Source organism: Barbus barbus (genome assembly GCF_936440315.1).
Source record: "Barbus barbus genome assembly, chromosome: 45".
In the NCBI taxonomy this organism is placed as follows: Eukaryota; Metazoa; Chordata; class Actinopteri; order Cypriniformes; family Cyprinidae; genus Barbus; species Barbus barbus.
The window spans coordinates 4,013,282-4,085,370 of record NC_136723.1 but is presented as its reverse complement, the minus strand read 5'-3'; the positions used below and the strand labels follow the sequence as shown (position 1 = coordinate 4,085,370).

At 37.8% G+C, this 72,089-nt stretch overlaps 1 protein-coding gene across 1 annotated transcript; it reads left to right on the top strand.

The window, feature by feature from the left end:
- Positions 1–38,096: 38,096 nt before the first annotated feature.
- On the top strand, positions 38,097–54,027 carry LOC306864406 (glutamate receptor ionotropic, NMDA 3A-like; the record flags this gene model as incomplete). Its single annotated transcript, XM_079408416.1, has 9 exons — positions 38,097–38,810; positions 44,184–44,788; positions 46,794–47,844; positions 47,956–48,101; positions 49,850–49,965; positions 50,074–50,225; positions 52,620–52,784; positions 52,949–53,019; positions 53,691–54,027. The coding sequence occupies 9 exons, from the start codon at positions 38,097–38,099 to the stop codon at positions 54,025–54,027; spliced, it is 3,357 nt and encodes a 1,118-aa protein (XP_079264542.1).
- Positions 54,028–72,089: the final 18,062 nt, after the last annotated feature.

Below are 72,089 nucleotides of genomic sequence, written 5' to 3'. Positions count from 1 at the left end.
GGCTGTTTGTGGGGCACTGACCGCTGATGGTGTGTAGTGAGAATTGACTCTGTTGATGGTGTGTTGTCTTGTTTGTGGAAAGCAAAAAAAAAAGCAAAGAGAGAGGTGGAGGAGGACAGAGCGGAATGTATTGAGGAATGCACTGAAAACACCAAACATTTTCACCTCAGAAATATGACAAAATGCAGTTTTCTAAGCTTTTATATCATCAAAAAAAAAAAGTTAATTAAAGTGGAAAAAAAAAATGTATGTAATATTACTATATTACTTTTATAGTCTGTGAAATATGTTTAAGTGTACTTCTGAATGCACTGACAAGCATTTATAGTTATCAAAAATAAATATGTATTTTATAATTACACATGCGATCATGAAGTTGCAATTTAGTACATTTAGAATATATTCAATATTGGTCACACTTTATTTTAAGGTCCAATTCTCGCTATTAACAAACCATTAACTATGACTTTTGCCTCAATAAACTCCTAATTAGCTACCTATTAATAGTTAGTAAGGTGGTTGTTAAGTTTAGGTATTGGGTAGGATGAGGGATGTAGAATAAGGTCATGTAGAACATGTGCTGTAATAAACAGCCAATATGTTAATAATAGGCATGCTAATAAGCAAATTGTTGATAATGAGAATTGGTCCCTTTAGTAAAGTGTTTCAACACATCAACATTAAGGTATGACAACAGATTATTAAAACATAATGGTTTAAAATACACTTTATAATAATAATTGACATTATAGTAAAATGCTCTTTTTTGAAAGTATTCTTACGCCAAAAAAGTGTTCTCTTTCTTTAAGTACCTAAATGCCTTTTATTTCATTATACTAACTGCAAGTACAATAATAATTGTGTGCAAATCATTGTTGAGGTTTTGATGTTCATGAAGAGCATCAGATAACTGTGCTGGCCTGGAGGAGAGAGGGCATATGTCGTCTAGACAGGATGTTAAAGTGTCTGTAGCATCATTTACATACAGAGAGAGAGGTGGGTGAGAGATACAATAGAGGGGAAATGAACACTCGCCAAGCGTCAAATCCAAGAAAAAGTGCTTTTGGTTTAGTATAAAAATAGAGTTACTACCTAGCTGACTATTATCATAACACATGTATCAAATCATTTTGTATAATAAAATGAAATATTTTGTGATATAGCATTTACGCATACATGCATAAATAAATAGCTAACAAACTGAACAGCTGTGAATGGAGAAAGATGCTTTTTTAACATGATTCTCAAAACCCTCACAAATCAGTTTATGTGGTTTGTCAGTTCTACAAGCAGCTGTATTGTTGAAATATTGTCCCTTAAGTCTTGAAGACATATTCTGTGTCATGCAGTCTGAGGGGAAAAAATATTAATAGCCAATTATCGTCTGCGAATGTCTATAGCATACAGCCAAACGGTACAAGCCTTTTCTAAGAGATTATTTTGTTACCTGCCAAAATATGGCAACGGGTGTTCTCACACACTATAATGCCAAGAAATTCTGGCACTGTAAACAAGGACCTAACAGAAAACCTCAGTCAATTTGTCTTCACTGCTATTATGTGTGTGTGTGTGTGTCTGACTCTCATACGTCTTCTTTTCTGAAGGCAAAGCAGTTTATAGCTCAGCAGAAAGTGTTTGCGAGAATTGGTTTATATACATGCATTTAAAAAAAAATCTCCTCAAATAGGAAAGACACTGATACTCAAAAGATTAAAGTGTCCCATCCGCTGAGCTAGAAAAACAGCTTCTGACAACCAGACATAAGGATACAGGCTTGTTCATTGTCATTTAAAACTCATTGTTTAAAGGCCAAGGATTTGATCTTTGAAGCAAAATTATGTAATATCCAGATATACTGTATGTAAACCCAGGACATTTCAGGTCAGGTATGTTACACAAGCAGTGTTTTGATTAAACAGACTTTCTCTATGAAATATTCCTATGTTTACTACATTACTATGAAACATTTTTCACCATAGATTGCTACAAGAATGTACATTTTGTTTGCCAAAACACAGAAACGTAAATCACCCTGAAGTCAATGGGTTTTTTGAATGATTAAAAACCTGAACACAAGCTTAAGATATTTTGACATTTCTGACCCTGGACCACAAAACCAGTCTTAAGTCGCTGGGGTATATTTGCAGCAATAGCCAAAAATACATTGTATGGGTCAAACTTCCTTTGGACAATTTTAAAAGCGATTTTGATTTTGAAGTCCAGGGTAACATTTTATTCTATAACATAAGATACATCAGTAATATATCAGATATATATTTAAACAGATAAACTCATCTACTCACTAGTATGCTTTAATAGCCTTGTGTTAATAACAATAGGCTAATAATAATGTAATAATAAATGAAGGCTGAAAGAGCTGTCAGATGTTTAGTGGTTGTGAGGTGAAGTCATGTGACTGTGGTGTTAATATAATATAATCATTATAGTTACTCAATGTTTTTACAAAAGCAGTATTATCTTCCTTTTTCTTTTCAGTTTGTGCGTTTTGTTCATATAAAATTGTGTTTTAGAAGAACGATAGGAGTTAATCTGGATAGTGTGAAGCCTTTACTTTATAAATGATGAATACCACTGATGTACCTCAAGCGCAGGGGCCATATGGATCCACTATAGAAGACCTGACAGCTTTACTAGAGGGATTGTGATATGATAAAAGTTAAAAGGGGTCAACGGTGATGTGCAGTGCTTTAGTAAATGCTCGTGTCGTTTTATATCTGCTCTCTCACACTCAACCTGTTAGAAGACAGATAATGTAAGAGGGAAGGAATTATTCATGAACAGTTTTAAGATTATAAGAAGAAACAATTTCTCTGATACGCACCGTCTTCTGTTGACGCATGGAAAATGTACTCCACTAACAACAGTGAATTTTAAATACCTCATAAGGTGGTGGACAGCCAATCCATACTACACTTTTTCACTTTTTAAGTAGTCGCTATAGATTCTTCTCATATTTTTCCAAACTCATAAGAATAAATATCTTGATAATCGAGCTCCATACAATGAATGAGAATCGTGACAACAATTATCCCTGGTCCGCACCAACTTGAACATTCTGCTAAATGCTTTAGACTAGCTTCACAATGCTCCCAACAAGACTTTGGAATACATAATTACTAGGAACCCACAGACTATTAACCCAAAATTAAAGCTAGCTAATTAATCCACAGGTACAAGCCCATCTGTTCGCTTTCACAAACCTGTCTAACGTTTCATAGACTCCCAGCAGCACAGAGAAAAATATGCAAACCACACTCCTGCAGTTTATGCTCTGCACATAAGGACTTCATCATTAAGATGTTTCATTCACATCTCTGCATTATCAAAAAAAGGAACTGGGTGTTGATAGGAAAGCTTTTCCAGGTGGGTGAGCTAAACTCTTTATACTTCAGTCATACATATGTAGAAAAGCCAACGTTTGTTTCTCTGAAAAACTCCTGTATTTTATTTCCCCTGCAACTCACAGATGAAAAGTTTATGGTTGCCAGTGTGTTTTAGCTTCAACCTGTACTGTTGCTAGTGTGCGTGTAACTGGCACCTCAAAATCCATATTCAACTACATTTAATGCCTACCACAGTAGCCATTATTAACCATTGTTTATAGTCTGCCACTGCTTATATGAAAATATTCTTCAGTAAAATATTTTTTTATTGACAAGTTTATGTAGAAAAACAATAAAAAACAGGTTAGAGGAATGCAAAAACATGCAAACAAGCCATTACTATAAAAAGTGTAGAGTCATCAGCAGCCAACTCAATCTCACTGAAATCATTCAGTGTCTATAACTGCCCTCCTGTCTGTACTTAGTGGTGTTCATTTATTAATATTGAAATAGTCCAGGTAATCCATTGACAAGATTAGCCTGGAGGCCAACATCAGTTACTCTGAAGTTAAACCTGCCTCTGGGCAGGTTTAAGTTATTCCTTCACTTAGACCGAGATTAGCTATGATCCTCCTTCTGGAAATGAGATCTATCTATCTATCTATCTATCTATCTATCTATCTATCTATCTATCTATCTATCTATCTATCTATCTATCTATCTATCTATCTATCTATCTATCTATCTATCTATCTATCTTTCTTGCTATGAAAAGCATGTACCGTTGGCATTAAGATAACATGTAAGTTAACATGAGACCAAAATTAGCCCTGTTTGCTTGCTACATATTACTAGTAGTACTGTGCAAAATTAATAGTCAAAAATTCTGAAGAATGAAATTGTTAATAGATAAATACCAAAACTACAAATACCACCCCACACCCTTACACACACCAAATTAAAATAAAATACTCAAACTTTTTAAACAAACAAATACATGTATACATACACAAGTTGATGAAATCTAATCAGAAATAGAAATAGTATAATATAATATTCACCATACAAAAAATTGGCTTGCTGATGTTATTTCATTTTGTTATTCATTATCTGTGATATGAAATCTCCCATAACTGGATGTGAAATAAAAGAAATCAGAAAAGGTCATCAAATAAATTCATATAAATATGTCAGGTGAGTGTTAATATAGTCACACTGCTTACATAAATAACATGTAAAGCATAACTAAATCATTCCGTTACAAGACATATCATAAACTGACACTGCACCATGGGTATTTGTCATCTTATCCCTGTTGTCAAACACACATTTGTATTCACAAACCCACTTCCATAATCTTGCAATAACACAAGAGACAAACAAGAATGGCCTAGAATGGCAATTAAACTATTACTCCTTGTACCTGAACACATCCTGAATATATTTGATGCTCATTAACAGATGGCAGCAGTATGGTGCTATAATCAGCTTTAGAGTGAATGCTTTTATACTGGTTAATAGGACACGTGAGAAAACTTCTGGTGGTTTATTTACTTTAGAGAAAAATCTAAAATAAAACAAATCTTTATGTTCACCAATTGTGACATTGCAATAATAGAAAATTTATTTGATTTACATCAAGAAATGATTCAAATATATTGACCAATATTAAGACAAATGTACTCCAAAATAAAAAAGTAAGAATATATAGTCTTTGTTTGACAGTCCAGATCCTTTCTACAGTAATTAACATAAAGTGCCTGATAGGAGTAAATCTTATCATCTCTTATTGAAGCTTGTTAATTCTTATCTGTGTTTATGGCAGAAATAAATCTGAGTGTGGAAGTGTCTCTGGGATGTTCAGAAATATAATCCTACTCTTGTTTGATGTCTGTCTCTCTGTGTGTGTGTGTGTGTGTGTGTGCATGTTTATGTGGTTTATGAGGACAAAAATTTGTATAATGACATGGGTATGACAGAGGTATTACAATATGAAGGTGGTTTATGAGGACACTGTCTATGTCCCCGTAATTCAAAAGGCTTAAAAAACATACTAAATGGTGTTTTTTTGAAAATCTAAAAATGCACAAAGTCTCCTGTGAGGGCTAAGTTTAGGTGTAGGGTTGGTGTAGGGCAATAGCACACACAGTTTGTTCAGTATAAAAACCATTACGCCTATGGAGAGTCCCCATAAACCACAAAAACCAACATGTGTGTGTGTGTGTGTGTGTGTGTGTATGATATTTATTGTGTGTCAGCCGGTGACACCTGCAGACCACAAATTTGTTTTTCCTATTAACTTTGTGTATAATATCTTCCATGCCTCTGCCTGTCTTCAGATGTCAGCTCTTGACCGGAATACCAAGGAGCTCAGGACAGTTGTTCCACAGGGAAGATCACAGCTGATTAGCAATTCTATGCTATTATTTTCAAGGTCACCTGTATCAGGTTGTGAAAATACTGAAGAAAGAAATTGTGTTATTTTCATAAAACAATTTTAAAATATCTAAAATAGTGAATCAAATGTATTTTTAAAAAAATTAATAAACTGTGAAAAAAAGAAGTGTGTGCTTAGTTGTATTGAATGTGCACGCTGTGTACTTAAAATCTTGAGAGTAAATCCTCCAGGGCGGATCAGGCAGTTCAGGGAGCCATGGCGGAGCAGGGAGCTCAGGGGGCCATGGCAGAGCAGGCAGTCCAGGGAGCCATGGAGGAGCCGACTCCGTGGCTTTGGCCTCGGCCCGGCCTCTACGGCCGGAGCCCTATAGCCCCCCCCCAAACTATTCCTTGGGCGGAACTTCAGGTTTAGAGGCCCTCCGTAGGCCAGGCGTAGGAGCAGGAGCCCTCTCTGGGCTGGACTTGGGTACTGGAGCCCTCTCTGGGCTTGACGTGGAAACGGAAGCCCTCTCTGTGCTGGATGTGGGAACGGGGGGCCTCTCTTGGCTTTACTTGGGAACAGAGTCTCTCTCTCGTCTGGACTCAGGGGCTGGAGCCGACACTGGAGTGAACTCGAGGGCAGGAGCCAATACTGGAGCGTACTCGAGGGCAGGAATCGACACTGGAGCATACTCAGGGGCTGCATGGAGCCCACAGTCTCTTCCTTCGCATTCTCCTTTTTTGGGTTGATGTGAAGGAGAGAGTTGCTGTCATCCTAGGGCTAGTCACTGGAGCTGCCGGCGGGCTTGACACTGGCGCGGCCGGCAGGCTTGATTTCGGAGCGGCTTGCACGCTTGAGAATGGAGTGGTTGGCGGGCACAAAAGAGGAGTGGCCAACAGGCTAGACCTAAGAGCGGCCGGCGGGCTTGGATTTGGATCGGCTGGCGGTTCTGGATGGAGGACCGGGACGGATCATGGGACTGGAGATGGGACGTGGATTTTAGTGCTGACCTGACAGCTTGATGAACAAAAAAAAAACTTTTTTTTTTTTTTTTTTTGCTTTGACACAATTTGCATTGTAAAAAGCGCTATATAAGTAAAGGTGACTTGACTTGACTATAGCAATGTCACATGTCAGCCAAGAGCAAAGAAATAAATCACAGTGGACCTTATCTGAGCCACAAAATCTTCATATATTATTTATAGGGTCCTCTCAGCTTGTCTAAGCTTGTTAACAAGCAAAATCACTGAAGGAAAGAAGAGAACAGAAAAAAAGAGACAAACAGAAACTCCAACTGACTTAAGCCACAGCCTTAGATGAATTCAGCTGAAGATAAAACCATGGGGACGGGGGGGCTTTTTCTTATAACAGGCCTAAGCTATGGAATGCATTACCTGCGTGCATTAGGAATGCTGCTTCCTTGGATTGTTTTAAGAAACTTCTTAAGAAGCATCTTTTTAGTAAAGCTTTTAATTTGTGATTATTTACTGTGATTTTATTTTGATATTATGTAGTTTTGGTTCATTTGTTATTTTGTTTGTACATGTTGTAGCGCTTTGAGTTTAAGAAAGGCACTTTATTATTATTTATTATTTAAAGGCACTTTACTTTATTATTATTACTATTATTATTAAGGAATACGCTTAACGTGGCTTAATGCGTTAAGACAGCGTTTTTAAAATGCCAAACTCAGTAAACACATTGTTAATAAATCAAACTAGAATTTGGTCTTTTAACAACACTGTTTTAATGCATTAAACTCACTTTAGTAAATCATAAGAGTAATACAAGCTGTACAGTTTGACAATGTGTTTATTTTAAAAGTAATTTTAATTCAAATAGGCTACATCAGACGTATAACCCTGTTGGTGGAACTGTAGGCGGTTTTGGAAGAAAAAAATAAATTTAATGTCGATATAAATATTGACATGAAAAAACTATTAAAAAATTTGTATTGTTATTGTAGCAGTAAATTTAAACCAGAGAAAGTTTTGAAGCACTATATTATGCTTGATGAATTAGAGACTGTCTGACAATTCTACCGACTTGATTAAAACGTACAAAGTATTTTAATTAAAATGAATTTTAACATTTAAAATGACTACTTGACAAACTGTAAAGCTTGTTTTTGCTCATGTAGTGATTTGATACAGTGAGTTTTTCAATATATCCCTTCATATATGTACAATACACAATTATTTAAATTAAAAAATAACTGTAAATCTCATTTTTCATATAAAATTGTGTACTGTACAGTAAGGGAAATATTGGAAGTTTTGTCTAAGTTGTCTAAGTTATTGTCTAAAATATAATCAGTCAGTTAGGCCCACTAGGCATTAACTATAGCCCTGTAAACATTACAGTTTTTCTCAATTGTTTTGACTCAATTCTTGAATTATTATTATTTTTTTTTTTAAATAATAAGTTCAGATCTTTGAACAATTAGCTTCTTGTTCACATCAGATTGGAATTTCTTATTGATTTGAACAAATTGCAAATGCTTTGGTACATGTATGCAAACAGTAAGTACAATTGTCTGCAGTTTGCACAACAACTAATTGCATACGGCTTGTTGATCAAAACTGATGAGTCCATTCTCGCTTAAACTGTCAAACTCTTCACAACTTCTCAATCATTTTTTCATTGTGTAAGCCATCACATTCAAAATGATCCATTCAATTATGAAAAATTGGTATACACTCATGTATATATCACAGATCAGGCAGGCTCTCTCACCACCCAATCACAGCGCACACCCTCACCTGGCCTGCGTTCAACCCCAACAAAACGGTGCAAAACGTTTATTAAACGGAAACGGTGGTGCGTTGAACACCCTGTTCTGATGGCGCAAGTGTTGCAACTATGGCAGCTGAGATGGCCATTTTTTGTGTTCTTTTTTGAAGAATTTTCAGAGCCTGATGAAATCGTTATAAATATGTGTTTATTACTACAAAATACGCTCGATGTTTACAGTCAGTGCCCTTGCCGTCCAGAATAAAAGAGAACATCCCAATCGAGTGAAAGGATTTGTGGAAACTGTGGTTCATATTGTGATCCAGCATTTGCCTCGCATTTCAGGATGAAAAGACAAACATGTGAAGGACGATCCACTTCTTACCTCCGAGACTGTGTTATGATCCATTTGACCTAATTATTTTTATTGTGAGTATTAGGCTTATCATTATTGCTGATGTAAGTAATCTTTAGAATCATTGTTCTAACTTTAGCTTTTAGGGAATCACTCTTAAGATTCAATATTTATATGATTAATTGAGATTAATCCGAATGTCCAACTTATACCTTGTTAACGATACCTTGCACTTGCACTTGTCCAGCAAGCATTAAAATCAGTACATTATCTCTTAACAATTTTGTTTATCTTATTCGCGGCCAACGATAAAACAAACCAAATAGTTAGTTATCAATCTCATGAGCGCAGGTAATGCGATCTTGGCAAGTAGTTCAGACTTGGAAAATCACATAGCAACAGACATGAGAATTCTTAAAAGAATCAAAGTTTATTTCACTACTCTAACACAATACTAAGCTAAATAACACAAAACAAAAGACATAAACAAACACACATTCGTTGCAATGAATTGTTTTGATCTGAAGAGAGTTTTAGGTTCTAATGCTCGTTTCAACCTGAGGGAAATCACACACGCATGGAACTCTTCTATCTTTACTCTTAAAAGATAAATACAACCCGTTCAGCAGATTCAGGAGATTTTGTCTTACTGTCTTTGCTTTCGGTCGAGTTCAGTCTTTTCCCAGTTCAAGGATGCTCTACTTCAACTTTCTCGCTTTCAGTTGAGTTTCTTCCGTCCCGGCTCAGAAAAGATTGTGCGCTGATGGGCGGCTTGGTAGTTCGTTGTCACGAGAATACTCTTCAGTGGTTGTTTGGCCTCGTTCTGACTTGATGACGCTCCCAGGAAGTTGGTTTCAGTTTCTGAGGCTTTTAGATGTTAAAGTTCTTTGGAAGCTTGAGTCTTGATCTCAGTTTACTGCTCAATCATGATGTTAAATGACTGAGAGCGTCGAGCAAGGAGCGAGGTGAGCTTAAGCTTTTCTTTTCAATTCCCAACAACAACTGAGACACAGTTGGGTATCTGTTTTTAACGGGCCGATTTGGGATCTGCCCACGGGCGACTGACCCAGTCGGATTCTTCCTGTAGAAGATTATAGATTCCTATAAGTGTTTTAATCATACATTATGATGAGAAAAGTCAACTTTCATCCACCCCAAATTATCGTTGACGCAACTAGCTTTCATTCAAAAATCAAACAACAGGTATTTGGTATACACAAAGTACATACCTTAATTTTATATTCTACATGGGTTAATGCATCGATTAACATCCTACCTTCTAAATAATCACACCAAGCATATGAAAGACATAAAATAACAAACAACCTTAATATATATGTCTATATATTGTGTGTGTGTGTGTGTGTGTGTGTATGTATATATATATATATATATATATATATATATATATATATATATATATATATATATATATATATATATATATAGATATATATGTTGCTTTTGGTAGCAGCAACAATTATTATTTGTCCTTTTGGAACGCTTATAAAAGGTCTGATTTTCTTTGTTCTGCCAATAAGAAGAAAAGGCGCGTTTCTCTGCTGGAGAGACACGGGAGGTCATGGGAATGCCACTTTTGGGTGTGTGTCTGTAAAACTTCAAGCATAGAGTCTCATCGTAAAAAGGTCTTCCCGGTTGATAGCATCGTTGAATTTATGTGTTAATGGTCAGGAGATCATGTCCAAATACAGAGGTCTTGGTCCTGTTTCTGGTTGAATTATGCTTAAGTGATAAGAACCAACCGTGAAGTCCTGTTTTAAATACATTCCATATTTTCTCCACAAATCTATCCTTGTTTTTAGGGGTCTCGTGAGACGTTAAGGAGAGCAGAACAGGATGTTGAGTTCGAGGCTGGTAATTTATTAATTTTACGGCCCCAGATAATGAAAAGAGGGGAGTTCTTCAGGAATGTGCTGTCCTGTTAATAGGTGTGTGTGTGTGTGTGTGTTCTTTTTTTGACAAGGTTCTACAACTTACTACCTCCGTGTACTTACCTTCTGTGTCCTCTCCAGCATCTGATCTCCTGTGTTCCCAAGTTTGTCTCCTCCAGCGATCCCGCGTCTGAAGCCATCGAATTCGCCTGTGTGAGGTGTGTGTACCGCTCATCGATCCACGAGTTCCTGTCAAGGCATAATATAACATTACCTACTCATCACTCATTCAGCCTGCTTTTACTCTGCTGTTCAATAAACACTCCTGTTGGTTGAAGTTATCCTCTGTGTGAGCCTGCTTCCGTTACAATATATTCCATAAATATCTGGCATTGACACTAAACATTTTGACCATTGTGGCTCACACAATTACAAAAGTACTTTATATTTTGGTGGCCTTGGCCAAATTACTGACACGGTAGCTAGGTTTTGAAGCGCAAATTAAATGTTTTGGGTGAGTAACTACATTTTGCAGACATGCAATAAAGTTCTGAAGTTCCAGCAAACAGCTGTGACATTTGCACTCACAGTTTAGAGAATGTTAAGACTGTTAAAAATGTGCCAAAGTAATTGAGGAAAAACTGTAATTTGAATGAATTATTGGCCTTCGTTTTGTACTGTGAAGTAAATTTGCCGATGCTCCCTAAAGCAGTCTAGGCAAAAATGCAGCGAATATCAAACATAAAGATAAACTTTATTATAAATGCTTTATATTTTGTTGAAATTTAGTTTTTAAAATAAAAAGTGTTACATCGTATTGTGTAATTGGCCAGCGAAGAAAGTCCGTGGCTGCTGGAGATGCCACCTCGGCACATGCCAGAGACAGACCGTGGCATCTGAAACGCTTAACATGGCTTAAATGCATTAAAACAGTGTTTTTAAAAGATTCTTAATAAACTCAATAAACATAATTATTAATAAATCATACTATAGGCTACTGTAGCCTACATAGCTTGATTTATTAACAATGTGTTTACCGAGTTTGGCATTTTAAAAACGCTGTCTTAACGCATTAAACCACGTTAAGCGTATTCCTTATGGGAGGAAATGCTGTAATTAAATGTGTTGCATACTTATTCTGGACTCATATGCTTGTCTGTACATCGTATGCTTTATTAATAATGTGTTTATTGAGTTTGGTTTTTTAAAAACAATTTTTTAATACATTAAGCCACGCTAATCGTTTTAAAATGTCCATGCATCTGGAGATGCCGCTGCATTTACACTGAAATGCCTTCCGTTTACACTGAAAAGTTCATGCTCATCCACATATGAAATCACTTGCTTATATGTATATACACAACTAAACCATGCGTCTTTTCTTATCAGAATTGTATACGTTTGTGAATTTTATTCTGTATGTTTGCGTGAGTGTTTTATGGGTGTGTGCGCGCATCGAGTTATGTATGTGCGATTGTTTATAGGTGTTTATGTACATGGATCGAGTTTATATGTATAAGTGAGTATCTATAGGTGTATGCGTGTATCAAGTTTATATGTATATGCAAGTTATTCACAAGTGTATGAGGGGCCGTACAAGCCATAATTCATTCTGGTGCTCTCACACACTTACATTCTTTCACATTCATACATTTTTGCTCTCATAGTCACATATTTTAACGCTCACATTCATATATTTACCTCTTATATTCATATATTTTACGCACACATTTATACATTTTTGCTCTTATGCAAATGTATTCAAAGTATACATTTAATATTATAAAAAATGAATGTAAGAAGAAAATGCATGTATGTCTAAAGAAAATATGTATATGTAAGAGAAGAATATATGTATGTATGAGAGAGTATAGTGGAAACGGAAGGAGTATGATGGAAACGGAAGGCAGGTTAGGCGCAGCCTCAGCCGTGTTGCCAGAGACACTTACTATAAGCGTCTATGGATTTTTTCCACTATATGACAATTTAGGAAGGGAATAAAGTGGGAGGTGGCAGAATCAGGTTAGGGTCAGCGATATTTTTATATTATTCCTATTACTTAAGATTTGGACTCATTGAGGTTTATTTCTTTTTAGATAGTTTTGTTTGTTTTTTGTAACAATATCTGGCAACACTGCATCTCCAGCATTTAAACTGACACGTGTCTACACCGGACGCAAGCAGCCCATCGTGATGCGAAAAAATACAATATACAATGTGGCTCTGGTGCAACATGACAAATCCCGACAGTAAAACTGATGCATCATTCTAATCATGACATACTGACACAAAGTTCAAATTATTTGCAATAGTCGCTTTGTGGCGTCCAGTGCAGACTACTGGGCTGTTGCAGCGCAGCGCATGCGGTGTAGACACCGTGTGACAGTAATAAAAAATGGCCCATATACAGAGCGGGAAGGTTATTCCTGACAAGACACCATTTGGTAACACAAACGTAGTGATAATCATGATATTACAAAGATGAACTGAAGACGGACACGAAGAGGAGAGAATAGTCGCGCAAGCAGATAAAATACTGTACCAGAGAACAAATTCATTGTTTGAGATGCTCGAAATACTGGAAGAAAACCATAAATATTGAATTGGGGTGGGGGTTATGAATGTATTTCTGAGGAGAACTGTCTTCAGAAAAGTTTTGATGGCATTTTCTTTTCCTCTGACCGCTGTAAAATACATACAGTATTAAATGAGTGTTTATGAGCGCGGAGCTGTGTACAGCAGTGGAAACACTATATTGTTATTGCTGTTTTATAAGCGCCACCTGCTGTCAAAAAGTGAATTTGCCTTTCATCAGAATCAGAAAGAAATTTATTGACAAGTTTTTACACACACACAAGGAATTCGTCTTGGTGTCAGGAGCTTCAGTATTGAAAGTACAAACACAGTGCAGACAGACATATAATTAAGGTAATAAAACACTAAAGAGTAATAAAAAAATATTTATTCAGCTCGTCTGATGTTTTAGTTTTGTGCAGTTGCTTCATGTTGCAGATATTTTTGTTTGTTTGCTTAAGGTTAGTTTGACCAGTAGCAGAGCAAAATAAACAATTAATAAATTAATTAATTAAATAAATAAATAAATAGGCAATGAGTATGGGAATCGGCCCATTTTAATAAAAAAAAAAATTGCAAATTGGAGTTGGTCACGAAAAATTCTTATCAGCGCATCATTTGTACATAGATCTGAACAAGTGGATTAGATAAAGATATTTTAAAATAATAATAATATACTTGAAAAGAAAACAGGATGACTTTGAATAGCATCATTGTAAAATGTTGAGGAAGAGCTGAGCAAGTCTTGCACATGTAATTCCTGGTCTGAGGGTGACTTCCAGCTTAAACAGAAATTAATGGATACCAAAAAAAAGTATGTGAATGGAGAATGCATGTGTGTGAAAGCAGAAATGTATGTATGAGAATGGAGAATTGTGTGTGTGTTTGTGTGTGTGTGTGAGAGTAGGAATATATGTATGTGAATGGAGAATGTATGTGTGTGAAATCAAAAATATATGTATGTGAAAGGAGAATGTATGTGTGTTAGAGTAGAAATGTATGTATGTGTGAGAGTGCCAGAATGAATTATGGCTTGTACGACCCCTCATACAAGTGTATATGCATTCATTACTAACTTAAGTTGTATTGGTATGGATTTCATGTAAATTGGTTGTTCAAAATATATATATATATGTATATATATAATGTACAGTATATGTGAGTAATTTATAGGTGTATATGCATGTATGTATGTATCGATAAGCAAAGTTTGATTTAAATCCTATGTGGCGCCTCATAAGAACCAGTTGTTGAATGATAATGATGGTGCACAGCTAGAGCTCGGCTCGTGTAGTTTGGCATATTTGCAGCAAAGAAAGAAATGCACATTTTACCATTGTAATGAAAACTGACCCACTAGGTGTTTTAGACTTAGTTTTGTGGTATATTTTGCACAAATAGAAACACACGAGGGAAAACTAAGTCAAGGGGAGCACATGGGGACAAAAACAAACACAATGACAGTCCATGGGTGTGACATAAAAATGCCATCTAAGCATATTTTAGTTTACCATAAATGCTTTTCAGTACATTCAGCAGTACAGCATATTCAACATATTTCAAATACACATGTAATTTACATAAAAAGATATACTTAGGTTCTACTTAAGTGACTCTAAATTTGTAAAATTGTTGCACTTAATATAAATTTTAACTATACTGCATTTTGGAGTAACACTTTATTTTAAGGTGTTACACATATTACACTACTTACTTTAGTACTAACTATTATAACAACAATTATTCATGCATAATTACATTCAAGTAACCCTAAGCCAAAACCTAATCCTAACCCTAAACATATAGTAAGTACATATAGTTAAAGCTGCAGTCCGTAAGGTTTACCTCTTTGTCGCCATCTATGATTGAAAACCTGGAATTGCAGCTCTGTGCGGAATTATCTTCCTTGCGCGGGGTTGTGTTCCGGTGTTCCGGCACGGCTCCAGTGTGGATGAATCTAATGTTTTGAGGTGAATGTGTAGCTCTAGAGAGAGATAGATAGATAAGGTCGTGGGTTCGAGTCTCGGGGCGGCAGGGATTGTAGGTGGGGGGAGTGAATGTCCAGCGCTCTCTCCACCCTCAATACCACGACTGAGGTGCTCTTGAGCAAGGCACCGAACCCCCAACTGCTCCCCGGGCGCTGCAGCATAAATGGCGGCCCACTGCTCTGGGTGTGTGTGTGTGTGTGTGTGTTCACTGCTGTGTGTGTGCACTATGGATGGGTTAAATGCAGAGCACGAATTCCAAGTATGGGTCACCATACTTGGCCGTATGTCACTTCACTTTCACTTAATGTTAACAACATCAGCATTGCTTGACAATGAGAATATTATGTATTAGCATGCACATTTCAAGTTCTATACAGTGTAATATAATTGTCATACCATTCGAATTTCATATTAATAAATTATTTTAACCCAAAAAGCAAACTATGCTCCCTTCGAACTGGTTGTCTTTAAAATACAAATCCTGTGTAATCCTATCTGTAATATATAATTACAATTTAATTTCGTTCACATGTGTTTCATAAACACATAATCCTTTCTGGATTACAATCCGCCATCAAAATGACATTTAATTATTCTAGCTGCTGTGACAAAAGGCTAAACGGTCTGCCACCTGCAAGATCCTCACATGTGATATCCTACTAGCCGGGACAACTTCTTTATGTTTACAGACGTGACGTTTTCACATGGGGGATTAAACCATGTTGATCTGTGTAGAGGGCCTACTGTACATGATTGCTACCTCTGCACTGATAAAAATCATTTTGTGGGGAAGTACATTTTACAGAAAAACTCATGTAATTTCTACATTAAATAATTTAGTTCAGGCAAGAATTTAACAAAAAAAAAAAGTAAATTCAATATTACTCAATTTAAACTTGTAGAATTTAAAGTTTGTATGGATATTTTACTTGGAATTGTTTGTTATTTTTACAAAGATTGTTTAAGTAAATATCAAAGTCATGATCCCGTTGTTTCCATCATGCACTTGGGTATGAATAATTAATTAGGTAAATTTGAGCTGTTTTGCTTTTGTTAGGTTAAGTAACTTGCTGTTAATTAATTATTACTTGCTGTTGGGACATCTGGTGCTCATTTTTTACTCAAAATGACCCATTCATACTCAGCCACTGATTGTCACCATCATTGTGTATCATGTGCCAAGTATTCAGATCTCTGTGTTCATTTTCAGTTAATAACTATATTTAGTAGACATATCTTTACTTAAATATATGCTTGCAAAAACTTTTAAGTAAATCTTACTTGTTTTTTTCAGTGTGGGTTTAAGTGGGAAATAAAAAGATATTTGTAAACTGTACTGATTAAAAATGAAGCTGACGATTAAAGGACACTTTCATCCCTCAAAAACACAACCTTTGTTATTCAGTGAGTCTGTTTTTGGGGAATCTTTCTTTTGTCCACTTGTCTGAATTAAACAACAGCTGGTGTCTGAAGGGCAAGGAGAAGAGAAATAAAACAAAGTGAATTTCAGAACTGCAGATGTTGATACTCCAACTACAGTATACCACAATGTTTTGCAATGCCTTGGGTGTGCATTCATTTGTTTATTTTTATTTATTTATTTATTTACTTATTTTCAATAATCCAATGGCCTGCTGTCAATTAAATCTCTTAGAACAGCGATATATATATATATATTGTATATTTATGTATTTATTGTGTTTGTTTGTTTGTTCTTACATGCTTTATTAAAATGTGTTCAATAGTTAGGTTGCCTAAAAATGCCTTTTTAATTTTAGTTGTTATTTCAAAAATGTATTAAATCAGTGTCAATAAAAATAAAACATTTTATCCAATTGTTCCTGGGCAATAAAGGTTGAAATGTGTAATAGCCGTTTTGTAGCCAATACTTAAACGAATAGTTCACACAAAAATTATTAATTGCTTCAAAAAATACTCACCCTCAGACCTTCCAAGGTGTCAATGAGTTTATTTCACTACATAGGATCCATTGGTGAGCAAGCAATACTACATTTCTCAAAATCTGTTCCTGTAACGCCAAGCCAGCAGAAGGAGCCCTCTCCCGAATACTGACTGCCTCCCTCCCTCTGCTGCTTCTTCACCCACTTCCTGTTTGGCTGTATTTAAGCTCAGACCATGTGCTCACTCACCGCGAAGTATTGCCAGTTTATCCTGTCTTACTGAGCGTTGTCTAATTATTCTGTTGGATTTCCTGTTGCCATTTTGCCTGTTTCTAGATTTACGAGTATACGGATTGCCCTTCTGATTTGGTTGCCTGCTGGACTGTTCTCTTGATTGGATCTATTGCTGCTTCTCGACTTCGACTCTGGTTTGCCCTTCTTGTTAGTTTGCCTCTCTGGACTGATTACCTGGTTTTGACCCCTTTGCTATTGTGTTTCTGTTTGCTCTAAAGCCTCTATTAAACGTCCGCATATGGATTCAAACTCTGCCTCTGCGTCTGCGTCATAGAATACTTCGCCTCCCATGAATCCAGCGGAAGTTGCCAATCTGCAAGCTGCCTTCGCTTACCAAAGCGAGATGTTAAAGAGCTACCAAGAGCAACTTACTAAACTTCAATCAGTCAACGAACATCTAACCCAATATATACGAGCACTCCCTTCTCCTACTCCGTCTACGGTAAGCTTCGCTCTTCCAGAGAAGTTTGATGGTTCTGCTGATGCTTGCAAAGGGTTCGTGAGACAAGTTAAATTATATTTTGATCATCAAAAAGATAAATTCAACACAGAGGAGAAGAAGTGTGCTTTCCTTATGACGCTATTAACTGGCAAAGCTCTTGATTGGGCCTCAGTGGTGTGGGATTCTGATCTACGTATTCGACATTCTATTGATTGTTTTGTTGAAATGATTCGTGAAGTATTCGAATATCCCGCAGGAGGCAGGGATATTTCGACACAAATTATTAACCTTCGACAAGGCCACCGCACCGCTGCCGAATTCGCCGTCGAATTCAGAACGCTCGCCGCTCAGAGTGGGTGGAATGACGTTTCACTCAAGGCCATGTTTTACAACAGTTTGCATCCCGAACTCCAGACCGAACTAACCTGCCGCAGAGAGGATTCTTCATTTTCTGAGTTTGTGTCTCTCGCCATTAAAATTGATAACCTAATGCGACAAGCACCCAAGCGCAAGGTTGACAAGAACGCTGCACGTCATTCATCCACCACTACAGCTATGCTCACAACACCACAGGAAGAACCCATGCAGTTAAGCCGATCACGATTGTCAGTGGAAGAACGTGAACGACGTCGTAATCAACATCTGTGCTTTTACTGCGGGGAACCAGGGCATCGCAGTACCGGATGCCCACAAAAGACTCAACCCCAGCCACGGGTAAATATCAATCATTTCTTCAAACTCAATAACCGCATTCTCACCCTTCCTGTCACTTTGAAGAATGATACTCTGTCTCTTGCATTGACAGCGATGGTTGACTCCGGAGCGTCATTGAATGTCATACACCAGGACATTGTAAAGAAGTTCGACATTCCTATTCAACCATGCATTCCTCCAATAAAAATCAAAGCCATCGACAACGCTCTCATCGGTGAAGGAATCACCCATTGCACCCAAACTCTCACTCTCCAAGTCGGACTAATGCATCAAGAATCCATCACCTTCTACGTTGTTCACTCACCACATCACGAGATCATCCTGGGATTCCCATGGCTATCGACTCATGACCCCAACATCTCTTGGAAAACGGGTGAGCTAACACGCTGGTCTGAATTCTGCCTCCATACCTGCTTCCCCAATCAACCCAAACTATGCTTCACTACCAGTATCGAGAGTCCAGAGAGCACTAAAACTGTAAACATTCCCCCTTGTTACCACGACCTCTCAGAAGTCTTTAGTAAGACTAAGGCAACACAACTACCCCCCTCATCGCCCCTGGGACTGCGTCATTGATCTTTTACCAAATGCAATGCCCCCTAAGAGTAAGGTTTATCCTCTTTCCCAGAACGAAGATCAGGCTATGGACGAGTATATCAAGGAAGCACTTGACTCCGGGTTCATCCGCCCTTCCACATCCCCAGCTGCAGCAGGTTTCTTCTTCGTCCAAAAGAAAGATGGAGGGTTACGTCCTTGTATTGATTACCGGGGCCTTAACAATGTAACTGTGAAATTCCGTTACCCACTCCCTCTGGTGCCATCCGCCCTTGAACAACTACGAGAAGCAAAAATCTACACCAAGCTGGATTTGAGAAGTGCTTATAACCTCATCAGAATAAAGGAGGGCGATGAGTGGAAGACAGCTTTCATCACCACCAGGGGGCACTATGAATAGCAGGTAATGCCCTATGGGTTAGCTAATGCCCCAGCGGTGTTCCAATCTTTTATCAACGAGATTTTCAAGGACCTCCTCAACCAGTATGTCATTGCCTACATTGATGATATCCTCATATACTCCAAGAATGAAACAGACCATGTTCACCATGTCAGAACTGTCCTCTCCCGATTGTTGAAACATCAACTGTACGTGAAAGCAGAGAAATGTGAGTTTCACGTAAACCAGACTTCCTTCCTCGGTTACCAAGTAAGTCATCAGGGGGTGAAAATGGATACCACCAAGGTTCAAGCAGTGATAGAATGGCCCCAGCCCACTACCATAAAAGAGTTACAAAGATTCCTGGGATTCGCCAACTTTTACAGAAGGTTCATCCGTGGTTACAGTACCGTCGCAGCTCCTTTAACTGCCATCCTGAAAGGTAAACCCAAGAAGCTAACATGGACCGTTGAGGCTAACCAAGCATTCACGTCATTAAAGGAAAGGTTTACTACAGCCCCTATCTTAAAGCATCCCGATCCCAGTCTACCGTTCATTCTTGAAGTAGATGCTTCCGACTGCGGCATAGGAGCTGTACTCTCTCAGCGACACGGCCAACCCAGCAAACTTTACCCATGTGCTTTCTTCTCTCGCAAACTCACCAGTGCAGAACGCAATTATGATGTGGGTAACAAGGAATTACTCTCCATGAAGGCCGCCATAGAGGAGTGGCGACACTGGCTGGAGGGTGCCTACCATCCGTTCCAAGTAATCACAGACCATAAAAATTTGGAATACATCAAGGGTGCCAAACGATTGAATCCACGGCAGGCCCGTTGGGCCCTCTTCTTTACCCGGTTCCAGTTCACAGTAACATACCGACCTGGCAGCAAGAACAGCAAGGCTGACGCTCTTTCCAGGCGACATGATCCTACAAAAAATTCAGAAACCACAGAACCTATTCTCCCTCCTACTGCCATATTAGCACCAATTTCGTGGGATCTTATGGAAGAGATCCAACAAGAACAGCAAAATGAACCATCACCTCCCAACTGTCCTCCTGGAAAGCATTATGTACCTCAAGCACTACGACAACGCGTCTTGCAATGGGCCCATGCCTCACTGAGCTCTGGACACCCCGGTATATCAAGAACCCTCAAACTCATCCAAAATTCATTCTGGTGGCCAACAATGGGTCAAGAAGTAACCAGGTACGTCAAATCCTGTCATGCTTGTGCGCAATCTAAGACTCCCAAGGAATTACCCTCTGGCTTACTCCAGCCATTACCCATTCCTCAGCGTCCTTGGTCCCACCTATCCATTGATTTCATAACAGATTTGCCTCCCTCCAATGATTTTACCACAATCCTCACCATCATTGATCGATTCTCCAAATCCTGCCGCTTAATTCCCCTGAAAGGATTACCTACCGCAATGGAGACCGCCCTTACTCTGTTTAATCACGTTTTCCGGGTATACGGCCTCCCAGAAGACATTGTGAGTGATCGAGGCACCCAATTCACGTCTCAGGTATGGAGAGCATTCTGTAAACATCTTGATATAAATGTTAGTCTCACCTCAGGATACCATCCCCAAGCCAACGGACAGGTGGAACGATTAAACCAAGAAATAGGTCGCTACCTGCGGACATACTGTAGTCGGGAGCAACACAGGTGGTCCGAGTTCCTTCCTTGGGCCGAATATGCCCAGAATTCCCTTACTCACTCCTCTACGGGTCTCACCCCCTTTCAGTGCGTCCTGGGGTTTCAGCCTCCTCTGTTCCCGTGGTCTGGTGAGCCGTCAGCGGTTCCTGCAGTGGATGATTGGATCCAACGTAGTGAGAGGGTGTGGGACAGCGCTCATGTGCGACTCCAACGGGCTGTAAGACATCAAGAGCTTCAAGCCAACCGACGACGCCGTCCACACCCTCACTACCAACCTGGACAACGGGTCTGGCTCTCCACGAGGGACATCAAGATGCGGCTGCCCAGCAGGAAGCTCTCACCAAGGTATGTAGGCCCTTTTAAAATTCTGAAACAGATTAATGAGGTGACCTATCGGTTGGAGCTTCCTGCTAATTATCGTATATCTCCTTCCTTTCATGTGTCCCTCCTGAAACCGGTCCACCCGGAGGCTGACCCCGGCCAGGAGGCCCCAGAACCGCCACCACCACTAGATATTGACGGGAACCCCGCTTATCTGGTGAATGAGTTGCTGGACTCGCGACGTCGAGGGGGTCAGCTCCAGTACCTGGTGGACTGGGAGGGGTATGGCCCTGAGGAGAGATCATGGGTAGCCGCCCGTGACATCCTAGACCCATCCCTCGTAGAGGAGTTCCATCGAGCCAGACCCGACCGACCTGCACCCAGGCCGCGGGGAAGACCACGTCGAGCTCCGGGAGTCGCTCCTAGGGGGAGGGATTCTGTAACGCCAAGCCAGCAGAGGGAGCCCTCTCCCGAATACTGACTGCCTCCCTCCCTCTGCTGCTTCTTCACCCACTTCCTGTTTGGCTGTATTTAAGCTCAGACCATGTGCTCACTCACCGCGAAGTATTGCCAGTTTATCCTGTCTTACTGAGCGTTGTCTAATTATTCTGTTGGATTTCCTGTTGCCATTTTGCCTGTTTCTAGATTTACGAGTATACGGATTGCCCTTCTGATTTGGTTGCCTGCTGGACTGTTCTCTTGATTGGATCTATTGCTGCTTCTCGACTTCGACTCTGGTTTGCCCTTCTTGTTAGTTTGCCTCTCTGGACTGATTACCTGGTTTTGACCCCTTTGCTATTATGTTTCTGTTTGCTCTAAAGCCTCTATTAAACGTCCGCATATGGATTCAAACTCTGCCTCTGCGTCTGCGTCACAGTTCCCATGAAGAAACCTTAGATGGCCTGAGGGCGAGTAAATATTCTGCAATTTTTCATTTTTTGGGTGACATTCATTTTCAAAAATAACCCTACTCTGGAAAAAATAATCATAAAAATTATGAAGTGTGACAACTAGCCTCAGTCTTCTCTATATCAGATGGTTCTGGATCATTTCCAGTATTGTGGCTCTACCAACAAACTCATCCAAAGTTGCATTCCTATTGCATGAGAAAATTACAGAAGAACATGATGTGTCTATGCTAGACATTCAAAAATCAGTATTTTGACCATTTATTTTTTTATTAAACACCTTTTTTTCCAACTTTGAAGTTTAGTTGCTTAGTTCATTTCATCTGTCTTTATCTGAATACATAATAAGCATACTGTTCATTATTTTGAAAAACTGGCATGTACAAATGGAGAGAAGGCAGCTGAGTTGTTGTTAAATGTGTGTGAGTGTATTGTGCGGGTCTGGCGTGATGGGAGGATGACACAGTGTTGTTTTGTGGATATGCTTCTTTGACTCAAGCACAGCTGTTTTGTTATGCAGAGAACTCACTTGGTCCCAAAAGACCTTCAGTTCTTGTTACTCTGTCTAAAATGACAGAAACGTTGTCAAAGGACTGCAGAGCCTCTTGTCTGCCTTGGGGATACATCTTAGAAAGGGGAAACACTCTGTCAAGTCAATGGAGAGAGAGAAATAATTTGATATGCTCTGACAATTACTGTCCTCATAATCCCAGTGTTCTCATGACCTGAAATTGCATTTGCAAAGTTAACACATCTCTGGAAAAACTAGAAGGACTAGTATGTTTACAAAGGGACTCAATGTGATTTGGGGTAATAACAACCAGTGGTTAACTTGAACAATACAGTGCAGGCCAGTGGCGAGGCTACATAAGGGTCAGGGTGGCACTGGCCCACTCAGATTAATGGCTGGTCCATCCAAATGAGATGCAGCAATCCTTTTTGTGGGGGAAAAAAAAGAAAAAGTCCCATCCCTTTCAATAAAACATTTGCATTGGTTTGTAAAAGCTGTATTTATGCATGATTTTGTTCCATCAAAACCGCTTTGAAAGCAAATGGTTCAGTTGATATAAAGCTTCTAAAAGGTGAGTTTCTCGCATCATGACAGCATCAAAGTACAGCGGTTTATGAGAATAACAACATAGTTTTACTCCAACTCTGCGCATTATAGCATCAATGGAACTTTTGAAATAACTTCTTTCTGTTACCAGGGGCCTGTACCATGAAGCCAGATTAGCTGACTAGCCAACTCTGGGTTTTAGGTACCATGAAAGTGGCTTGGCTTTTAGCTGTGTTCATCGCCATAGTAACTTACGTTCCACAGCTAACCTTCTCCAGGGCAGGTTATGTTCTGGTTTAGAGATCTCATACCAAAATTTTACCAATCAGATTCAAGCAAAGGGACACATCTCTGACACAATAAAGCCACTCCTCCAGTTTGTCCTCCAAATTAAAGGACACTACATAGTAAACCATTTTTAAAGATAAAATCATCTGAATTTTATATTATTTATATAAATATTTTATATAAATATTATTTATATAAATATTATACCCTTAATCAATTACACAAGCCAGCTTAGTTTAATAGTAATTAAGCTTTTATTTAAAATCAATGTAATGATATTGATAATATGCAATATAAGTTTTAGAATCAATAGCTTTAAACATGACTACATATGAGCTTAGACTTTTAAGTGTTTTTATACCTGTAAATACGATCGACTCTATAACTTTACAACTTTTACTTGCACTTATATGGTAAGATATTCTCTTTAAGTTTTCCTCTTTCATGGATAGATAGTTTCATGATCGTGCTGTGCAAATGGGTTTAAATTCTTCATATTCATCATGTTCAATCTTTTAGTCTTCGCACTGACTCTCACAAGAAGTGAATCATAGTTTTAAAGCATGTGATTGGCTGCTCATTACTGATGTCACATTTTAATTTGCAAGTGCTCCATTAACTCAGGATCAAGCCTGAGTTGACAGAGAAAGTTGATTATCAGCTTCATGGTACCAACAGAGCCGGATTGGAGTGGTTTGGTTTTGTCAACTCAAAACTAATCCTGTAACCCTGAGTTTGTTCAGCCACCATCATGGTACAGGCCCCTGATGTCAGGATTATGGCCCTGTTTTGTTGTTGTTTTGCTTCCCATGTGTTCCCAGTGACCTAGTTTCTCCTCTAATTAGTCATTCCGTTCACCTGTGTTTCCCCTATTACCTTGTTTAGTTCCTTGTTACTTAAGCCCAGTGTTTCCTATGTCCGATATCTGGTGTTAAATGTCTGTATTGTGTGCTATGTGTGTGTTCCTGCCAAGCCATGTGTTACCCCTTGTTTTGGATGTTGATTAAAAACTGCTATTTGAGATTATCCCTCGTCTCCTCGTTCCACGCTCCTGCACTGTAGCTCATCGTGACAGAACACCGGACCGGCTAACAAAATGAACTGGGCTGAGGACTTCCTCTTTGGCTGCATTTACACTGCAAGTCTTGATGACCAATTCCGATTTTGTGACAATATCCGATTTTTTTGGACAACGTGCTTGCATTTCTTTTAAAAGTGACCCATATCCGATGTGTGCATTTTACACTGCGCTTGGTGAAACAAACCAAAAATAGCATATGACATCACAAATCAATTTCAATAGTGCATTGACTTTAATTTATTGACCTGTAATTCATATGGAAACATTTTTAATACAACCTCCTGTAATCCTCCTGTCTGCTCGATTGCTCCTGTCTGCCATTCTGCTGAGAGGTTTGCGATTGTAGCTCCGTGTAGCTTTGCTTTCTGCTGAGTTTTACTATCACTCTCTGTTGTTTAAAGTGATCAAATATAACTTAATTCCCTCCATATTTCTTATATTGTCTATCAAACTAATCTGACTAATTTGATCGTTTGCTTTTAATCTAAAACCGTGAGTGCAACGCGTGTGCCATGCATTAGCCAGTTAGCTTGTCATTCGCGTTTCTAGACGCGCCTATTATTGTTTTCTTTTTTTCTCTTTCCTTTTCATCTCTCTCTCGCTCCGTTTGAACTCACGAGTTCATCAAACAACAGTGGTAAGTAAATCATTCCTCTATCACGGTGAGTAATGGCTTCTCCTTGTCTTGTTATTTGCTCTTCATGTCACATGTACAGTTTATCTCTCTCTGTCGGCGATGAGGGATTCACATGTGACAAATGCAGGGATATAGTTGGGCTGACAGAGAAGATGTTAGAACTAGATTTTAGAACTGTCCTCAACTAAACTTTAGTTGAGGACAGTAAGAATGTGAGGGTTGTAGATACGGCTTTGGATGCGACTAGCTCAGTCATGTAGCGAGTCATGTACATTGTTCGGTTCCGGTTGAGCCCGTGCAGCAGGGCAGCTGGGTGACTGTGAGGTGGCCTAGTCTCGGGTCAAAACACCGCTCTTCCGTTCCAATCAAATCATCAAACAGGTTCTCCCCACTCAGTGACGCACCCACTGAAAAACCTGATGAAAGTGCTCTAGTTATTGATGATTCTATTGTACGGAACGTTAAGACATGGTCTGGTCTGCTCCCTGCTTACCGGGGTGATGAAATTCATAGCAGACTGTCATCACTCAATGGCTGGATGTCTAAGTGGTGCCCGCAGAATAACATAGGTTTCATAGACTATTAGAAAATACAGAAAACATCCAAACCAAATTAAGAGTAACAAATAAAAAAAGTTTACAATACAGAGAAACAATTGATAAAACTTGGCTTACTGAATATGAGTTCCCTTTCTACGAAAGCACTTTTTGTAAATGATTTGATCAATGATAATAATCTAGATTTGCTCTGTTTGACAGAAACATGGCTAAAACCAGATGAATACATTACTTTAAATGAATCTACCCCCCAAGATTACTGTTATAAAAATGAGCCACGTCCAAAAGGTAAAGTGGGAGGTGTTGCTACAATTTATACCAATATTCTCAGTATTTATCAGAGGGCAGGCTTTAAGTATAACTCGTTTGAAGTTATGGTGCTGTGTTTAACATTATCTAGAGAAACACATGTTAGTGATAAATCCCCTGTGATGTTTGTACTGGCTACTGTATACAGGCCACCAGGGCACCATACAGACTTTATTAAAGAATTTGCTGATTTTCTATCTGTGTTAGTACTGGCTGCAGTTAAAGTCTTAATTGTTGGCGATTTTAATATCCATGTTGATAATGAAAAAGATGCATTAGGATCAGCATTCATAGACATTCTGAACTCTATTGGGGTTAGACAACACGCTTCAGGACCTACTCATTGTCGAAATCATACTCTAGGATTAATACTGTCACATGGAATTGATGTTAGTAGTGTTGAAATTCTGCAGCAAAGCGTTGATATCTCAGATCATTATCTGGTCTTGTGTAAACTCCATATAGCTAAAACTGTAAATTCTACTCCTTTTTACAAGTATGGTAGAACCATCACTTTTACCACAAAAGACTGCTTTGTAAGTAATCTTCCTGATTTATCTTAATTCCTCAGCATATCCAACAGCGCATAAAAACTTGATGATGTAACAGAAACTGTGGACTCTCTCTTTTCTAGCACTTTAGATACAGTTGTTCCTTTACGCTTAAGGAAGATCAAAGAAAACAGTCCGACTCCATGGTATAATGAGCACACTCGCACCTTAAAGAGAGCAGCCCGGAAAATGGAGTGCAGCTGGAGGAAAATAAAACTAGAGGTATTTCGTATAGATTGGCGGGAAAGTACCCTATCCTACAGAAAAGCATTAAAAACTGTTGATCTGATTACTTTTCGTCTCTTCTAATAGAAAACAAACATAAACCCCGGTATTTATTCAATACAGTGGCTAAATTAACTAAAAATAAAGCATCAACAGGTGTTGGCATTCCCCAAGAGCACAGCAGTAATGACTTTATAAACTACTTTACTTCCAAGATCAATACTATCAGAGATAAAATTTTAACCATGCAGCCGTCAGCTACAGTATCGCATCAGATATTGCACTATAGATCTGAGGAACAATTCCACTCATTCTCTACTATAGGAGAGGAACAATTGTATAAACTTGTTAAATCATCTAAACCAACAACCTGTATGTTAGACCCTATTCCATCTAAACTACTAAAAGAGCTGCTTCCAGAAGTCATAGATCCTCTTTTGGCTATTATTAATTCGTCATTGTCATTGGGATATGTCCCCAAAACCTTCACATTGGCTGTAATTAAGCCTCTCGTTAAAAAACCACAACTTGACAGCAAAGATCTAGTTAATTACAGACTGATCTCAAATCTCCCTTTTCTGTCAAAGATACTAGAAAAGGTAGTATCCTCACAATTATATTCCTTCTTAGAGAAAAATGGTATCTGTGAGGAATTCCAGTCAGGATTTAGACCGTATCATAGTCAGTGTTGGGAGTAACGCGTTACAAAAGTAATGCATTACAGTAACATATTACTTTTTGCTGTAACGCAGTAGTGTAAGGAATTACTAATCAATTTTCAGTAATATTTTACTCTGTACATGTTCAGTACACACTTTTAGCCCCCAATTTCTTTTTTTTTTTCAATATAATTTAAAGTCGGGCTCCGACTATTTTTATGTCCCTAGGGCCGGCTTTGGGCCAATATTCACATCATAGTTCAGACACGGGCCGGTCCTCGGGCCTGTCTTAGGCTTCTCCTTATCTTTATATTTTAAACACTATCTAACACTTGATGGCTGCTCTGTCATTTCTTCTTCATCAGTTAGGAACCTAGGTGTGCTGTTTGATAGCAATCTTTCATTTGAAAGCCATGTTTATAGCATCTGTAAAACTGCGTTTTTCCATCTCAAAAACATATCTAAACTGTGACCTATGCGCTCAACGTCAAATGCAGAAATGCTAATTCATGCGTTTATGACCTCAAGGTTTAGACTATTGTAATGCTTTATTGGGTGGTTGTTCTGCACGCTTGATCAACAAATTACAGCTGGTCCAAAATGCAGCAGCTAGAGATCTTACTAGAACCAGGAAGTATGACCATATTAGCCCGGTTCTGTCAACACTGCACTGGCTCTCTATCAAACATCGTATAGATTTTAAAATCTTGTTAACTACTTATAAAGCCCTGAATGGCAGTACCTGAGCGAGCTCTTATCACATTATAGTCCTCCACATCCGCTGCATTCTCAAAACTCTGGCCATTTGATAATACCTAGAATATCAAAATCGACTGTGGGCGGCAGATCCTTTTCCTATTTAGCACCCAAACTCTGGAACAATCTACCTAACGCTGTTCGGGAGACAGACACACTCTGTCAGTTTAAATCTAGATTAAAGACACATTTCTTTAACCTGGCGTACATGTAACACTCTAATACGCGTCTATTATTCAAATCCATTAAAGGATTGTTGCATTAATTAGATCAACCGGAACCGGGAACACTACCTATAACACACAATGTACTCATTACATCGTAAGAAGAATGGCATCTACGCTAATATTTGTCTGTTTCTTATTCTGTTTCTCAGTCCGTGTCTGGATCAGATGGTGGATCGGCGCCGGGAGATGATGTCTGCCTGACCGTCGGCAGAGGCCAGGACACCTGGATGAGCACCGGGGACATATCCCCAGTGAAGACCTCGAATTAAATACAATAAAGCTAAAAATATAACAAAATAACAAAATATAATAAAATACCTAATACTATTATTGTTAGAAATTGCAACAATATAAAATATAAATAAATACATTTATACATTTAAAATTTTAATTAAAACAATAAGTAAACAATAAATAAACAATTATCTCCTGGCCAAAGGAGAACTGGCCCCCCAACTGAGTCTGGTTTCTCCCAAGGTTTTTTTTTTCTCCATTCTGTCACAGAGGGAGTTTTGGTTCCTGTTTTGGTTTTGGTTTTTTAGTAATTAAAACCAAATGCGTTCATCAGTGATTGTATATCAAAGGCAGGGACATGTTTGTGTGCATTTTATTTTATGATTTCAATAGAACGAACGGGAATGAAGCGCGTCTGTACACAAGCCGTCGTCACTGACAACAGCAGCACAGTCTTTTATTTAACACAAACAAACTAAATGAATACTCTGCTACTCAACTAGAGATGTTTCGTTTGTTACAGGTATGTCTGTATCGGGAAGTGTTTAAAAAAACTCACTTTTCAATGATGTAGGAGTCAGGGGAATATACAATATGACCGCTTAAACAGCTGGCGCAAATCCACGTATCTGATTCATATCTGATTTATTTCCACATATGAATGAGGCCTGAAACCGATCTGAGAATATCGGAATCCATGCAATTTTTTTCCTGCTTGCACGGTCATGGGCCATATCCAATCTGTGCCACATAGGAGGAAAAAAATCGGAATTGGGTCACTTGAACCATGCAGTGTAAATGCGGCCTTTAAGTTCCAGCAGGAGGGACAGCATTTGGAGCAGGATGTGGAGGAGTTCCTGAGCGCGATACATCTGGTGAGATGAGCGATTCCATGATTAATGTGTGCTTCTGGATGGGACTAAAAGATGATCATTTGTTTCGATTCCTTACTCCTAATGATTGTCGCAGACCCGTAGTGGATTTTATACATTACATTCTCGATTTAAATGGTTCCAAGTTCCTTGTCGATGTGGAGGATCATCATCCTCCTCACATCCGGAAGCATATGGACTCTCCAGCTCACTACAAGCCAGCTCCCTCCACATGCGGTTCCACTGAGCCCGCTCCCTCAGTACCACCCGCACTTCCCCGAGTTCTCCGAAGCTCCTCCTTAGTCCTCAGCCCAAGTTATTACACAACTACCTTACTACATTCACAAAATTAAAATACTGTCATCATTTACCCTTGAGTTGTTCAAATTATTGTTTGTTTCTTCTGTTGAGCATAAAAGCAGATATTTTGAAGAATGTTAGTAACCACACAGTTGCTGGTACCCACTTCCTCAGTATGTAAAAAAATAAATATACAGTGGAAGGCAATGGATACCAGCAACTGTTTGGTTTACGAACTTTCTTCAAAATCTGCTTTTATGAAATTCCTACAGGTTTGGAACGACAATGAGGGTGAGTAAAACATTTTTTTGTGAACTATGCTTTTAAAAGGGCAATGCCTTTTAAAATATTTAACTATCATAGCTGGTAAATGTACACCAAATGAAACTTACATTTATTAAATTAGCAGATGCTTTTAACCTACAGTAAATGACTTGCATATAAATTAGCTTTTACTATTTTTAGAATATAGCATAATTTCAGGGCAGCGGAGGTTATAATACCAGTATGGCTTATCTGTGTAATCATTTGATCAAACGACCTACAACATGTTTTCTATCATAGCTTTTGACTTTTACTGACATCCTCCAGAGGGGAATCTGTCTGCAAATGAGACGTTCATGTCTGTATTTAAACACTTTATGAGTTCACATTCACATTATCCCCTCAATTTCCAGTTCAAATTCTGAACCGAACAGACCTTTTTCATGTCAATAATCAGATGTCATTCCCTGAAAAAGATAAGATAAATAAATAATATACCTTCAAACAGAGCAAGCCTCGCAAGATGAATTAACCGAATCTGATCTCTGTGAAAATGGATGAAAGTCTTACAAACCAACTAGCCTTGAAGTGGGCTTAATAAATAATTTTATATATATTCAAATCATTGCCGGGCTGAATAAGATTCTCTCAATCCACAGTGTCGGTTATTACAAGAAATATTAACATATTTTGTGTGCATTTATAAAAAGACCTGAAAATGTACCATCTCATCAGCTAAAAGTCATTCTGTAAATTTTCTCATGAAAAGTGGAATATAAAAAAAAATATGGAAAGGAAAAAAGATGAACAGTTATAGAAAAGACCTGGGAGAAAGTGAAAAGACACAGCAGGAAAAGGTTTTTTAATGCCGCAGAGAATGAAAAGTATCAACAGAAGAAACACTCCGATACACTAATAAAACGCAATCATATAGCTCCTGTGCTGGGTCTGGTTAATGTCATGAATTCAAATAATTATGACTTCTTTCAAATCACATCCTCTGTAATGAACCTGATGAAATGACATTTAAAAACAGATTGTTTTTACCTAAGGCACCGAATGGCTTGTAAAAATGAATGAGGCTACTAGTTCTATCTATATCAACATTATTATTTATGGGCATTTAAGGTGGTATTAGAGTAACTACTTTAAGTAAGTAATAGCATATATTACATTATCATTCAAACGATTTGGGTCTGTATTTAATATTTAATTTTATTTATTTTTTTTCAGCAAACAATGCATTACTCAAAAGTAACAGTAAAGACCTTTATTACATTCTGACAGGATTTTTAAAAAAGGGTAATTGCAACTTTGTCACAATTTTCTTTTTTTTTCTTTTCTTTTTTGAAACTTAGAATTGTGGAATTTAAACTTTCTTTTCATCAAAGAACTCCGGTGCTCAAAAAATCTTGAGCATCAAATCAGCATATTAGAATGATTTCTGAAGGATCATGTGACACTGAAGATTTGAGTAATGATGCTGAAAATTCAGCTTTGATCACAGAAATAAATTAAATTTTTACATATATTAAAATAGACAAGAGTCATTTTAAATTGTTAATAAAAATCACAATATTAATGTTTTACTGCATTTTTGATTACAAAAAAAAAAAACTTCCTTCAGAAACATTTAAAAAAACAATCCTACAGTCCCCAAAATTTTAATGGTATAAGTCATCTTCTTAATAAGAAACTGCACCTATGTTTGCTTAAAAACATTTGCTCTAATATCTCTAATTATGTAAATACAATTCCTTACTGTAGTGTTAACTGTTTTGAATGCATTACTTTGCAAAGTAAATATAATAGAACCAAAAAGATATCATATCTGAGTCAAATTAATTTCTAGTTTGTACATCCGAGAAGTACTTAAAATATAGATGTGCCAGGCCTGTTCGCCAAACATCCACTAATGCCCAGACAGATACATCAATACTTCAACATTTACTTGGGTAGGTTTTTATTACTTGTAGAGCTGGTGTGTGTTTTCCTTTTTTTACAGCTTAGATGAGATTTCCAGAACAGCACACTGCATTATATGTGTGATTTGTGGTATGACGTTTTTCCAATTTGACAGAAAATGAAATGAACAATCCTGATGGAATTTTCCTGTGTCCTGATTCTGGTCATCCACATTTTATTTTGTGATACTAAGCGTCAGTGTCCAATATAATCAATGCTATACTGCTGTTGTTCTCACCTGGTTTTGTTCCAGGACACAAGCAACAGAAAACCAAAACTGTTTACCATAAATTATTAAATATTTAACTCTGCCTACATTTCTCCACAACCTGAAATTCATTGCTGAAATACTTGTGAGCATCCACAAGAGGGGGGGGGGGGGGGGGGGGGGGGGGGGGGGTTTTACCTGACCAAGATAAAATAATAAACCCAAACATGTTTTCATGGCAAGTGCAATGTTGTACCAGGTGAGTTACCGAGCAAGTTTACTATTTCAGAAAAGCCACTGGAAAAACGTACCCCTACCTACATTTCTGCAAAACTCTTTTCAACTGGAAACTGCAGTGTAAAAGCATAGGCAGAGTCATTGTTAAATAGAGATGTTTTCCCATGTAATCGAGTTGTAAAAAATGTTATTTATTTTTATTTAGCATTGTTTTTTCAACGGTGTCTATGATCCACAAGTTTAGAACCCTATGCTGTAAAAACAGGTCACAATGGTATTTTCTCTTGACCTACATTAAGCATCAGCACAGCATTAGAAGTTGATGATGCAACCAGTCATGCCTGCTGCTTGGGTCCCCTCTTATCATAAAGTCTGATAGGAGGAGAATGAGAAGATGAGATTTATTACAGCGGCTTGTCAATGAAGGGTCAAAGAGTCACCGCTGAAAGCCCACCTCTCTCATGATGCAGGTCTGCGCTCTGAGTTTAATGCTTTCTGTATGGTAGATTTCATGATGGGGTAATTACCAGGATGGCATTCATTCATTCCACACTTGTTTTTGAATCAATAATAATTAGTGATTTATAGAAATCATCCTGCCTTTAGTTACATTTCATTGCCATTTATCTGAATGACAAGTCATTTGATTTAGACTACAAATTTGCAGTTTCATTAACGAAAATGTCAAATAAAGGAGATGATCTGTGTCCATGAGGTTGGAAAAGCTTTTGATCGGGGTTGGATTATAGACCAGATGAGTAGAAACTCGGGCTTCTGATTGCAAGGAGTTTCCAAAGCCTCAGTCTGCATGACTAAAGACTGCCAAATAAAGCTGAACACCAGCCCTCAGTGCATTAAACTGCAAGCTGACCACTAAGAAACCGGGTCACTCAGTGCATGCAACACAGTTTTTATTGTGGGAATGAAAGTTCAAATATTATCATTTTCAAATATTACAGTTGTAAAAGATTAATGGATTATCTATCTATTTGGTGTAGTCCTTTGTTCTAAAAAAAACTAAACAAACAAATTCCAACATTTTAGTAGAAACTTCATCATCAAATTTTTGTTTTCAAAATATTAGAGAAAAAAAAAATATTTGAAAGTTTTTACGTGAGCTATTTTTCAGTCATTTATTTATTATGGAGCTGTATTCCCTATTGTGGCAAAATATGCTTCTTGAATGGTGACAGTTGGGAAGGTCTTTATTATGTCCTTCAGAATTGATTAAATCATTGCCGTTTGCTATTGTTGTGATCTCATGTGAGTGGCAGGCCTCTGGAAGGAAGGATGCAGCTCATCGAAGAGGAGAAGAGAAGAGAAGAGAAGAGAAGAGAAGAGAAGAGAAGAGAAGAGAAGAGAAGAGAAGAGAAGAGAAGAGAAGAGAAGAGAAGAGAAGAGATTGCAGTGGAAATGAGAAGTTAATTAATTTTTTTTTAAGAGTACTTGCACTGCATTATTCCATAAAATAATCTAAAGTGTATATTTTGATTTCATAGCGACTTTAACATACTGTAGGATAACAGGTCTACCACAGGAGAAATTGGTAGTGGTTAAAAGACTTGGCCAAGACCCTCAAAGGACCATGATCCAGTCCTTAATGCGAGAAAGACTGTATATCTGGACGCACAGGGTTGTAGTTAGATTATACGTTATAATTATTGGCTTTTAATCGTTATCTTGTGATAGTGTTTGTATTTGTGAACCACCTCACAGCAGTAGTGACCAGTTACAGGTTGGTAAAGTAGCTTTCTAGCTAACTACACAGTGTATTTTAAGGTTGACAACCTGAGTTGTCTTGTATATATTCCATATTTTCACGTTTATCTTTACCTAATGTGTATATATTGCTTATTACTGTTTATGTGGTTCAGTAGTGTTTAGTAATTTTTTTTGTGTATGATCCTAATATATTAACTTGGTGTTATTAGGGCAATCTTCTAGCTATATCAGTAATCACAGGATTGTTAGTTTTAAATCTCTGTTAGCTCTGTATTTTGTTTCATCAAAATTGCTCCCCAACTACGTCAGGTGTGTGTTCACAGTGTGTGTGTGTGTGTGTGTGTGTGTGTGTGTGTGTTCACTTATCACTGCTGTGTGTGTGCCCTTGAATGGGTGAAATGCAGAGCACAAATTCCGAGTATGGGATACCATAGAAGCTTTACGATTAAACGTTAAAAGTTTGCGATCTCGATTCAAACACCCATGCAATCTCATTTCTAACTGAAAACGTTTCCCTGTGTCTATTAAGCCTTTGAAAAAGTCTTACCGGAACAAAATCAAATCTGTGTTCCTGCTGCCACTGACATAGAGAGCAGACAGTTACCATGTTTAGGTAAGAAACAGCTTCACAAACAGTCTTTTCAACCCAGTATTATTTATCTTATAGTCATTCATATTATCACAGAAATACTGGGATTGAAGGTCATAGTTCGGATACAAACACTGATGTCTATGGTAGCGATCAAAATAGATCAAGTCATCTTTTGAAAGTAATATTTGTGCCGATTGCATTATTTCGCCACTAGGTGGCAACAAGTAACTGTTAAAAAATGTATTTGTCATTGAATCATTGATTCGCGAGATTTGTTCAAAAACAATACAGTAATGAAACAAGTCAAGTATTTATGAGCGAGTCATTGAATCATTCATTGAAACCACGTTTTCATAAGTTTAATATAAAAAATTGGTGTATTAAATATATCATATTTATCTCTATTTGAGAAAAAAAAAATACTTTCAAAAAATCAAAAAAATTGATTCTCAATTTATCTAGAATCGTGCAGCTCTACCACACGTCCCGTCCTTTCCTTTTCCTTTCCTTTTCCTTTCCTAAATTTGAGTTTTGAAGATGAATGAAGGTCACCTTACAAAGGCCCCCCATCTCCCCTTCCAACAAGTATTGTGTTGTAGACTCGACTCTTGTATCTGTCCTGAAGACCAGAGAGGAAGCTGTTTTTAAAAGGATGGAGCTCTTACTCCATTCTCTGCAAACAGTACATGTACATTATATAAATTTTTGTATGCAAATGCTCTGCCTGGGTAAATCACACACATCTAATTTGTTGCAGGACTGCTCTTGACTGTGTGTTTGTGATAGAAATGTGTTTCAGTTGCTGTCAAATGGTTGCAGTTTAACTGAACCACAGTAATGTCACATTGTTTAAACTGAGCTAACTTTAGTTTTGCTCTGTACTGCTGTGACCCACTGAAGGTGGAGACTGGGAAATTACACCTTTTTCATCCCACTTGAATAACTAACAGCTTTCCTCTCTGCCTTTTTGTTTATAGGTGCTTCTTGGGCATAAATCCAGAGGCAAGCACGAAGTCAAAGATGCAGAGAGGATATATTAACCTGCAAGTCTGTACGCTGATCAGAAAAATAATTGACTTTGAGCGGATGACAGTCTAGTGCATAAGCAGTGTTCCAATGGCAGAACGGACCAACCAGATACTGGCTCTGTGTTACGTTACATGAGGTTATGCAGTAAGATGGTCATGTTCTTATAGTGTTTCTTTGTTCAATGGTGAGAAGCAAAATAAACAATGTAAAATTGATTGTTTTTTTGTGTTTATTTTAATTAATGTCTTCTTAATGCTATAGGTTATTGATGGGTTAACAGATAAAAATGTCAAATTTACAGTATTTTACAATAGTTTTTAAGTGTAAATTAACATCACAGTACTGGCTACAGAGTTGCATTACTATTACAGTTTGCACTGTAATTCTACAGCAGCATACGGTTAAATTGCAGTAATCAGATGGCATTAACTGTAAATTCACAGTTATAGTAATTCTACAGCAGCCTACTGCTAAATCACAGTACTTTGAAAGCCACCAACTGTAACTTTACAGTTAAATACAGTCATTCTACAGCTGCCTACTGCTAAATCACAGTATATGGCTGCAATTCACAATTATTTATTGTAAATAAATACTGTAACTTGCTGTGAAAGTAATGCAACTAGTAGCCTGTGATTTACTGTGAATTTACGGTCAGATTTTTTACAGTGTACGTCAGCCATCAGGTTTTTCTTGTTCATCACTCACCAACAGCACTGTTCTGGTGTCACACTCCTCCTCTTATCCAAGCCAGGATTGTGTCAGTGATAGAACGACAGCACTGCTGATGATTTAAGGGAGAGGCAGAGGTTAGACTTCCTAACAAATCAGAATTATGTTTAGCAAAATTGGTGTTTAACTTCTTTTGGCTGCTTCTACAGATAAAGTGTTGTGAAGCTAGCAAAGGAAAATTGGAGATACTACATATTTTGCCAGCATAAGCATAAACAACATCTGCTTTCCTTGCCAGATTTATTGCCTTTAGCTTGCTCACTGGTGCACTATTCTAGACTTAAATCTGATTTGTATTGTGAAAAGTGCTATGCAAATAAAAATGTAATTGGATGGAGTTATTTTATGTGTTTGCTTTTTTTTCAGAAAAAGCTATATATTGTATGGGTTAGCAGTCATTGTATATTTAATATAATTTAAATGATATGCAAATAAAAATAAATACAGAAACACCGCAAACCTATATTTTAGGTAAACATGCAGTCTCTAATTCCATCAATGTATAGCAGAGGTGTGAGTGCAGCAGTGAAGGGGTTAAACGCACAGCACAGCCAGTGCAATAATCTGCACTATTCCAATGCCACTATGGGAGTTTATCGGAACAATTTCACTGCGCAACATGTTAACTAAGCCATTTAAACGCTCGTTTCTGTTCTAAAATAGTTTGCGAATAAATTATCAACAATTTTTTGAGCTCCGTCACGATTTTACATGATCAAATTCAGGATGGAATGCAGGTTTACATGCAAAAAATGAAAATAAATGGAAAATCTAAGCATTTGTTTCATATCCTTGGACTTCTCTGCGTTGATCTGGAGAATATACGCGCCTTGGGGTTTTTTCCAGTCACTTTGCAATTGAATAGCTGCTAGTTTGGAGAGCGCGTAAAAACAACACCCTCTTAATTATTTCGTACCGGGGATATTTAGTCCATAAACGCTTTTGAGATGAGCAACCAGTGTTTTGAGCCGCGTTGGACATGTGTACTGCTGGCGATCCCTCAGAAGCCTGTTGGAGAGGAGCGCAACTTTCCTGCGTCTAAGAGATTCACCGGTGATCCATCATCTCCCCAGCGCTGTGCAGGAACCACCGGGCGCGCAGGTGGACGCGGATCCCGTCGTTTCCAGAGCTTAACCGAGGCTTGTTTGGAGTAATGCCGGGTTCTTGGATCTGGGGTGCGCTGGGCAGGTTGGTGTGGCTCTCCTTACTTGCGCCAAGCGCTTTGATAATGCTCCTCGTTCCCTCGGCATCTCTGGCGCATCCACAGCCATGTCAGATTCTGAAGAGGATCGGACACACGGTGAGAGTCGGAGCTCTGCACCTGCAGCCTCGAGTGTTCAGGCTGGATTCCCGCAAAGGGACAGATCCGGACTGGGAAGCAGACAGAGAAACGTGGGAAGAGTGGGACACGATAACCCAAAGTGGGCACGGGCAAGGCTGGAGGGGTCTCAGGACTAAAAGCTTAGCGAATAACCCCCACAAGGCCTCCAAAAGTAAAACCGCACTCAAACAAGTGGGTACGGACGCTGTGTTTCTACCTCGAGAGACTGTTATACTCGCTACAGAGAGCCTCAATCGAGTGGCGGGGCTTTTACCCTACAACCTCACCCTTGAGATAGTCATGGCCGTGGAAGCAGGACTTGGAGAATTACCTGCTTTCTCCTTCTCCTCATCATCTACACCTGCCTGCGCCGATCCCGTATCGTTCCTGCAAAGTGTTTGCCACACTGTCATCGTGCAAGGAGTTTCTTCCATCATCGCGTTCCCACAAAACAGGGATGAACTGGTGAAGTTGGAATTTATCGCCACGACGCTACAGATTCCAGTCATCAGCGTCGTCCAGAGCGAATTCAAACGCCAGAGTCAGGTGCGTTTATTTTTTTTTTTTTTTTAGTTTACATATATTGGTCTGCATATAGCCGCATATAGTTTCTGGAGCTCCGTTTCTTTCATTTAGACATGTTAACAATGTTGAGGGACTGCACTATACACGTACAATTAGAGGACACATGTTGAAATGTTTGGAACTGAATTGGATTGGAAGCATGTATGAATTGTTTAGTTATTTTAGGGTTTTGGATTATAAACAATAGTCTATGATGGCGCACACTGTGCGACCTCCTGCTTCTCAAAAAAAAAAAGTATTTTCCCTTGTGATAGGCATGTGTCAGCATGTCAGATACACAAATAATGTGTAGTTTATCAAATATATACTACAAATGTTGACAATATCTCAAATTAAGAATGAGCTGAGAATACAGAATGATTTTAAACTGCTTATGAACAACCACAATTGAATTGTCACTTTCATCAGACACTAAATTTAACAAAAATAATTATATATTAATGTTTTTCTTTTTAAAATGAGCATATTACATTTCATATTGCATGCGTTTCTTAAGTTTAAAATCCGTTATGTTATGACTTAAAAATTAAAATCGTATATTTTTAAGTTGCAGTCTGATGGTGTTAGGGGGTGTTAGTCATAGTGTAGTATATTTTTATAAACCGGTAAGTAATAAAATTGTTAAAAAACTAACTAAATGTGTTGTTGTTGAACATGATTTAATCCCACGCTCTTAAAAATATAGGTTATTTATTGTTATAATTTCCAAGAAGAACAATTAACATTAATGGAATCTTTCCATTGCATATAGTGGAAGAAGAAGGTTCTTGAGATTATTAAAATAAAATAAAAAAATGAAAGAAAGAACATTTAAGAAGATGTTCTTTGAGTAACCAAAAAATGGTTATTTAATAGCATCACTGCAGAAACCTCCTTTTGGAGGCTTTAGTTTTTAAGCTCATATTTAGTGCATACATCATAAATTCAGTGCTATTTATTAGTAAAATTGATGTTTTAATGACTGGTATCAAATGTTCACTATATATTTGCCTATGTGTAAATCTAACTAGTACTGAAGGTGGCTGGTGTCAGTTTGGGGTGGAATTGCTTTTTTGAAATGGAATTGGAAATTTGTCATGACACCTGGTGGATCAGCCTAAACCACAAATAAAACAGCTATTTAAATGGTGACACACAGTGTCTGTTAAAAATGCATTTTGTTGAGCCCCTTGAGGACTGAGCTGTTTGATATCTGATCTTTTGAAGTTAGCACCATCTTCTGGTCAGGTCTTTATTGACATGGATCATGTAAGATTTATCAGATTTCTCTATGAGGTCAGAATCTGTGTCTGTCATCTGTCCAAATAGCAATTAGTCTCTCAATGTGCTCGTTACTGAACCTTTCTGATTTCTGTCAGAACAGGAATTGTGCTCACAGATGGTGGATAACAAAACTCAAAGTTTTCAACACAAAGGTTTCTGGGACCATTGCCATCACAGATTCCTTGATCTTTATATTTGGTTCTTCTCAATACTTAAATCTTAAGTAAAATCAGACGTTACATAAACAGAGATTTGTAGGTATGGTGAAATATGATAAAACCCTTTCAATTTATTTGATTGTATATCATTAAATACTGGATGGATGGAAATAAGGAAGGAAGGAAGGAAGGAAAAAAAGTCTACAGTTTGATTACGATTATTGCCTATTTATTAAAACATCAGCAGCAAAACAGCCCAAAGGGAAAATCCTTGTCAAGATTTTGCAAAAACATAAATGAACACAGAAAGGCCATTAAGAGTTTAATGTGTAATTCAATTAGGGATGCAATATCATTTTTATAGTACATTTGAGTGAAACTTTTCATTTTGGAGTTGTGTGTTTAATAGTTTAATGAATTGTATGAATAGTTAAAAGTTAGTTCTATTCCTGAATCTAAATATTTAGTTTTTCCAAATTTATGAACATTTTGGTCTTATTTTGCCCATCTGTTATGAAGAAGGTAACAGTAATAATTTCCAATGTAACACAGGCGACAATTAGATTTCTATATTATTAAAGACCATTACAACAACTATATTATTTCACATCATTGGTGGTTTCATCATTTATCATTCCCAATTCCTTCAGGGATATTTTGAAGTTTTCAAGGTTATGAGAAGACAAACCAAAAGTCCATCAAGCCACTCTCCATAGGCCTGAAGAACTGGGGTGTATCAAATCACCCATCTTTACCCATTCATCTTCAAAGCTGCTGGAAACGCGCATAATTGTATCACCCTCCAGTGCTTTTTTTTATGACACAGCAGTAATATCTGGCTGTATCCCAGCTTGCAAATCATCTAATGACACGGGCTCCTTCAAGATAAAACATACTCGGGATGATGTAGCCACTCAAAACCTCTTAACTTGTTAGTCGTACTTATTACTCTCCCACCAGTTAGGCAAATTTGCGAATTTTGTTTAGACATCTTGAGATAAATCCCTGGAAAGTTTTTCCTTAATCTATTCTGATTAACCTGTTTTCTGCCATCACATAAATGCAGCCCCAGGGGAAATTAAATGCTCGGCTAAACATTTCGTCTGGCAGTGTCTATTAAGGACTTGATTTCCTAAGCAGGACAATGTCATGTTATTAAATCATCAAAACATTGAGATCCCAGACCTCACGTAATTAATGTTTCTGGATGTCCTTAGTGGGCAACGTTTAGATGATCATTCCATATTTGAAATACTCTACATCAGGGGTGTCAATCTCCTGGAGGGCCGCAGCCCTGCAGAGTTTAGTTCCAACCCTGCTCCAACACACAAACCAAGTAGCTTTCAAATAAGCCTGAAGGATGTGATTAGCTGGATCGGGTGTGTTTAATTAGAGTTGGAGCTAAACTCTGCAGGGCTGTGGCCCTCAAGGAATTGAGTTTGACACCCCTGCTCTACATCCATATGTTGATGGGAATGCCCGAGACTAAACAAAGTCCTGGCCAGGGTTGCCAGGTCTGTGTAACAAAACTACTCAAAACTACTAACTGCTAGCCCAATTGCATTCCTGCTTTCAGGGGTTCCACCTCAGTCTAAATCACATATCAACCCACGGTAACAAAAGACAGACTTGGCAACACTGTTCCTGGTCATGCTAATACCCATCATCAAGTAACAGGAAAATCAAACAATAACTCAAACAATTGACCTATATTTCCTAACATTTAAAAAATAAGCAGATCATTGTGGATGATTATGTGCGTTTTGTCTTTGGACAGAGCAACATGATGCAGTCAAATGCAATTATCAAATGCTAGTTCAAAGCGTTTGAAGATGCTAATTGAACAGATAAACCAAAAAGGCCTGACTTGACTATTTTCAGAGGATTCGTGAACTGTCAAATGTGTTGAACTAGTTTGAGATTCTAAAATAGATGCATTTCTATGTCCATGCATCATAAATGGAACCAGAGTGCGCATAAAGTAATTGTTTTCAGAAGCAAATAATTGCACACTTGGACATCATGTTGGAAATCTTAATGTTTGTTTTCCTCAGAGGAGAATCTGCTTTAGACACTCAATCTGCAAACAGAAGGAGGCTGTCCATCAAATCGTGTATTTACGATAAATATCTGTTGGGCTTAAAACTCACACCTTCCCTCTGTTTGGCAGACAGGAAGAGATGTGTAAAATCAACTAGATGGAGAATTGCCTGAAAGAGTAGTTGACCAATCTGTCTTAAGAAAGTGCTGTATAATTAGGCTGGCTTTAGATTCACCTGAGCCCAAGCTGTTGTGTTTTGATGTTTCTTAGACTTGAATGCAGAATTCTTAAGATGTATTTTTAAAAGTAGGACTAGTTTTAACTTGACATGCAGTCTTAAAAATGCTAAATACAACTCGATGGCCTAAAAAGGCCACCTGCATGTATTAAAAGATCAATTCACAGCATGTGGTAATAAATACCGTAATTACTATAGATGACGACCTGAATGGTTTAGTCTGGTCAGTTCATGTCTTTGGACTAAGAATTATTACTAACAAAATGAATCTTTATATATTATTTAAAGGTGCCATAGAATGGAAAACTGTGTTTACCTTGGCATAGTTGAATAATAAGAGTTCTGTTCATGGAAATGACATATCGTGAGCCTCAAACACCATTGTTTCCTCCTTATGTAAATCTAGTGAATGCAAAAGACCACTGAAAAATACGCGAATCAGAACATAACACCGACTGTGACATTACAGTCGGGATCACTAATAGTTACGCCCCCAACATTTGCATATACCCGCCCATGTTCTATGCCAGCTGCCAGCCGAATCATCAGAAGTTCTGCAGGTATTGTGAAGAAACAAGCGAGGACAACAGCGAAAATGGCAGATCATGGAAATAAATGTTATGTTCCAGGCTTTGCAGGGGATATGAAGTGCAGGGATGGGTTGGTGTCTGTATCCAGAAAGGCACGGAAAGCAAATAACGCATTCTAATAAAATTACGCGAGCCACTAAAGGGACATGGTTAGCTTCTTGCTAGCGGTAGCCTGTTACATTACAGTACATAAGATTTCACTTACCACATAAACAGAGTAAGGAGAGATGACTGATGATGATAGTGAATGATTTACAGATCCTGAGCACCACTGACAAGCATCTGATCTTGTAAAATGTGTGGTAAGTTCTTCTGCTCCATAGTATAAACAGAGTAGGTGCGATCGCGAATCTCGAAAGTGAAAGTAAAAAGCAATTGTGCATTTGAAAGCAGTTTCAATGCCCAGCATATTAATAGCGGCTCCCTAATGCCCGCATTTTATTTACAGTATAATTACCCAATGATACAACTGAGCGAGAAAGTATTGAAATATATATTTCCCCTGTGTTTCCTTCCTGTGAAACAGCCAATCAGAGCAGAGCTCAACATTATTATTCATGACCCTTCCATATAAGGTTATAACCATTATAACCATATAACCATTTAATTCTAGGGAGAAATCCTAGGGTTGTACATGGACATGTTTCTGGAGAATTTTTGCCCTTACCTAAGCCACATACCTTCTATGTAGATATCAGAGAACAATTTAAATATTATATCAATGCATTCTATGCCACATTTAAGGTACGAAAAAACAAGTAATAGTCATTGTGCAAATGGCTTATTAAAGTTTTATTTAGCAGGTTTACAAGTTGTAATTACAAGTTCTGTGAGGACGTAAACACTTTTCACAAGTTATGTTATAATGATATTTAAAATGTTATGCCAGTTATGCGTTATAAAACAGCCATGAATCATGATTTGATTCTTGATGAGCTAACGTTGAAATTACCAGTTAACTAGTTGGATGATTGAGCAGCAAGATCCATAGCATTGTACATCCATCTCTTTGCAATGATAACTACATTTGTTTCTTCCCAACAGAACTCACTTCATTTCCAGATGGCCATGCAAAACCCTCAAACCTCTCAAGCAGATCTTATCTTCTCCCTGATGTCCATGAATAACTGGTTTGATGTCAGTCTGGTGATGTGTCAACAGATTAATATTTCAGACTTTGTTGTCTTGCTCCATAACAACTCCAAATTTCATCTGGGGACAGTTCTCAAGATATCCACCAATGGCAGCTCCAAAAGTGACTTTCAAATGTCCCTGCAAGTTCAACTGGAGTCCATCAAGGACTCGACATCTACTATAGTGACCTTTGGATGTGACATCAGGGATATAAGGAGAATCTTTACAACCATTGCAAAGTTTAGTCTAATTCTTCCCGATTACCATTGGATTATAGGAGACTCACAGAATGTGGAGGAATTACGGACAGAGGGGCTGCCCATGGGTCTTCTTGCACATGGTGGCATGGGTGAGCCCTCGCTGGATCATTACGTCCAGGATGCTTTGGAGCTGGTGGCACGAGCGGTAGGATTGGCTGCCACTGTGTCTCCAGAACTGGCGCTGATTCCTGGCATCACAAACTGCCTGGCAAGACTTGAGATTAAAAATCTCACATCAGGAATCTTTCTTTCCAGGTATTTTATTTGATGCACTGGCTTGATATTTCATAATATTTGTGATATTTCGTAATAGTTGTTTAAATGGCATCACATGCTCCAAATGTGAAGGCTGCAACCAGAAATACACTTCTAAAATGCACTCTTAAAATTTTTTTTTTTTTTTTTTTTTAGCATACGTGGTTCCATAAAGAATCTCTCTTTCAAACCCATTGACACCAATTAGACACAACGGGCACTGCACTGTTCTTCTCATCTGGTGTGCATTTTTAAGCATTTTCACAAAACTTTCATGGCCCCCACAGAACATTTTGTTGTATGAATATCTGAACATACAATATGTTAAAATAAAGAACAGGACCTCTGCTTTTAAACAAAGCAAAACGTTTTATTCAAGCTTCATGCTTTTTTTTTTTTTTTTTTTTTTACTATTTATACGTGGGTGTTTCATAAAAAAAGCTACATTTTGAACAAAAAGCTGAGAAAATCATGATTTTGTCAAAGACTTCATCTAGATCAGATTCAGAATTACATCAACTTCCTCAAAGCTTCACAGTCCTAAACCACTTCCTGGGATGACATTTAAACGTTAGGCAGTTTTTATTTATAACCTGTTTAATGCTTGATGATCACATTAATTTAAATATACATCTGCTTACATTCCGTTTCATTTCAAATGCTGCCTTAGAAGGCAGTAGACAACAAGGTAGAAACTGAGCTACTCTCGCAATTTCCACCAGCCTTTCAGGAAGGTTAGTTTTCACATGATGTAGACAATACTGAACAAAAATCACATTAAAAAAAACTTTGACAGAAAAAAAAACATGACGTCCGAATTATATAGTGACTTCTGAAGATCTGAACCTGTGACTATATACTGCACGTCTGCATATTCTATAAGGATTATCCTCTTCATCCACAGTCAAGAGGGGCTTTTTCTGAATATGTCAACAGAATTGAGCAAAAAGCAAACAAAGCATTCTCGCAGTGAGCAAGAAAAGGCTGTGGTTAGTGCTATGAAAAGCAGTAGGACACAACATTAGCCTGGTGGCAAACACACTCAGGGAGACAGAGTGTTTTCTCCAACACTGCACTGTCAGGAAGCAACTCCGCCAACTTCCAATCAAACTACCTCGGGGCTTAAATTTCACAAGCTCAGCACTCCTATCATTACTGATTTAAAAGAGTTAATATAAATAGTATTTATATGCCACAAAGCAATAAGGATCTTTAAAAAACTGTCAAAAACAGCAATTTTACTGCTTGTAATAGAAAAGCTCCATCAACTATGGTCAACTGCGGTCATGCTACTGCGAATGTGGCATGAATGTCAGTACACTCTCAGACAAAAAAAGGTACAAAAGCTGCCTTATTTACCCCGAAAGGTACATATTAATAACTAATGGGTTCATATTAATATGTAAAGTGTACATATTTGTACCTTTTTAAAAGGGTACAACCCCAGTGACAGATTTTGTACTTTTCTTCCTGAGAGTGTAGCACCATTTAATTTTTAGTTAGCTATTTACACAGTGTAAAAAGTGTAAACTGTGGTAGATACTGTACAGTTTTGTCTTGTTTTAGAGTAATATGCACTGATGAATAGCACAAAGTAAAGGTCCATTCAAACCAAGAATAATAACTACTGTATAATGATAACTATATTAGCGTTCACACCAATGCACGATAACATTCTGTTTAGTATGGGTGCGTTGCAATTTTATCGTCTGCTGCTTTAAATGCTTGAGCTCTTTAAAGTCAGGTGGATTCTGATTGGTTGGGGAAAAAAAATATTCTGAAAGTGAATGATACTGTTTTTCTGTGTTGTTATCTTTCAAGCTGAGGTGAGGAATTCCCTATTCTCGAATAATTTGCACAATTATTTACACTTTATAGTTATCATCCTTGATGTGTATATAGTTATCATCCTAGGTTCATTTCGCTTTGACGTTGCATTTGTCAGAATTAGATTGGATGACTGTCTATGGATTGGATTGATATATGATTTTCTCTTAATTCTTAGATACATGGCCAGCACGTCTTTCGACGGCCTGAGCGGCTACGTCAATGTTCAAGAGGAATCGACCATCATCTCTGAAAGCCATCACTTCATCTGGAATCTCCAGCACGACCCAATAGGCAAGCCCATGTGGACACGCCTCGGCAGCTGGAAGCAAGGCAAAGTGGTTATGGATTACGCCGTTTGGCCTAATAAGAGACAGTTTCAGCCAGGAATGGACTGGCGGCATTCCTCGCGCCTACACTTGCGCGTCGTCACCCTGGTAGAGCATCCGTTTGTCTTCACTAGAGATGTTGATGAAGAAGGCCTATGTCCGGCTGGCCAGCTGTGCCTTGACCCCTTAACAAATGACACAGCCTTATTGGAAAGCCTTTTTCAGGGTTTGCAAGGTGCCAACGACAGCGTCCCCATGGAGTTTAAAAAATGTTGTTATGGATATTGCATTGATCTATTGGAGAAGCTGGCGGAGGACATGGGGTTTAAATTTGACCTCTATATCGTGGGAGATGGTAAATATGGAGCTTACAAGAATGGTCGCTGGACGGGGTTGGTCGGAGACCTCATGAGCGGAGCGGCACATCTGGCCGTCACTTCCTTTAGCATCAACTCAGCTCGCAGTCAGGTAATTGACTTTACCAGCCCCTTCTTCTCCACCAGTCTGGGAATCCTCGTCAGGACTAGGGATACCGCCGCTCCCATCGGCGCCTTCATGTGGCCCCTGCACTGGAGTATGTGGCTGGGAATATTTGTGTCTTTACACGTGACGGCCGTGTTCCTGACCTTGTACGAGTGGATAAGCCCATTCGGCATGACTCCGAGGGGAAGGAACAGGGATCGGGTCTTTTCTTTCTCCTCTGCGCTGAACGTTTGCTACGCAATCTTATTTGGCAGGACTGCCGCCATTAAGCCGCCAAAGTGTTGGACCGGCAGACTCCTCATGAACCTCTGGGCCATATTCTGTTTGTTCTGCCTGTCAACGTACACGGCTAATCTCGCCGCTGTCATGGTTGGTGAGAAAACCTACGAGCAACTCTCAGGTATACATGATCCCAAGGTAAGAGCAACTTGCGTTTTTTCATTTTCAAATTATGTTAAAATAACTGGCAGGCTTAGAGGTTGCAAATATACTTCCTCGTTGATGAAACCGGTCCTCTTGCTTCTCAAGCTCCACCATCCATCACAAGGTTTCCGCTTCGGAACTGTTCGGGAGAGCAGTGCTGAGGACTATGTGAAAAAAAGCTTCCCGGAGATGCATGAATACATGAGGCGATATAATGTCCCTACAACCCCTGATGGGATTGATCATCTTAAGTAAGTCATAATCGTTATTGCAAAGTGGCATCGATCATTGAAGCTGCACTAATTTACTGGATGCCCTCTACCATGTCCTTCTTAGATGGCTTTGGCCTTATTGCAGTGTCGTGCAAATCCATGTGGTTTCACTGTACAAGACTTTGAATTAATGGACAATGTTTGACAAATGTTTAGACTGTGTTGAAAACACACATTCTTACTGATTGAATGATCTGGGTGGCTACAAAGCACACATTCTACATGCAGAAAAAAATTGCTAACTGCATTGCTGGAATGTCTGATAATACACGCAAAACATATATTCATTCATTGCAAAGTATACATTCTAAATATCAAGCAATACATATGTAACAATTTTCTAAATGCGAAATGTCAGATGTTTAAATATATTTCCATAAATATATGTAATCATTTATTTTCAATTTTTTTTTTAAATATATATTTTGCATTTACTCAATTAATTGTATTGCCCATTTTGTAATATATTTTGACATTTAAATGTTTATATATATTTATATATTTAATATACATATATTTAGCATTTATTTATTTATTTACATTGTACTGTTTACAAATGTTTATATGTATTGACATATGGAAATCAAAACAACAGAGATGTGGTCGAGAACAACAATCCATGTTGGGGAAGTAAGCACGTCATTTCTGTTATGCGGTACCTCTTGAACCCTTAAAATAAAATAGAAAAGTAGGATTGTGCTGTAATGTAGGGAAGTATTTTTTGACAGCTAAAGTTGTTGCTGTTGCTTATTGATGGATGGACAGAATGGAAAATATAGGACATGGAAAACAAAGGCAACCTGATCATGAGTAAAAAATAAAATAAAAAAGGTTTTGATTGTTGGTTTTTTATTGATTGTTGGTTTTTTATTTATTTATTTATTATAGAAATTAAGGACCCCAAAAAAATAGAATTAGGATACTACTTATTTTTAATAATTGTAGAAATGACCCAAGAACATAAGCTAGTGCCAAGAGTCTCCAGATGTCACTTGAGTGTTCGACAGGCCACGCTTAACTAAATTTAGAAGAGGTTTTCCTCCTTTCATATCCTCTGTTGCAAGTCTGAAACTCCTCTTTTGAGTGTCCACAACCTTCGGGACATGATTTGATGCAGTCCTCAAATCAGACCGCATACTCCAAAATATTTCCACAGTGTATAATTCCTTCAAGCAGGGCAGAATGAATAGATTTCAGGAGAAGTAGATGAAATTTGCAATATTTTCCTAAGAAGGTTAGCCAGGTCTCTCTTTTTGCACATGTTTTTTGCAAGATAACATACTTTTTGAATCGCATAGGATAAACAAGAATGTAACTGCTAGTAGTAAATTGGCCTTCTGTGTTCCCTTCCGCAAGTGTGTAGGTGTCAAAATATCAAAACCAATTTAAAAATTCATATTGTGACTACTTTATATCCCCATAGACAAAGGCCCGGTTTCACAAACGGGGCTTAGCTTAAGCCAGGACTAGGCCTTAGTTAAATTAAGATATTTAAGCAACTTTTACAACAATGCCTTAGAACATTAAGGTGTTGATCTTGACACAAAACAATGACACTGACATATTTTAAGATATGTCAGAGCAAGATATTTTCAGTTGAGACCGCTCAAACATGCATTTTAGACTGGGACTAGCTTAAGCCTTGTCTGTGAAACCTGGGAAAAATGTCTGAATGCAGCAAATATATGTGTCATTATATAATAGCAAACTGTTTGATGCCATTTCAGGGATGATCCCCAAAAGCTGGATGCTTTTATAATGGACAAAGCACTTTTAGACTATGAAGTGTCTATTGATGCAGACTGCAAGATGCTGACAGTGGGAAAGCCTTTTGCGATTGAAGGCCAGTAAATAAATGTTTCTCAGTTGTTATTGTTTCTAAGTTATGGAGTGAATGAACTAATGTACACATGCTGATAAAAAAATATATATATTTCCCATCCATCCACAGGCTATGGCATTGGGCTCAAACAGAACTCTCCTCTGACCTCAAATATCTCTGAGCTAGTCAGTCAGTACAAATCTGATGGATTTATGGACACGCTGCATGATAAGTGGTATAAGGTGGTACCCTGTGGTAAAAGAAGCTTCGCAGTCACAGAGGTGAGTCTGATACAAACTCAAAAATCAGAGATGCTATCATTTTGATGATGTTCACTCAAGAAAGTGGATATCTAAATGGTATGATTACACATTTCCTTTCAAATCAGGAGTGGCACTTATAGAAGGCCTAACAACATTTTAAAATTAATTGATTTTTAAGTGGCCGTTCAGACAGAACAAATTTTTCCATTACAGTGCACTACTTTTCCATTGTTTTTATATGTAAACATGCTCCACGGACATGTACTGTATGACTGGTGCGCTCACATCTTTTGCAGTGTCTTGCACATGGGTGCCACGTTTTTAAGATGCCGTGTCATGAATTTCTAATTTTAGCACCGCTCGTTAATGTCAGTTCCAGAACCATGGACCAATCAGAAGACCCTGGAGGCAGGGCAAGCACTGGAAGCTTTTGTTTACAGTAACAAGCTACACTTAAAAAAATAATAATAATTTTAGAGCGCTGTCTCACATTTTAGATGCAAAGATATGTTCTGTGTGAACAGCCCCTATATATATATATATATATATTTTTTTTTTTTTATCTATATTATTATTATTATTAATATAAATGTCTTTATTGTCATTTTTTGTCAATTGAATGTGTCCTTGTTTTTTAAAAAAAAAAAGAAAAGAAAAAGTGTACAAACCCAACTTTTGAACTGAGAGAGTATTATATTGTTTTATATATTTTGTACACACACACACACACAGAGACTAACTTGTTCCACGTCACTTTAAATACAGCTACTTTTAAACATAACTTTTACATTCAAAACAAAATTTAATTATAATGAGAAGTCACTCCATTAATTTGCTTCCTTTTTTCAGATCTCACTTTCATCGTCATTTACTAACCCATTCTATCATTCTAATCATGCATTATTTTCTATCTTCATTCACAAATGCTTTGTTTGCTTATTCAATTGAGTTAGGGATTTGAGAGTTCTGGTGAAGAGGAACGTTTTCAGAGGATAATTCTTATGATTTGTTCCTCATCGAAGACTTGAAATAGACTGCACAAGTCATTCAAACTACTTCTGTGATGGTTTAATGGTGCTAATCTTTCTTTGCCATTAAAAATGTCTACTTATATAGACATCTCATTTTATGTCTTACAGAATAAACTAAACAGTATGGACTTATATGGAACGAGAGTGGGGGAAAATTATTTGATCCTCTGCTAATGTTGTGTGTTTGCCCACTGACAAAGAAATGATCAGTCTATAATTTTAATGGTAGGTTTATTTGAACAGTGAGAGACAAAATAACAACAAAAAAATCCAGAAAAACGCATTTCAAAAAAGTTAGAAATTGATTTGCATTTTAATGAGTGAAATAAGTATTTGATCACCTATCAATCAGCAAGATTTTCGGCTCCCAGGTGTCTTTTATACACTGAGATTAGGAGCACTCTCTTAAAGGGAAAGATACCTGTCCACAGAAGTAATCAATCAATCAGATTCCAAACTCTCCATCATGGCCAAGACCAAAGAGCTGTCCAAGGATGTCAAGGACAAGATTGTAGACCTGGACACAAGGCTGGAATGAGCTACAAGACCATCGCCAAGCAGCTTGGTGAGAAGGTGACAACAGTCGGTGCGAATATTCTCACATGGAAGCACTGGCTGTGCTGATTAAAATCTAGCGGGTCTGTTGTGTCTCGTGTTGCAAGTTCAATGACGCAGGTAGTGACGATTCTCTCCGGCCAATCAGTGATCAGCAGAGTTTACAAGTCACATCTTGGTAATGCTATGGCTCGCTTGGAACCTCAGCCAAGGTGGTACTGAAAAAAGTACCAGGTACTGTACCCAGTGGAAAACCCCCCAAAAGTGAACCGTATCGTGCCGTACCATGCAGTGGAAAAGCACCATAAGTTCCTGGAGTGGCCTAGCCAGTCTCCAGACCTTAATCCCATAGAAAATCTGTGGATGGAGCTGAAGGTTCGAGTTGCCAAACGTCAGCCTCGAAACCTTAATGACTTGGAGAGGATCTGCAAAGAGGAGTGGGTTAAAATCCCTCCTGAGATGTGTGCAAACCTGGTGGCCAACTACAAGAAACGTCTGACCTCTGTGATTGCCAACAAGGGTTTTGCCACCAAGTACTAAGTCATGTTTTGCAAAGGGGTCAAATACTTATTTCACTCATTAAAATGCAAATCAATTTATAACTTTTTTTAAATGCGTTTTTCTGGATTTTTTGTTGTTGTTCTCTCACGGTTCAAATAAACCTACCATTAAAATTATAGACTGATCATTTCTTTGTCAGTGGGCAAATGTACAAAATCAGCAGGGGATCAAATATTTAATTCCCACACTGTAAATACTGACAAAATTTCATTTATGGCTGAACTATTCGTCTTTTCTAACCTTGACTTTCTGCTGTCATCCTCAGACATTACAGATGGGGATAAAGCACTTCTCAGGGTTATTTGTCATGTTGTGCGTTGGAGTGGCCCTGTCTCTGCTCACCACACTGGGTGAACACATCGTCCATCGCTGGCTGATACCCAGAATGCAGCAGTCGTCACAGCATAAGTACTGGCTCCACACCAGTCAAGTAAGTTAATTTGCACAATTCCACGCTAGTTTTATCACACATAATTACGTGTCATCTTGGTGACACGTTGTAGCATTAAAGGAAAGCTTTGCTCATTACTCACTTTGTAATTCTCAACACCACTTTTCTTTAATAACACTTAATTTAATTGTTTTTTTTTTCAGAGATTACATCGAGCACTTAACCCGACTTTCAAAGAAGACAAATTACAGACGGTTGCAAAACCGGAGAAAAGGTAAACTGCTTCCATAACAAATGAGCTTTTAAATAATGTCTAGCATTCAAGCAACGTTGAATTGAAGTGCTAATGTAGTGTCATTCTCAGGAAACTTTGCTATTTCAAAGCATTATAAAAATGAAATCTAAATGGATTGATCTTTCTGACATCATATGAATAAAATTTTTTTTAGTTTATTTCAGCTTTATTTTAATTAAATTAAAATAATTTTTCATGCAGTTATAATGAGCAGGAACTTTCAAGCTTCAAAAATGACATAAATCACCATAAAAGTAGCATGTCTTTTAAAGTCATTATTTGTTGATCTTTGTCAGACTAGTTTTGTGAAACAGATCAGGCAGTTAATTTAAGATTTGACTTACAAGAACACTAAATTCATGACGGCTGCATCCCTAATGAACGTGCCAAGGAAATCTAGGTTAGATGTGAAGATTTTAAGCTATCATATGGCATCAGAACACTTGGTATTAATACACAAATAAAAACAGAACAGTTTTGTTGCATATGCATGGAAAATACCAGTCAAAATATCTCTTTTTGTATCGAACAGAAGAAAGTCCTTATAAACAATGCTTGTCATTACAGGAACAACTATAACTTTCCATGGCATACTTCCTAAAATTCTGTTTATATACTGATAATGTGGTATCGTTCTTGTCCCGATTAAGCTGCAATGTTGGAAACAACCAACGAATGCCGTGGAACTCTTTGGGATCCTCCAGCTGCAACAGACGGAAACTGTCCAATCAAGAGGGACAACAAAATGACCTGGAATGTTGTCACTGTAAAGAGCTGCTGTCCCCACAGGACAAGAGTCAGCTTCCGTTACAGGCCACATCCAATGGAAGAACCGACTTGCTGGGCCTTTCCCAGAACCCCATAGTACAGGAACTGACTGACCTGGAAACACAAATTCAGCTTATCAAAAAGCAACTACAGCTTGCCATGAAGAAGAAAAAAGAGCTGGAACAGTATCAGAAGACAAAGACTTCAACGGAGTCCTAGACTCGTGGGAGATTTGGCTGGAGTTTTATGGGTTACATTGTTCAAAGGCTTGGACCTACTGGTTGATTATTTCAATTGCGGCTCCTAAGGGAAGCAAGACTTTCTCTGCACATTTTCTGAAGCCCTTTTTTTTTTTTTTTGATTTCTCATTGAACTGAACTTGAAAAAAAGGACAGAAGAGAAGAAATGAAGTCGGATATAAAAATTGGATATAAACAGTGTGTACTTCTGTATTCCCAGAACTTAAATTCTGAGGATACCTTGTTTTTATGTGGCGACGTGGAAAAAGACAGTGCGTAACTGCCTAAAGGGAAGACATTTGTGTGTCAAAATGACATTTATTCAAACTGTGATGTATGATAGCATCTCCTGCATATTTATACACAGAGCTGAGAACATTTTTTAAGAAGAAAGCTGTGCCGTCGTCTTTGGAGTTGTAACGAGAAAGTGTTAACCTTGAATTGTTATGTTTCATGTTTCTATGAATTAAAATGGCTTTGAGATATATATTCTGTGAGATTATGTTCTTTCAAATCTTTCAATTAGTTTCAAATGTTAATTTGCAATATAATGAGTTTTGACTAAAAGGTGAGATCTGGTGAGATGATGATGAAACAAATGGCTCTGGTTTACAGTTCTGACTTCAAATAACATTTAGAGTGAAGACAACCTGAATATTATACAATGGAATGGAAGAAGCTTGTTAGCAAATGGTCAAGAGTTTAAAGGTTTTATAAAAGAGCTTAAAAAGAAACCAGAAATCATATGCATTCAGGAAACCTGGCTTAAACCAGTTTTAGATTTTTGTATTGAAGGATATGATAGTGTACGGAGAGATAGAGAGGAAGATATTAGGGCAGGGTTGGGAAATATTGGGAAATCGGTCAAGTATGGGGAATGATAAAAAGAATGAATGGGATCAAAATAATTTGGGTATCCAATATTAAGGGATGAGATAAGATAGCTGTTAAAGATGAAGAGAAAGCAGAAATGCTGGCGAAACATTTTGTTAAAATACATAAATTAGACAATATTAGTGAGGAGGGACAAAAGAGGAAGGGAAAGGATGTTGGAGCAGTATAAAGAGCTAATACAGACTGAGGAATACAATAATGACCAAATAAATATAACATTTACGAAGACAGAATTAAATCGATCTCTTAGAAAAAACAAGAAATCAGGTCCAGGTATGGATCAGATTTGTTATGTAATGATAAATCATCTCAAGTGAATTATCTAAGGATGTTTTATTAAATATGTACAATAAAATTTGGGAGGAAAGAAAATCACCACAAAGTTTGAAGGAGGCGATTATAGTTCCAATACGTAAACCTGGGAAAGACTGTACAAATCCAGGAAATTATAGACCTATTGCTTTGACATCTAATATTGGTCAAATAATGGAAATAATGGTGAATGAAAGGTTAATGTATCATTTGGAAAATAATATTTTTTTCTCCAAATATCAGAGTGGTTTTAGGAGAGGGAGAAATACAATGGATCCGGTTGTGTGTTTAGAACACGAAATAAAAAAAGCACAAATAAATAGAGAGAGTGTAGTGGCTGTCTTCTTTGACATAGAGAAAGCATACAACATGATGTGGAGAGAAGGGTTGTTAATCAAATTATGTAAGTTAGGTATTAAAGCTCAAATGTATAGATGGATCAATATTTTTTTATCAGGGAGAGCAATAAAAGTGAGAATAGGAAACAGTTACAGGAAAGTTTGTGATCGAAAATGGAACTCCACAAGGACGTATAGTGAGCCCTTTATTGTTTTCTATAATGATAAATTATGTATTTGAAGATTTGGATAATGGGCTGGGGTTATCACTCTTTGCTGATGATGGGGAAGTCTGGAAAAGGGGAAGGAATATTGGTTTTATTGTTAAAAAATTACAGGAGGCTATTGCAATAGTTGAAGAATGGTCATATAAATGGGGTTTTAGTGAGGTAAAACTAAAATTATATAATCAAGAACTGGAAAGAGTGAAACATTTTAAGTTTTTAGGGATATGGTTTGATGAAAGAGTTACATGGGCGGTGCATATTCAGAATATAGTGAATAAATGTAAGAAAATAATAAATACAATGAATAATGAATAACGAATAACTTCGACACTTTGCCCGTCCTGTCACTGCCAAGGGGGCTATTCATGAACTCTCTGCCTGTTCTGAAACAATCAAGTGGTCTGTCCATGTCTCTGCTCCACCATGGCTCCCTGCTCTGCCTGCGCCACCATGGATTTCTGCTCTGCCGGCTCCGCCATGGCTCCATGCTCCTCGGGATCTGATCCATGGCCCAGGTCCTCCAGTGTATCACTGTCTGTGTTGTGTTAGATATTTTTTGGGATGTTTTGTAACATTTAAGTGAGACACAACTGACGCTGAAGCAAAAGCATGGAAGAAAATGTCCGAGAGGCAAGTAAGCATATTTAACACGTTCAATTTATTTTGACATGTACTAATTACAATCATTAAAGAAATATAAGTTATTCAAATAAATTATGGGAAAAGGAGAAAAATGAGTGACACCAAGACAAAGAAATTATCAACAGCAAAACAACTCTAATTACTAAACCCCAACCCAACTAATCTAACTACCAAACAAAAAAATTTGAAATAAAACCGCAAACTTCGGCATATCCGACGCCCAACCTAAACTACTTTCATTAATAACAAAAATACATGGGTGGCTGTCACTCCTTACCTGAAAATAACAAGAAAGGGAAACTAAACTTAAACACAAAGGCTTACCTATCTCCTTTTCCCAAGGTTATTCTAACAGGTCGCAGGTGACAAAAGCCATACTGGTCTGACTTAGACAATCTGTATTACACAGCATGTAGCCTACTAATTGTTCAGTAACAGGTTTTCTCAGGTTCTGACGAACAAGGTTTTTAATGCGTCTAGGCGAAAGCTCAAGTCTCAAATTAATGAGTAACGAAAATAATAACGAATCAACTGAACAATTAAGCAGAACGTAAACTAAACAAAATCCATAACTCAATTGAACAACAGAATGAACGCGGCTGACCCGCCCGCTCGCTGGAACGCAGGATGACTGACAAACAGCCAAGGAAGCCCGGCCCCTTTTATGACAGGTAGGTCCAGCCTAATTGGTCGACCGGTGAACTTAAGTCATCCAACAGACAAAACCTAAGAATCAAGAAGAAGAAAACAAAACTACAAAGGAAAAAAGAACAAGAAATACAAGGGAAGGCACACAAATACAAACAAGGAACGTAACACCCACTCCCCTAAAAAAAGGTTTTTATTTTTTTGTGAACTTTTTTTTTTTTTTGAAGGCAAACTCAAGAACATGAACAGAAACAAAAAAATTAAAAATAACATACATGAATACAAAAACAACAATGGTCTGCATGACTGTACGAGGAGAACAGAGCAAACAACTGAAGCAGAAACAACAGAATTGTCAGTTAGGATCAGGGAGAATTACTTTTCACAAGGGATGTACAGGCAATTCTGTCAGCATTATCACCATTTCTGTCTAAAATGGAAATATTTAAATTTCTTCAAACAGTTATCAAAACACCTTTAGTTTTATTGTCAGTCGCAGCAAAAGACATCACCTCATAAAATGTATTATTGCATCTATGAACATCATCCCTCCACAAATGAGCTTTCTGGATCAAAGCAATGTCAAACTTTTTTTCGTTCCAGTAGTTGTAAAAAACTTGTACTTTTATGTACTTTTATGCCATTTACACCATTGACATTACAACTTATTGTATTCATTTCAGTCATTACTATCAAATAAATAAGTGAACGGAACAAATGAGAGAAAGTTGTACCACTGCAAATTAATTAACTCAAGTCTGCCTTTAAAAACTCATTAACATAACCCACCCAATAAAACTTTTACAGACTGGGGTGAAAACCCCAGGCTGCCGCCCTCCACAGTAACATGACTGCCAGTACCATTCTTTAGAACACCGCCATTAGCCCTATTATAAGAGAACAGAATAACTTTGAATTCACACGAGTGATAAAGTGGGGTAAAAAAAAAAAAAAAGAGTATGTGTACTTTCCATAACGAGGAAACAAACAAATAATTGCATCATGTACATTGAAAACTGTACATTAGTGATACCAAGTTTCCTAGCTTACATGAAGAACTGCCAGTAGCCAATTGATACATGAAGTTCTAGATCAGTAAATCAGAAGTCAAGTCACTCGATATTATCAAACCCTTATGCCACGTCCATCCCAGGAGAATGAGGAGCAGGAATCGAGCTCAGGAATTGACGTGCTTCGTCCGGTGAGTGCATTAGTTTGGTCTTGCCGTGTTTCATGACGATCTTCAGCGTAGCAGGATACAGAAGAAAGGTCTGCAGACCTCTTTCAATTTCTTCCGTATTGCATTGAAGGAGCTCCGTTTCTTTGCCATCGCGGGAGAGAAGTCGGGGAAGAAGCTCAACATCGCACTGCCAACCGCTTTCACAGGATCGCAGTGTCTTGCTTAATTAAGAATCAAATTCCTGTCGCTGTAGCGTAACAGTTTGAAGAGAAACACTCGTGGTTTGGAGTGATCAGTTGAAGCTCTGGAGTAAACTCGATGCGAACGTTCGATATCTCTGCCCGCAAGTGATGGGATCCAAATCGGCAGTGAGTTGTAACCTTATACGATTAAAGACCAGCGCATTAACTGTTGATTATGATTATATATGTGAGCTAAGAACACAAAAAGATTGGGGTCAGTGAATACAGTTCCAGGCATATTACTTGAGCTAATATACACATCAAAATACTGTAAAGCCATCAGAAGTGCCAGTGTTTCTTTCTCAATAGTGGAGTAGTTTTATTGATGTTTGTTGAACTTACGTGAGAAGAAACACACAGGGTGTTTTATTCCACAGGCATCCTCCTGGATCAGTACAGCACCCACAACAACCAAACTCTCTTAGCACAGTCCAGAGCAATGAGTACAGGTGCATTGCACAACAATGCCTTCACATTGTCAAAGGCATTTTAACATGCATCGTTCCATTCAAATGGACACGGAAGACTGAGAAGGGATGTAAGCGGATTAAAGACAGTTGAAAAGCTTTTACAAAATTTTTGTTAATAACCCGCCATTCCCAAGAACCTACGCAATTATTTGTGCGTAGCAGGAATGGGAAATTCTGCAACAGCAGTTACTTTCGCCTCCACGGGTCTTTCTTGTCCTTGCCCTACTTCCCTCCCCAAGTACGTGATAGTAGCTTATCCAAACTCACATTTAGTAAGATTTAACGTCATATTAACGAGTCTCTGAAACGTAGCAGGAGCATTCCGCATACCGAAAGTCATTACACAATATTGCGCAAAGCTATCCGGTGTCACGAACACAGAAATATCGGAAGCACGAGCTGTTAGAGGCACCTGCCACTGCTCCACGGTCCAGGTCCGCCAGTGTATCACTGTCTGCCAATGTTCCACGGCCCAGGTCAACCTCTGCTTCATAGTTTAGTTCTGCCATTGCCCCATGCTCTAGGCCCGCCATTGCTCCACGCTCCAGGTCCTGTTCCCCTTCACGGGCCTGGCCCTCCATCCCGCCCTCTGGACTTCTTCTGCTCTGACACCCTCCTGGACTTTTGTGTTTTGGTGGTTCTAGGTGTCTGGAGCCGCTTTTTTGAGGGGGGAATTTGTAAGGTCTGTTTTGGGGTTCTGTTTCTGATTAAGGTTTCCATGTCTTTTATTTTGATATTTTGCCTTGTTTCCTGTTATTGCCATGTGCTCCCTGTTTGTGTCATGCTTCCCTTGCCCTCATGTATTTGTGCTATTGGTTCTCTTGTTCATTGTGTCATGTTCTGATTGGTTATTGTCCTGTCATGATACTCTCAGTTCTGTTTCCTCATTGGTTGATTCATGTCATATGACCTGTATTGTCTGCCATATGTAGCTATCTTGTTATCATTGTACCTTGTCGTGTATTGAAGTTGTAACCCGCTGTTGGTAAGTCTAGTCTGTTCATGTCAACAGTCAAGTCTGTTCAATTCAAGTCTGTTCATGCCATGCCATGCCATGCCAAGTCAAGTCTGTTCCAAGTCTATTTCAAGTCAAGTCTTCGTCTGTCTGGATTATGTTTGTATTTTGGATCACTTTGTAAATAAACTGGACTTGGGTTCTCACTACGCTCACCTTTCAGTGAACTCCTCATTACTGATGGAGGACATTAAAGAAAGCAGACAGGGACGTGGATCTGTGAGCAGGGTGTTTATTAAAGTAAACACAGAGTAAGCAAGCAGGAAACATGCAGCAAATAAGGAGTGTGCAAAAACATTGTGTGATACAGAGAGAACAGCATTTTAGCAGTGTGAGGATGTCTGTGTGGACGTGTTGTCCAACCAGCTACATTATTAGTTTTACTACTAATGATTTACATTTTCACAGAGTTAATAAAAGGGAGTCTATGTTCAGTTTTTTTTACCAAAATGTTTCCATTTGTGCAATATTACATTCCGTTTGAAAATGTACAACCTTTTTGTTCTCTAAATAGACAATAAGTCAAAAGAGAATATCAAATATCAAAACCAACATAAGAACACAAGCAGGAAAGATATGATTTTCAGCAGATGTTAATTATCGCAGAAACTTAATGGGAATCCTCTATAGGCAAAGTTGGCTCCTCTGTGGCATAGTTAAACCATCCTAACCCATCAGCTCTTCAGTGCCCTGCTACATGAACTATCTGCATCTGAAGCCCTCGGGATGTTTATTACAGATTTATGTCAACTTTTTTTTCTCTTTGTATTATAATGACTTGAATGGCTATGACTTGAGAGGCTGAAATCATGCTATAAGTAGCAGACACTCTGATTCATTGGTCTGTTAATGACTGCAAGTCATTCAAACCCTGAAGCAGCAAACAACCCAACACTTTGACTCTCGAACCCACTGCACAGCTGGCATGAGAATTTGGTGCTTTGGCCGTATCACATGTGCATAGAGTTTCTCTGTGAAGAGAAGTGTGTTTTAGCCAGGTCAAACCTGCATTGGATGGGAAATATTATTTTGAAGATTCTAGGTTCCATGAATGAGTTTACACTTTCAAAGCATAACAATGGTCTTTAATTAAACAAACACTTTTTTTAAATGATAAAATAGTTTTGGTTTATGCGGTATATATGACCCTGGTAATTTTGGCTTCATCTCATAGGAGGACTCCCTCATCATGAAAGGTAGAAGGGTAGAGTGGGGGAAAACCACCACCCTCCCCCCTTAAGTTTTTTTTAATGAAACAAAAGTTACATGTGTCCAGAATAGTTCTCATAGTTTTATTGACAATGACAAATTATAAACCAAGTATGAAAATGAGTTATGAGTTTTCACGTTATTAGATTTTTAACAAAAAATTATATCAAAGCACTACAATCTGACAAAGCACTACATTAACCACAAAATTAGAGTACAAGGGGAAAAAATAAATAAAATTAAAATGTATAAAGCGACTTACAAATGAGGACATTAGAAGTAATCAAAACCAACATAAGAGCAACAACATGCAAGTGCTATTATAAGTCTTGGTTAGCCTAACGCAGTACACATAGAAAGGTTGATTTTTTTGTTTGTTTATTTTTTTTATATATAAGAAACAAGTAGATAGAATAGAAAAAAGAAAGCTAGTGTTTGTTTGACAAGAAAAGCTAGCAGTTAGAGAATAAATATGCAATTGATAGAGAGTCAAATGTGTGTGTGTGTTTTATAATTATAAAGAAGACAGATAGATAAAATTAGAATAGAGAGTGCTAGAATTAGAGGGTCAAATAAAGATGGAAGAGATGTGCTTTTAGCCGTTTCTTGAAAATGGGTAAGGATTCAGCTACTCGGATTGAGTTGGGCAGGTCATTCCACCAGATGGGAACAGTTAATGAAAAAGTCCATGAAAGTGATTTTGTGCCTCTTTTGGGATGGCACAATAATGCGTCGTTCACTTGCAGAACGCAAGTTCTAGAGGGCACATAAGTCTGAAGTAATGAATTTAGGTAAAGGGGTGCAGAGCCAGTGGTGGTTCTGTAGGCAAACATTAATGCCTTGAATTTAATACGAGCAGCTATTGGTAGCCAGTGCAAATTCATGAATAGAGGTGTGACGTGCATTCTTTTCGGCTCATTAAAGATTGATCTTGCAGCTGAATTTTGGATTAATTGTAGAGGTTTGATGGAACTGGCTGGAAGACCTGCCAAGAGAGCATTGCAATAGTCAAGTCTGGACAGAACAAGAGCCTGAACAAGGAGTTGTGTTGCATGTTCCAAGAGAAAGGGCCTGATCTTCTTAATATTGTATAATGCAAATCTGCAGGATCAGCAGTTTTAGCAATGTGGTCTGAGAAATTCAGCTTATCATCAATCACAACTCCAAGGTTTCTGGCTGTTTTTGAAAGAGTTATGGTTGATGAGCTTAACTGTAAGGTGAAATTGTGATGAAGTGATGGGTTTGCTGAAACTACAAGCAGTTCTGTCTTTGCTCGCTTGAGTTGAAAGTGATGCTCCTTCATCCAGCAAGAATTGTCTGTTAGACATGCTGAGATGCGAGCAGCTATCGTCGGATCATCAGGATGGAATAAGAGGTAGAGTTGAGTGTCATCAGTATAGCAGTGATATGAAAAGCCATGTTTCTAAATGACAGAACCTAGTGATGCCATGTAGACAGAAAAAAGAAGTGGTCCAAGAACTGAGCCCTGAGGCACCCCAGAAGTTAGATGTTGCGACTTGGATACCTCACCTCTCCAAGATACCTTGAAGGACCTATCTGAGAGGTAAGACTCAAACCACTGGAGTGCGGTTCCTGAGATGCCCTTTCTCAATAGGGTTGACAGGAGGATCTGCTGGTTGATCGTATCAAAAGCAGCAGACAGATCCAGCTAGATAAGTAATGAAGACTTGGAAGCCGCTCTTGCATGTCTTAGGGCTTCAACAACTGAGATCAAGGCAGTTTCAGTCGAATGTCCACTTCTGAAGCCAGATTGGTTACTGTCCAGGAGGTTGTTCTGTGTGAGAAAGGCAGAGACTTGGTTGAACACAGCTCGTTCAAATGTTTATGCAATGAAAGGTAGAAGGGAAACTGGTCTATAGTTCCCTAAAAGAGTTGGGTTAAGAGTGGGTTTTTTAAAAATTGGAGTTATACGAGCCTGTTTAAATGCTGAGGGAAAATTCCAGTGTGAAGGGATGTGTTAACGATGTGAGTGAGTGTTGGTACAACTGCAGGAGAAATGGCTTGAAGTAGATGAGATGGGATAAAATCAAGCGGACAAGTAGTAGGATGACTGGCAAGAATGAGTTTAGAGACTTCAACCTCAGAGAGTGGAGAGAAGGATGTGAATGAATGTGTGTTTGCTGGTAAGATGTGTTTGACAGATTTTGGTGTGGAAAATTGTGTAGTGAGGTTTGTAATTTTATTAATGAAGAATGTGGCAAAGTTGTCAGCTGTTAGAGTTGATGAAGGAGGGGGAGGAGGAGGACAAAGGAGGGAGGAAAATGTTTTAAAGAGTATGCGAGAGTTAGGCGAATTGTTAATTTTGTCATGATAGCATGTCCTTTTAGCAGTGGAGACATTAGCAGAGAAGTCAGAGAGGAGTGATCGATATAAATTAAGGTCAGCAGGATTTTGTGATTTGCGCCATAACCTTTCTATAGCCCTAAGTTTAGAACGATGTTCGTGGAGAAAGTCAGACCTGGAAGATAACGGGCAGAAAGTATCTAAACAAGACCTCAGAGTGGAACAGAAAGTATCAATAGCACTGTTAGCATCAAGAGATGATAACTGTTTAGGGGGAGCGAGGATGAAACCATAGCAAATAGCCGGGAGGGTGAGAGTGAGCATAAGTTACGTCGAAAAGTGACATGTGGACGGGTATGTGATGTGTCAGGAATTATGTTGAGGTTAAGAGTGAGGAGGAAGTGATCCGAGGTGTGCAGTGGAGTAACCAGTACATGATCAGTGGAGCAGTGTCGTGAGTAAATAAGGTCCAATTGGTTGCCTGATTTGTGAGTAGCCATAGTTAACACTCTCTTGAGATCAAAAGAGGCAAGTAGAGTGTGGAAGTCTCCAAGTATATTTAAGGGAGTACCATCCTCAGGAAAGGTTGAGAGCGGCAAATTTAATTCTTCCACAAAGTTACCTAATGGTAACTTTATAAATATGTATAACACTATATATATATATATATATATATATATATATATATATATATATATATATATATATATATATATATATATATATATATTGTCAGTCCTGTGTCGTGTGTGTCATGTGTTTCTCTCTTGTGTCCTTATTTGGTTTGTTTCCTGTCCTAGTTAAGTGTGATTATCAGTTAATTATGTCCCAGCTGTGTTTGATTATGTTTGTGATTATCCTGTGTATTTATAGTCCTGTCTGTTCGGTTAGTTTTCGTCTGGTCTACTCGTTACTCCCGGTGTTCCTGTGTGTCTGCCCTGCCTTGTCTTGCCCTGTTGAGTTCTATTAAAGGCTGTTATTTTGAGTTTATCCTCATCTCATGTTCCTCGTTCCTCCCCGTTGTGTGCACCGTGACACATATACACACACACACATATATATATATATATATATATATATATATATATATATATATATATACATAAAATCAGTGATTATGAATTACAAAATAAAAAAATAAAAAAAAACTAGCCACCTGATGCTAATTTGAGGTAATTTTATTACATAAAGTCCAAATATTTTTATTCAACCAAACAGATAGTAAGGTGACCAATATATATATAAAGCATATAAAGCAATATTTACCCGCTTATAAGATATATTTAATCAGAAATCCGTCTTTCTTTCTTTCTTTGTCAGTTTATTTTGGAGGTGGGTCTTGATGTTGTTAGTGAGATAAGCACCGATAATGGATAGACTATAAAAATAATTTTTCAAAGCTGTAAAACTGATTATTGGAGTAACGTTTTAAATGAAAACAACTTTAATTAAATGTGTTTCTTGCTGTTTCTTTGTAATTATTTGTGAAATATACTAATAATTATTGAGTGTTTCCAAGCAAATCCTACACTAATTTTTTTCCAGTGTACGGTTTCACATACTATTTTTAAAAACGAATAGGTAGAACAAAACTTATACGGTGCAGTAGTAAAGCGTGAAATTAATATTTGACTCCAAACAGAGTAAGAGTATCATCCCATTTAAGCAAATAGGAATAGGTATAATCTTTTACAATCCCTAATTAATCAGCTTTGATGAGATGTAGACTGGGGGAGGGGTAATAAAGGGAAGGGAGGATATTAGAGGCTACCAATATGACTGAGGTCATCAGGTAGGCACCCGTTGTCCTTGATGTTTTGTTGATAAACCCACAACATCTCCAGAGGGCTCAACAGCGAACCTTGCAGGACACCCCCCTCTGTTTATAACCTTTTTATTATTAGCCTAAATAAGCTGACAAAATATACAATTACTGTAACTGTGAAACCTTATGTAAGCTGGCTACTTTTAAATCTTCCCTTACAAAAATGAATCATGGTTTTATTCAAATAAATAGCCTTTATAATATATATATACAGGTCCTTCTCAAAAAATTTGCATATTGTGATAAAGTTCATTATTTTCTGTAATGTACTGATAAACATTAGACTTTCATATATTTTAGATTCATTACACACAACTGAAGTGGTTGAAGCCTTTTATTGTTTTAATATTGATGATTTTGGCATACAGCTCATGAAAACCCAAAATTCCTATCTCAGAAAATTAGCATATTTCATCCAACCAATAAAAGAAAAGTGTTTTTAATACAAAAAAAAGTCAACCTTCAAATAATTATGTTCAGTTATGCACTCAATACTTGGTCGGGAATCCTTTTACAGAAATGACTGCTTCAATGCGGCGTGGCATGGAGGCAATCAGCCTGTGGCACTGCTGAGGTGTTATGGAGGCCCAGGATGCTTCGATAGCGGCCTTAAGCTCATCCAGAGTGTTGGGTCTTGCGTCTCTCAACTTTCTCTTCACAATATCCCACAGATTCTCTATGGGGTTCAGGTCAGGAGAGTTGGCAGGCCAATTGAGCACAGTAATACCATGGTCAGTAAACCATTTACCAGTGGTTTTGGCACTGTGAGCAGGTGCCAGGTCGTGCTGAAAAATGAAATCTTCATCTCCATAAAGCTTTTCAGCAGATGGAAGCATGAAGTGCTCCAAAATCTCCTGATAGCTAGCTGCATTGACCCTGCCCTTGATAAAACACAGTGGACCAACACCAGCAGCTGACATGGCACCCCAGACCATCACTGACTGTGGGTACTTGACACTGGACTTCAGGCATTTTGGCATTTCCCTCTCCCCAGTCTTCCTCCAGACTCTGGCACCTTGATTTCCGAATGACATGCAAAATTTGTGTCCAGTGCTGCTTCTCTGTAGCCTAGGTCAGACGCTTCTGCCGCTGTTTCTGGTTCAAAAGTGGCTTGACCTGGGGAATGCGGCACCTGTAGCCCATTTCCTGCACACGCCTGTACACGGTGGCTCTGGATGTTTCTACTCCAGACTCAGTCCACTGCTTCCGCAGGTCCCCCAAGGTCTGGAATCGGTCCTTCTCCACAATCTTCCTCAGGGTCCGGTCACCTCTTCTCGTTGTGCTGCGTTTTCTGCCACACGTTTTCCTTCCCACAGACTTCCCACTGAGGTGCCTTGATACAGCACTCTGGGAACAGCCTATTCGTTCAGAAATTTCTTTCTGTGTCTTACCCTCTTGCTTGAGGGTGTCAATGATGGCCTTCTGGACAGCAGTCAGGTCGGCAGTCTTACCCATGATTGCGGTTTTGAGTAATGAACCAGGCTGGGAGTTTTTAAAAGCCTCAGGAATCTTTTGCAGGTGTTTAGAGTTAATTAGTTGATTCAGATGATTAGGTTAATAGCTCGTTTAGAGAACCTTTTCATGATATGCTAATTTTTTGAGATAGGAATTTTGGGTTTTCATGAGCTGTATGCCAAAATCATCAATATTAAAACAATAAAAGGCTTGAACTACTTCAGTTGTGTGTAATGAATCTAAAATATATGAAAGTCTAATGTTTATCAGTACATTACAGAAAATAATGAACTTTTTTTAATAATTTTTTGAGAAGGACCTGTATATATATATATATATATATATATATAATAAAAGTACATACAAATAAAAAATGGCTACTATAGTTAAACCATGGTAAATTAACCACAATAACCATAGTTTAACCATGGTATTTATAACTGTGGTTATAAATTGTAATCAATAAACCAAAAAACAAAACAAAAAAGAGGGGGTTGTATGGGCTGCATTTCTGTATTTGTTTGTGTTGCAAGTATTTGCAGCACATATGATGTCAAACTGGAGAAGATGTTTTCTTAATTTGCTGGTGCTTATTATATTTTCTTAAGGTGCAGCACGTTGAGCTCTCTCAGCCACCGGAAGTTAGAATATATTTGATGGAAAAACAAAAGATCCGATGTTCAGAGTAACTACAGTAATTAAGTGCCGTGCCTCCTGGGGTCGTTTTACCCCACAGACTAGGTTTGAAAAAAATAACAAATTATGTCATTCTGAAAATAAAATGCAGGGTAATATAATTTAATAATATAAATTGAATAATAAAATAATTGCATAATTTAATAATATAAATAAATAATTGTTTTCTTAAATTACATGTACTCCCTATCTACAGGCCTTACTCTTCTCATATCACATATGACACCTGGTCTCATGACCAAAACGTACCTCTAGGAACTAGATGTGAAATACGTACCAATAAGTACATATCACTGCAGTTTCCAAGAACACTAGAGGCAGTTAAAAAGCTATCTTTTTGGAATCATTTTCATGCACGGTTATGATATAGCTCCATCGGTTTCCAGACGTAACAAGCATGCTCGGTAGCTCAGCTGGTGGGATTTAGGATGCCGAATCGATTAATCCTTGGGTAAGTATCCTGTCAAAAACAATACTCACGATGAAAGAGATGAAAGATGAGAGATCTAAAAACAAGCTAAAACGGCATGCTTGTGATTGCGTTATACATCACATTCATTTTTGTTCACACTATCGAGTAAGTTTAGGTGTAGTGCAGATGGTTTGTTATTTTAAAACGTCATGGAGCATTCGAGTTATAGCGCCACTCAATGGATATTGCAAGTCAGAACTGCAGTGACGCCTACAAAACCAGCGTCACAAAAGACGCATCATATGTACGTTCATCTGTTCTGGGGAAAAGAACAAACACAGCAGCACCCAGTGGACATTTCATATTGAATATGTCACAAAACATACATGACGGTAAGTATTTTGCATCTTGCAAAAAAGTTCCCAGAGGTATATTTTTGTCATGAGACCAGGTTGCATAAAACTGTGATGTTCTATGACAACAAGCTTTAAAACATATTTTTTCTTACTGCTGAAAATTAGATAATTTACAGTGAAATACGTTTTCTCTCAGGTACATCACCAGTGTAAGCTTCATGGTGATTACTTCTACATTACTCCCGTCAACGTAGTCCATATTTACAAATCAAAAATGTATCTCGACTTTATCTGGGGGGGGGGCAATTCTACCCAAAGTCTTTTGACATTCAGATTCAGATATATATAAAATGTTACATTTAGAAAAAAGGAGTCAAGTCAGATATGGAAATTCTAGTCAGATATGGAAGAAGGGAAAGAGAGAGCAGAAAGGAAGGCAAGGCACAAAGGTGAATCTGGAATGGGAAAAAAAAGGATGAGAGCTGCAAGATGTATGCATATGGTCATCATAATTAAGTGACAGAAAAAAAGTTTTACAAAATTACATTTTACAGTTTTCCTCAGTTGCTTTGGTGCATTTATCAGATCAGAAAATACATTTTCAAAACTACTTGTTCAACCTCCACATCATCTAGTCACTTGTGCACATCATAAAAGCAGTTTCTCATTCTTTTGAACAAGTTGCGATTGCTTTGGTACATTCATGCAACTGATTATGTACATTTGTCTGCTGTTTCCTACATTATCAGTTGCTATTGTCATGTTGCTCAAAATGTATTATATAGTTCTCTGTGCTATTGTCTTACCCCTCAAAACATCTAGTCATTAGTTCATCGTATAAGTCATTAAATGCAAAATGGTTGATCTAGTTGTCATAAACTGTCAAGCATATTTTCTACACATCTCTATTAGATTTTTTGTAAATTTGCCATGAATTGTGCAAGTGAATCTTGACTCTCACGAATGAAGAGAATATAGATCAACCAATTATAAACCAATTCTCTGAAATAGCTCACAGGTGCATTTCATGACCTTTCAATTGGAAAGCATATACTGTATAGACAGAGGACAACACAAAAGTTACAAATTCTGACGATGGATGAACATCCAGAAAGCGATCAGGGTCAACAGCCGAGAGGAAGAAGAGGAGTAAGGATGCATGCAAGTGTTCAGAGGCCAAACAGAGGAAGAGGAAGAAGAGGCCAAGGACAGAGGTGCATATCAGATGAAATAATGTTGTCAATCATGGCCCAAAAATTGGGAGATCGACCATATCCTCAATAATTTAAACATTTTGAAACAGCCTCATTCAATCAATATCCCACATACAGTAATGTGTAAATTTGTAGTTTTGAAAGGAAATATGGCATACATAAGAAGTGCAGCCTTCTGCATTTCAGTAGAGTAACTGTCATCCAAACTGTTGGCATAGTTTACATCAGGTAATACTACAGTAACAGAGTGCAATGTTACACTTCACACTACTTTACATGTAATACATTCGTACAAAAATAAATGTACTCTATAAATACAAATGTTCATATACTTTTTTTTCTATGTACTATTGACTCTTCTCAACAAATATCAGATTTTTTTTTAATAAAACCTTAATTTCCATGGTTGACTGTCATGGTGAAAAAACAACTAAACATTTTGACCAGTGTGGCTCACACGATGACAAAAATACTTTATATTTTGGTGGCCTTGGCCAAATTACTGACACGATAACTAGGTTTTGAAGCATGAATGAAATGTTTTGGGTCAGTAACTACATTTTGCAGACATGCAATAAAGTTCTGAAGTTCCAGCAAACAGTTGTGACATTTGCACTCACAGTTTAGAGAATGTTAAGACTGTTTCGAAAAATGTGCCAAAGCAATTGAGAAAAACTGTAAATGTGCCTTATCAAACTTAAGGTCAGCACAACGTGTCAGTTGTTTTGAAATTTGGTGAATTTATGAATTTTACTTAATATGTTTGATTATATGTATTAATAAATGTGTGCATTATCTCAGTGTCCACTGGAATATACCTTCCAAATGACATATTATATAACTGAATTCAAAGGAAGATTAATTTACAAATGAGACATTGCTCATGCTCCAGTAAAACAAGATAGCACCCTTGGAATAAACTATGCATTTCATAGCATTTACTGCATTAAAATAAAGTTTTAGTGTAACAAATTAAAAGTTATTTTTTGTCTAAATGTGCTCAAGTCAGACTTAAAGAACCCACCTTTAAATGAACTCTTAAAAGTTCAAGTTAAATGTGCTCTTGCATGTTAAAAACTCAAGAGTTATTTAAGCAAAAGCTTAATACCATCTATAATGCTGAAACATTTTTATAATAATCCTATTATTGCTTGAAGGAAAATGGCAGAGTGGTGTTAGACATGGAATCAGTAGTTGCTAGAAATAAGACTGCAATGCAGAAAGTTTGGCCATGCATGTCTAAATCTCCTGAAACTTCTGTTTCATCTGTAATAAATACTGTGAATAATATTTCATCCTTTTTTTCTTTCTTTCTTTTAGATAACATGGTAACAGGTAGATTATGCAGATTCTAGAGTTACTATGTGCCATAGTTTTCGAAGAAACTTTTTGAAAACTTTGTATCTCATGACAGTGATTTTTTCAGAAGTGTAGTATTGTATGCATTTTTCCAGCTTACTCATTTATTTTAAGCACAAAGGTCTTGCTCAGAGAACCAAACAATACAAAACCATTTTTTTATTGAGGTGCTATGAAGCTTCTTAAAGTATTGAACAGATAAATTGATTGCAATAAACGTTATATTGCGAACTTGTCTTTGTGTTTATGATGGAAATGGTTTCTGACCTATTTTTGTGTTAAACAAGTAATGTTTTATACTAATTTTAAGGGCATCATCTTTATTTGTTTATTTTGTGAAACTGAAGAAGAATATGTAATTTTGTTTCATATTACTATTTTGAGATATTCTGTGAGTGATGCCGTTGGTAGTGCTCTCTCAGAGAGAGGCAGCCAAACTTTTGTAACGTCATTTTAAAACTATTGTTTTCAACAAGTCAAAACAACAGCAGCATATAAAGCAATATTTACCCGCTTATAAGATATATTTAATCAGACATCCGTCTTTCTTTCTTTGTCAGTTTATTATGGAGGTGGGTCTTGATGTTGTTAGTGAGATTAGCACCGATAATGGATAGACTATAAAAATAATTTTTCAAAGCTGTAAAACTGATTATTGGAGTAACGTTTTAAAAGAAAACAACTTCAACTTCAACATCTAATGTTTAATTAAATGTGTTTCTTGCTGTTTCTTTGTAATTATTTGTGAAATATACTAATAATTATTGAGTGTTTCCAAGCAAATCCTACACTAATTTTTTTCCAGTGTACGGTTTCACATACTATTTTTTAAACAAATAGGTAGAACAAAACTGATACGGTGCAGTAGTAAAGCGTGAAATTAATATTTGACTCCAAACAGAGTAAGAGTATCATCCCATTTAAGCAAATAGGAATAGGTATAATCTTTTACAATCCCTAATTAATCAGCTTTGATGAGATGTAGACTGGGGGGAGGGGTAATAAAGGGAAGGGAGGATATTAGAGGCTACCAATATGACTGAGGTCATCAGGTAGGCACTCGTTTTCCTTGATGTTTTGTTGATAAACCCACAACATCTCCAGAGGGCTCAACAGCGAACCTTGCAGGACACCCCCCTCTGTTTATAACCTTTTTTTCTGTTTATATATATATATATATATATATTTTTTTTTTTTTTTTTTTTTTTTTGAGGCCTAAGTATACAGTCCATTCTTTTTAACCA